This window comes from Chelonia mydas, chromosome 2, assembly GCF_015237465.2.
Source record: "Chelonia mydas isolate rCheMyd1 chromosome 2, rCheMyd1.pri.v2, whole genome shotgun sequence".
NCBI classification, from domain to species: Eukaryota; Metazoa; Chordata; order Testudines; family Cheloniidae; genus Chelonia; species Chelonia mydas.
In genome coordinates this window covers 43158082-43230170 of record NC_057850.1, presented here as the reverse complement: position 1 = coordinate 43230170, position 72089 = coordinate 43158082, and the positions used below count along the sequence as shown (strand labels likewise).

The window sequence follows — 72089 nt, the reverse complement described above, 5'->3', positions numbered from 1 at the left end:
GTCAGAGTGCAGGAAAGCACAAAATGACCGGGAGGAGAGGTGGTGGGCTGAAGAGAGTAAGTGGCGGGCTGAAGACAGGGCTGAAGCTCAAATGTGGCGGCAGCGTGATGAAAGGAGGCAGGATTCAATGCTGAGGCTGCTGGAGGATCAAACCAGTATGCTCCAGTGTACGGTTGAGCTGCAGCAACGGCAGCTGGAGTACAGACTGCCACTACAGCCCCTGTGTAACCAACCGCCCTCCTCCCCAAGTTCCATAGCTTCCACACCCAGATGCCCAAGAACGCGGTGGGGGGGCCTCCGGCCAACCAGCCACTCCACCACAGAGGATTGCCCAAAAAACAGAAGGCTGACATTCAATAAATTTTAAAGTTGTAAACTTTTAAAGTGCTGTGTGGCATTTTCCTTCCCTCCTCCACCACCCCTCCTGGGCTACCTTGGTAGTCATCCCCCTATTTGTGTGATGAATGAATAAAGAATGCATGAATGTGAAGCAACAATGACTTTATTGCCTCTGCAAGCGGTGATCGAAGGGAGGAGGAGAGGGTGGTTAGCTTACAGGGAAGTAGAATGAACCAAGGGGCGGGGGGTTTCATCAAGGAGAAACAAACAGAACTTTCATACCGTAGCCTGGCCAGTCATGAAACTGGTTTTCAAAGCTTCTCTGATGCGTACCGCGCCCTCCTGTGCTCTTCTAACCGCCCTGGTGTCTGGCTGCGTGTAACCAGCAGCCAGGCGATTTGCCTCAACCTCCCACCCTGCTATAAACGTCTCCCCCTTACTCTCACAGATATTGTGGAGCGCACAGCAAGCAATAATAACAGTGGGAATATTAGTTTCGCTGAGGTCTAAGCGAGTCAGTAAACTGCGCCAGCGCGCCTTTAAACGTCCAAATGCACATTCTACCACCATTCTGCATTTGCTCAGCCTGTAGTTGAACAGCTCCTGACTACTGTCCAGGCTGCCTGTGTACGGCTTCATGAGCCATGGCATTAAGGGGTAGGCTGGGTCCCCAAGGATAACTATAGGCATTTCAACATCCCCAACAGTTATTTTCTGGTCTGGGAATAAAGTCCCTTCCTGCAGCTTTTGAAACAGACCAGAGTTCCTGAAGATGCAAGTGTCATGTACCTATCCCGGCCATCCCACGTTGATGTTGGTGAAACGTCCCTTGTGATCCACCAGAGCTTGCAGCACTATTGAAAAGTACCCCTTGCGGTTTATGTACTCGCCGGCTTGGTGCTCCGGTGCCAAGATAGGGATATGGGTTCCGTCTATGGCCCCACCACAGTTAGGGAATCCCACTGCAGCAAAGCCATCCACTATGACCTGCACATTTCCCAGGGTCACTACCCTTGATATCAGCAGATCTTTGATTGCGTGGGCTACTTGCATCACAGCAGCCCCCACAGTAGATTTGCCCACTCCAAATTGATTCCCAACTGACCAGTAGCTGTCTGGCGTTGCAAGCTTCCACAGGGCTATCGCCACTCGCTTCTCAACTGTGAGGGCTGCTCTCATCTTGGTATTCATGCGCTTCAGGGCAGGGGAAAGCAAGTCACAAAGTTCCATGAAAGTGCCCTTACGCATGCGAAAGTTTCGCAGCCACTGGAAATCGTCCCAGACCTGCAACACTATGCGGTCCCGCCAGTCTGTGCTTGTTTCCCGAGCCCAGAATCGGCGTTCCACAGCATGAACCTGCCCCACTAACACCATGATGCATGCATTGGCAGGGCCCATGCTTTCAGAGAAATCTGTGTCCATGTCCTGATCACTCACGTGACCGTGCTGACGTCGCCTCCTCGCCCGGTATCGCTCTGCCAGGTTCTGGTGCTGCATATACTGCTAGATAATGCATGTGGTGTTTAATGTGCTCCTAATTGCCAAAGTGAGCTGAGCGGCCTCCATGCTTGCCTTGGTATGGCGTCCACACAGAAAAAAGGCGCGGAACGATTGTCTGCCGTTGCTCTGACGGAGGGAGGGGCAACTGACGACATGGCTTACAGGGAATTAAAATCAACAAAGGGGGTGGCTTTACATCAAGGAGTATTTCAGGCAGGACTTCACAGAGGGTTCCAATAAGAAATGGTGCACCTAAGTAATTGTTCTTATTGGAACAAGCAGGTTGGTCTGGCCTCTGATTGATACATGACTAGATTTACCTCGCTGCACCTTCTCTGTGAGTGACTGCAGTGTGACCTACAGGAATGAGTCCCCTAGACGGGGGAGGAGGGGAAGGAAATGAGTACAAAACAAATCTGGTCTATTTCTTGTTTTGATCCACTCCATCTATCTTTTACATCTTTGGCTGGCAGCAGATGGTGCAGAAGGACTGCAAGCCATCCACATCTCATGGCTGCTCAGCAGAAGATGGTACAGTAGGACTGCTAGCAATCTGTATCGCCTGCCTGCTCACCATAAGATGGTTCAATAGGACTGACTGCAGGACTAAAGAGAATGACCTGGTCAAGTCACTCCAAATTTAGTCACTGCGCCCATGTCTGCCCAAGCGCTCCTGATCGACCTCACAGAGGCGACCAGGAGCACCTCGGACATGACGATGATGGCTACCAGTCCTACTGTACCGTCTGGTGCCACAGAGCAATGGGTTGATGCTGCTGTGTAGCAATGCAGGTCTGCCAGCACCCAGGAGACATACGGTGACGGTTACCTGAGCGGGCTCCATGCTTGCCATGGTATGGCGTCTGCACAGGTAACTCAAGAAAGAAGGCGCGAAACGATTGTCTGCTGCTGCTTTCACAGAGGGAGGGAGGGAACGGGGGGCCTGACGATATGTGCCCAGAACCACCCGCGACAATGTTTTAGCCCCATCAGGCATTGGGATCTCCACCCAGAATTCCAATGGGCAGTGGAGACTGCGGGAACTGTGGGATAGCTACCCACAGTGCAACACTCCGGAAGTCGACTCTAGCCTTGGTACTGTGGAAGCACTCCACCGAGTTAATGCACTTAATGCACTTAGAGCATTTTCTGTGGGGACACACACACTCGAATATATAAAAACGATTTCTAAAAAACCAACTTCTATAAATTCGACCTAATTTCATAGTGTAGACATACCCAAATTCTCACTTCACTGCCAATCAGAAATTACAAACACAAAGGTCCAATTCTCAGGTAAAATATATTGGGTATGTAGGATGTAAAATGTTCATTTGTTTAAGAGAGCTTTGGGGATATTTGAAGATCAAGCTTAAGTTCCCTGGCTGAAAATTTAAACATTTGAATTAAAATGTAACACTATAAATAGCAATCATTCCTGAAAGCACTCTGTTAGATTAAAAATGTATATCTATGCTCTTATATCATGCTCACCATGATATCTGAGTGCTTTTATATATATGCTAAGTCAGTAGTATTTAAACCCATTTTGCAGGTGCGAGGCCGTGGAGAACTGGACCTGCAAACAAAATTTTGGGGTGCAGGGTTTAAGTTAATAGAATTTTTTTCAAACCTTCAGAAAGATTATTTTTCAAGTTGCCTCCAATTTTATCCTCAACTGGTTTATCCATTTTGTGTACAGCATCTAATATGCCTCCAGCAATAGTTCACACATAGATCTGGGCAACAGAACCTAGCTTTGATTATATAAGGATAGTTTTTAAATCTAAAATCATAAATGTAGGGTTGGATGGAACCTCGAGAGGTCATCTAGTCCAGCTCCCTGTGCTAATGCAGGTCCAAGTATACCTAGATCATCCCTGATGGGTGTTTGTCAAACCTGTTCTTAACCTCCAATAATGAGGATTCCACAACCTTTCTTAGAAGCCTATTCCAGTGCTTAACTACCCTTATAGTTAGAAAGGTTTTCCTAATATCTAACCTAACTCTCCCTTGCTGCAGATTAAGCCCAATACTTCTTGTCATAACTTCAGAGCACACAGAGAACAATTGATCACCATCCTCTTTATAATAGCCCTTAACAGATTTGAAGACTTATCAGGTTCCCGCCTCAGTCTTCTTTTCTCAAGACTATGTATGCCCATTTTTTTAAACCTGTCCTCACAGGTCAGATTATCTAAACTTTTTATCATTTTTGCTGCTCTCCTCTGGACACCCTCCAATTTGTCCACATCTTTTCTAACGTGTGGCACCCAGAACTGGATGCAGTACTCCAATGGGATACAATGCCGAATAGAGTGGGACAATTATCTCCTGTGTTTTGTATACAACACTCCTGTTAATATACTCCAGAATATGTGCCTTTTTTGCAACTGCATCACACTGTTGACTCATATTCCATTTGTGATCCACTATAACCCCCAGATCCTTTACAGTTGTACTACTGCCTAGCCAGTTATTCCCCATTTTGTAGTTGCACATTTTATTTTTCCTTCCTAAGTGTAGTATTTTGGATTTTCATAGATTCATAGATATTAAGGTCAGAAGGGACCATTATGATCATCTAGTCTGATCTCCTGCACAATGCAGGCCACAGAATCTCACCCACCGACTCCTGCAATAAACCTCTCACCTATGTCTGAGCTATTGAAGTCCTCAAATCATGGTTTAAAGACTTCAAGGTGCAGAGAATCCTCCAGCAAGTGACCCATGCCCCATGCTACAGAGGAAGACGAAAAACCCCCAGGCCTCTTCCAATCTGCCCTGGAGGAAAATTCCTTCCCGACCCCAAATATGGCGATCAGCTGAACCCTGAGCATGTGGGCAAGATTCATCAGCCAGATACCCAGCAAAGAATTCTCTGTAGTAACTCAGATCCCACCCCATCTAACGTCCCATCACAGACCATTGGGCCTATTTACCATGAATAGTTAAAGATCAATTAACTGCCAAAATCATGTTATCCCATCATACCATCTCCTCCATAAATTTATCGAGTTTAATCTTGAAGCCATATAGGTCTTTTGCCCTCATTGCTTCCCTTGGAAGGCTGTTCCAGAACTTCACTCCTATGATGGTTAGAAACCTTCACCTAATTTCAAGTCTAACCTTCCCAATGGCCAGTTTATATCCATTTGTTCTTGTGTCCACATTGGTACTGAGCTTAAATAATTCCTCTCCCTCCCTGGTATTTATCCCTCTGACATATTTATAGAGAGCAATCATATCTCCCCTCAGTCTTCTTTTGGTTAGGCTAAACAAGCCAAGCTCCTTGAGTCTCCTTTCATAAGACAGGTTTTCCATTCCTCGGATCATCCTAGTAGCCCTTCTCTGAACCTGTTCCAGTTTGAATTCATCCTTCTTAAACTTGGGAGACCAGAACTGCACACAGTATTCCAGGTGAGGTCTCACCAGGACCTTGTATAACGGTACTAACACCTCCTTATCGCTACTGGAAATACCTCGCCTGATGTATCCCAAGACCACATTAGCTTTTTTCATGGCCACATCACATTGGTGGCTCATAGTCATCCTGTGGTCAACCAATACTCCAAGGTCCTTCTCCTCCTCTATTACTTCTAATTGATGCGTCCCCAGCTTATAACTAAAATTCTTGTTATTACTCCCTAAATGCATGACCTTACACTTCTCACTATTAAATTTCATCCTATTACAATTACTCCAGTTTACAAGGTCATCCAGATCCTCCTGTATGATATCCCGGTCCTTCTCTAAATTGGCAATACCTCCCAGCTTTGTATCATCTGCAAACTTTATTAGCACACTCCCACTTTTTGTGCTGAGGTCAGTACTAAAAAGATTAAATACTATTGGTCCCAAAACCGATCCCTGAGGAACTCCACTGGTAACCTCCAGCCTGACAGTTCACCTTTCAGTATGACCCGCTGTAGTCTCCCCTTTAACCAATTCCTTATCCACCTTTCAATTTTCATATTGATCCCCATCTTTTCCAATTTAACTAATAATTCCCCATGTGGCACCGTATCAAATGCCTTACTGAAATCTAGGTAAATTAGATCCACAGTGTTTCCTTTGTCTAAAAAATCTGTTACTTTCTCAAAGAAGGAGATCAGGTTGGTTTGGCACAATCTACCTTTTGTAAAACCATGTTGTATTTTGTCCCATTTACCATTGACCTCAATGTCCTTAACTACTTTCTCCTTCAAAATTTTTTCCAAGACCTTGCATACTACAGATGTTAAACTAACAGGCCCGTAGTTACCCGGATCACTTTTTTTTCCTTTCTTAAAAATAGGAACTATGTTAGCAATTCTCCAGTCATATGGTACAACCCCTGAGTTTACAGATTCATTAAAAATTCTTGCTAATGGGCTTGCAATTTCATGTGCCAATTCCTTTAATATTCTTGGATGAAGATTATCTAGGTCCCCCGATTTAGTCCCATTAAGCTGTTCGAGTGCTTCTCTGTCTTTGTCTTTACCTTTACTGAATTTCATCTGGTTAATTTCAGACAAATTCTCCCATTTGTCAAGGTCATTTTGAATTCTAATCTTGTCCACCAAAGTGCTAGCAATTCCTCCCATCTTGGTGTCATCTGTAAATTTTATAAGCATAATCTCCACTCCATTTTCCAAGTCATGAATGAAAATATTGAATAGTACTGGAACAGAACTGAACCGTAGAGGACCCCATTTAGATAATGTCCTTCCATTTTGACAGTGAATCATTGATAACTACTCTTTAAGTACGGTCTTTCAACCAGTTTTTCACCCATCTTATAGTAATTTTCCTAGTTTGCTGATGAGAACGTGGGATTGTGTAAAATGCCTTTCTAAAATCAAGATATAGCACATCTGCAAATTCTCACCTATGCATTAGTCCAGTCACCCTGTCAAAGAAAGAAATTAGGTCGGTTTGGCACAGTTTGTTCTTGACAAATCCATTTTGGTAATTACTTATCACCCTATTATTTTCTCGGGCTTACAAATTGATTGTTTAATCCTTTGTTTTAGTATCTTTCCAGGTATTGAAGTTATACTAACTGGTTTATAATTCTATGGGTCCTCTTAGTACCTATCTTTAAAAAGGGTAACAATGTTTGCCCTTCTCCAGTCCTCTGAGCCATCCACTTCCTCCATGACTTCTCAGAGATAATTGCTAATGATTCCAAGGTTGCTTCAGCTAGTTCCTTAAGTACTTTGGTGTGAACTTCATCAGGCCTTCCTGACTTGAATATATCTAACTTATCTAGATATTCTTTAACCATTTCTTTCCTGACTTTAGCTTGCGTTCATTGCCCCTTGTTGTTAATATTAATTGTGTTAGTTATCTGGTCACAATTTACCTTTTTTAGTGAAGACTGAAGCAAAATAGGCTTTAAACACCTCAGCCTTCTTGATGTCATTCATTATTAGGTCTTTTTCCACACTAAGTAGAGGAGCAACACTTTCCTTCTTTCTCTTGCTCCTAATGTATTTATAGAACCTCTTCTTATTACCTTTTATGTCCCTTGCTAGGTGTAACTCATTTTGTACCTTAGCCTTTCTAATTTTGTCCCTACATGCTTGCACTATTCTTTGGTACTCATCTTTAGCAATTTGTCCATGTTTCTACTTTCCATGAAAGATACCAGTTTGAAACAGTTCTAGCCAGAGAAGAGGTACAGCATGAGGCAGTAGTAGTGCAAGCTTCCTCAGTTCCCTTTTGGACGGTCCATCTCTAATGATGAGAGGGGAATTCAGATTCCATGTCCATAAGAGTTCACAGTTGTGGTGGTTTAGTGATGTAAATAGCTACCCACCAGTAGAAGGACAGAGGCCCACAAGCCATAAAACAGCCAACAGATGTCAAATAGAATCTATTTTAATCGGAGATGGATGAGTTCAGGGCTAGAATTCAGACTTGGATGCAACATTGCTACAGTCTTGCAGTCTGTTCTGGTGAAATTTCTGACGTCATAAATTAGGGCAATCCCGCGAAAGCAACTTCTCCTTAGAGATTTCCGTCTTAAACCAAAATCCACTTAAAATAACCACTCTCATAAGATTTCAGAAATGTGAACCAAACATAAAAAAAAAAATCTTATGCGTTTGGATGCCACTGGTAACCAGAACTGTATACATGGATTTGGATCCAGTGATTCAGATCTGAGCCTTCCACCACACCAAATACAGAATCGGTCAGATTTGAGGGTTACTGGCTCCCCTCCAATTTTAGTAAGAAAGATCTCCAAGTATTTCAGGGGTTTATGGGCTGTCTCCAGTGGAGTTGCACAGGAACCTGGTCCTGTATATGAAAGGAACCTGGTCCTGTATATGTCTGTCTTCTTCAGTCCGTCACTGCCGTTTTGCTCTCTTTCAGTTACATAAACAGTTATGCTCATTAGGTTGCAGGACTGAATATTGAAATTCTTGTGTTTGTTGGTGAACAAGTCAAGTACATTATGCCAACCTCCATGTGAGCATTCCTATATTAGCCTGCCTCTCTCCCTAATGTATATGGTTTCTGCAGCAAGAACCAAAACGTGATTTACAATTTCAGCCATAGTGGTGACTTATTCCAGGATTTCTCTAGCACTGGAGGTTACTTATAAGCAGCTATCTACTCTGGTTATGTGATGTGAACTACTATGGACCAAGGATTAAGATAATAAAACTATCCCTCCTGTTGCACAACTGTCATCCTTGCAGCTCTGGCTACACAACTCTCCCCAGCTCACCGCGCTTTTCAAATGCTTTGTTGGAGTTTACATTAAATCCTGGGGCCACCTCATGGGTCAGCTCCACAAAATTGGCTAGTCTGGCTCTCTAAACTTCCAGGGAGCAGAAGCTGGTAAGTGAGGACCTCTGACCCGGAGGAACCAAGTTAAAGGGACTCTTTAGAGCACATGCTCAGATATCAGGTTACATCCCTGAGCTTCGTAATGATCAATATGTCCTAAATGGAATTTTCAGTTCTGTGTCCCCTCCAAAAAGCACAGCTTATGTCACCTGATTTTAACCACATTTTCATTCCTTTACTTTTCTCCTCCTTTTCCCTTTAGGGGTCAATATAATTGAAAATGCCAAAAGGTGTCTCACCGAGGATTAACCTAATAAGTGTAAATTCCAAACCACAATCCTATAAGCAAGAGACTGTTTTTTCATTAAACATTCTAATGTCAAACGTCTTGAAATAGCATACATATAAAGTACAAAATTACACACTTTGGACCATGATGCTATGCTAATTAAATATCAACTTATTCTTTAGGATTCCATTACCTTGATCTGATCCTACTTCTGTAGCTGTCATCTTCATCCCCCACTCTGGGTTTATTGTCCCTCAGTGGATAAAAATTATATTGTAATATTGTAGGGTCAAGGACCTGTTACTCTATTTGACTTTAAAGCACCATGCAAAACTATTGTGCAATAGAAATAATAAATAATAAGGATGAAAAACCATTTTGTGTGGACAGAATGTAGTGTGACAAAGCTCTGTCCTTGCCTCTGTGGGTCCTGCGTTTCCTGGTGGATTTCGCTAGCCTCAGAGGCTCACTGTGACCCTGCACGTAACCCTTCTCTCTATAGAGACAAGGGTCACAGTCTACTGAACCATTTTCATCATAAGCCAGCAAGGGAGGTGAGGAGAAGTTATCCTTCCTTGCATAGTATCTGTTGTCTCCCAGTCTCAGTGATTCATCAGGGGGCAAAGGCTGGGTGGGGGGGGAGCCCGGGCCCACCCTCTACTCCGGGCTCCAGCCCAGGGACCCTAATAGTATCAGCTATGGTAGCTGATCTTTTAGAAACATGACATGTACAATTCCCTGGGCTACTTCCCCCACAGCAGCCCTCACTTCCTCAAGCTCCACTTCACCCTTACCTCAGGGCCTCCTTCCTTGTGCCTGATATGGTGTGTTCTAATCAGCCTCTCCAATAGCGCAACTTCCTCCCACAACTCCTGACATGCACACCCACCTGACTAACTGGGAGGCTTTTAACTAGTTTCAGGCAGCCCCTGATTGGCTTCAGGTGTCCCAATCAACCTAGCCTTCTCCCTGCCTTCTGGAAAGTTCTTAATTGGCCCCAGGTGTCTTAATTGACCTGGAGCAGCTGCCATTTCACTTATCCTGGTACCAGGGATTTGTTTAGCCTGGAGCTAATATATCTATCTCCCACTATTTTTCCATAGCCATCTGGCCTTGCCCTGTCACATATCCCCCACCGCCCCGCTCAACACCATAGAGTTGGGCAACTTGGGACACCAGGCAGTATGCTCGTGCCAGACCATCAGCGTTGCCATGGTGGCATCCAGCCTTGTGCCATATGCGGAACTGGAATGATTGGAGGGATAAGAACCACCTGGTGACCCTTGCATTCTTTTCCTTATTCCGCTGCATCCACTGGAGGGGTGCATGGTCTGTCACAAGAGTAAATCGTCAGCCTAAGAGGTAGTAATGCAGTGTCTCCATAGCCCATTTGACAGCAAGGCATTCTCTCTTGACTACTGTGTATTTCTGTTCACTTGGGAGAAGCTTTCTACTTAGATAGAGGATCGGGTGTTCCTCTTCTCCCACCATTTGCGACAGAACTGCCCCCAACCCCACCTCGGAAGCGTCTGTTTGTAAAATAAATTCCCTGTTAAAGTCAGGGGCTATCAGTACGGGGTCATTACAGAGGGCCGTCCGAAGGTCTGTAAATGCCCTCTCTGCTGTGTCGGTCCACTTTACCATGTCTGGACCTCGGGCCTTCACCAGGTCCGTTAGGGGATTTGCCCTAGTGGCGAAGTGGGGAATAGAACGTCAGTAGTAGCCTACCATGCCTAGGAACGCATGGACTATAGCTTACCCGATATGAGGGTGATAGCACTCCCAGAGTCCACAAGCGCTGTAGTCTCTGCTCTATTTATCCTCATTGGCCTGGTGTAATTATGCGGGGCTAATGCAACCCCCGCGAGGTGGATAAGGGAGCATGGGACCTCCCAATCCCCCAAGTTACATTGCATAGGCTCTTTGGTGCTGGGACACTGTGCTGCTATGTGTCCCCACTCCCCACATGCATAACATCTATAATTGCTTTTAATCACTCCCCTATCCCGGAGGTTAGGGGGTTTAGTCCCAGGGCTCCCCCCACTCAGGCCAATCCCTTCCTTCTGGGGTCCCCGCTGGTTTTTGCCCCCCCCCCCTTCTTCCACCTAGGACTACCCGGGGGTTTGGCTGCCCAACCTTCTAGGGTTGGGGTTGGGTGCTTGCTTCAAAAGGGGCCTTCCTTGGGTAGTCGGGTCAGTTCCCTGGCTGTCATTCGTCTTTCTACCAGTGTGATCATCTTGTCGTACATGGATGGATCGTTCTGGCCTACACATTTGTGGAGATCTGGCGGCAGTCCCCGCATGTAATGGTCTATGACCAGGGTCTCCAAAATCTCCTCCGGCCTGCACACCTCGGGCTGTAACCACTTCTGCGCGAGGTGCATGAGGTCAAATAGTTGAGACCTCGGGGGTTTGTTCTCCTGGTATTTCCACTCATGGAACCTCTGGGCCCTTACTGCTGCTGTTACCCCTGATCGTGCTAGGATCTCTGCCTTCAGACGGGTATAGTCAGTGGCATCCATGGCAGGCAAGTCAAAGTAGGCCTTCTGGGCCTCTCCACACAAAAAAGGGGCGAGAATGCTGACCCACTGCTCCTGGGGCCACGCCTCACGCTGAGCAGTCCTTTCAAATGAGAGGAGATATGTCTCTACATCATCTCCTGACGTCATCTTTGGCAGACAACCAGTGGCCCTCAGGGTTCGCATCCCATCGGACCCCCGGGGCCTGGGTGGTGAGGATCTTCAGCTGGTCCACCACCTCTCTCAAGAGGGCACGACCTTGGGTCGCCTGGCTCATCAATAATTGATTGGTTTCCTGCTGTAGCCGCAGCATAGACTCCTGTTGTGCCATTGCCTGAACCCGGGTCACCTCCTGCTGGGCTGCTGTGGCTTGTAACAGAGCTCTTACCACCTCCTCCATTGTGGTACAAAGCAAACAAACAAACCAAACACATAAAAAATCCAAAACCCCAGTGCACTTTTTTTTAAACCTCTTTCTTCCGCCACGCTGTGAACAAAATCGCACTGCTGACACCAGTTGTGACAAAACTCTGTCCTTGCCTCCGTGGGTCCCGCGTTTCCTGGTGGATTTCGCTAGCCTCAGAGGCTCACTGTGACCCTGCACGTAACCCTTCTCTCTATAGAGACAAGGGTCACAGTCTACTGAGCCATTTTCATCATAAGCCAGCGAGGGAGGTGAGGAGAAGTTATCCTTCCTTGCATAGTCTCTGTTGTCTCCCAGTCTCAGTGATTCATCAGGGGGCAAAGGCTGGGGGCGGAGGGAGCCCGAGCCCACCCTCTACTCCGGGCTCCAGCCCAGGGACCCTAATAGTATCAGCTATGGTAGCTGACCTTTTAGAAACATGACATGTACAATTCCCTGGGCTACTTCCCCCACAGCAGCCCTCACTTCCTCAAGCTCCACTTCACCCTTACCTCAGGGCCTCCTTCCTTGTGCCTGATATGGTGTGTACTACTCAGCCTCTCCAACAGCGCAACTTCCTCCCACAACTCCTGATATGCACACCCGACTAACTGGGAGGCTTTTAACTAGTTTCAGGCAGCCTCTGATTGGCTTCAGGTGTCCCAATCAACCTAGCCTTCTCCCTGCCTTCTGGAAAGTTCTTAATTGGCCCCAGGTATCTTAATTGACCTGGAGCAGCTGCCATTTCACTTATCCTGGTACCAGGGATTTGTTTATCCTGGAGCTAATATATCTATCTCCCACTACTTTTCCATAGCCATCTGGCCTTGCCCCGTCACAGTAGTCAATAAGAAACTTTGCAGTATTTCTTACAGTACACATGAACTAACTTAAAATATGATGTAAGTTACTACGATATTTAGAACAGCAACGTGTCTATCTTCATTAGGGATGTCACACAGGTTTTATAAAATCACATTATAAAATGTGGGTCAGTAACCACTGAGTCATGTAATTTATCAAGACAATAGCCAGATGTAGTGCTTGACATAAGTTGTTCTTTGATGCAATCTGCTGGTAACAATGCAATTCCCTCCATTACTGAGACACAAAGCATGTTTTTCACAAATAACTACAATGTCAAGCCAAACCCCTCAGACTACCTTTTCAATCCTGAAGATATTATATGGGAAGAGGAGACAGAACAGTCACAATGTTTACAAGATCCCATTAACTCTGGGAAAAGGCAATGGTTTCAGAATGGTTTATTTATTTCTTTTTCATTTATGTTTTAATTACTTTCCCCCCACCCTTCTCTCCATTGTTTAAAACACCTTCTTACAATAGCTGGAAAACACACTTTTCTCTTCTTACCCATTGTGTCCTTTTCCATCTAGCAAACACTGATGTTTTTTCTTGTGTTTTCTGTGGAGGTGAAATTAACATGGTTGCTTTCACTTAAATGCTTCCATTTATATGGCACCTTGTCAGGGAAAATAATTTTGTTTGTTCAGCAGTGTGCAACGATGGGGCTGCAGTAACTTAGTGGGGCAGGTCCTTTGTATGTACATGACAACATATTGCAAGAGAGTTTCTCAGCTGACGTCCAATTCATTTACAAAATTAAGCGCTGATCCCACGAAATGCTGAGTGCCCAGAACTCCCACTGACATCAATGGGAATAGAGGCCTTTCAGTACCTTGCAGGATTAAGCCCTTAGTGGTCAACAGTATGAGAGTGGGCCACCTTTCAGATAAAATCTCATTACTAGGGTCTCTTTTGTAAATTGTAAATAAAATACAGTGTAGCTCACCACACAGGTGTCAAAACGTGAAATCTCCCTGGAAGTAATCACAGGCACTAAGTTCATCCAACACTTTGCTGAATCTCTCACTCATCCATTTATAAATCATCCATAATCCTCTGTTTTAAAGAAAAACTTCAATTCTTTTGTGCAACCCAGCAACTCTGAAAGTTTGTAAGGTAAGAAGCTCTTCTCACCATGAATTAAAAAATTATTAAAGCTTATGTTAAAATTATATAATACACAGGTTAAGGAAACAGTGTCTGTACATCTGGGTGTACTGCTTAGATTATCCAAAAGTACAAAATCTGGTTTAAATGTCATAAAATAGATATAGTACACAATCTGCAATAACCCAAATTTAGGTGAATAAATTTAACTATACGGGTTAGATATTAGAATCTGAATACTTGGGTACATCACTCAAGAAAGGTTACATGGAGAGTTGGTTGTAGAAATTAAAAATAGGAACGAATGTAGATTGTCCCTCAGTAATTGAGCATTTAGCATAGCTTGTCCCTTAGCAGATATAATCCATCAGAGAAGTATTTCAGTTACTTTCCAATTTCAATTTTCATCAGCACTCCACCTCTCCTGGTATTGTCAAAGTCCAGTGATGTATTCCAGGTAGATGTCCTTCAACCACCTGATGGCATCCAACACCATGAGTTGTCGCATCAGCCAAGTGTAGCGCTGACCGATTCTGCACTCTGTCAGCACTCACTCATTACTGGGGTCTCATGCACCCAGGGCTCCGATGATCAGTGCATGAGTTTGAACCTAGTAACCCCTAGCTCTCAAGGTATCGGCCAGAGAGGCATATTTCCCCAGCTTTCAAGATCAGGTGTTGCGGAAGGCCAGGGTCCTGTTTTCAAAGGAAACTGTGACGTCCACCATGATGATCTTCTTCTGGTTCTCATTGGTGATGACAATGTCGGGTCACAGTTGACTAGGTTCCAGGGATGGCAGAGTTCATGGCCACCTTCCCTATGGGTGGTGGGATGGCTAGGCTACATTGGATGGTGTTGTGGCGCAGCTGGCAGGCTCTGGAATGGGGCTTGCAGCTACACAGGACGTGGGGCAGTGTCTTGTTGGCATAGCCGCACTTCCTGTATCGCTTGTCCTGATTCCTGTAGCGGACGGCTCCATTCAGCGGGACGCAGTTGAGCTGGGCCCTGTGGATGAACTGGTGAAGCTGCCCCCAGGGAGGAAGTCGTTGCTGGCCTCCCTCTTGCACTTCACCCCAAAGGTCTGGCTTCTGTTTCAGGTTTTCTACATACTGCCAGTGAATGGCATCCTTCATGGTCCTCTCCAGCACGGTTCTAGCTTTGGGAGTTATGATTGTGTGCTCAGATTTAAAAATTTTATTAAAGCTAATGTTAAAATTATATAATACACATGTTAAGGAAAGAGTGTCTGTACATTTGGGTGTAGTGCTTAGAGTATCCACAAATACAAACTTTGGTTTAAAAGTAATAAAATACATATAGTACAGAATCTGCAATAACCCAAATTTAGATGAATAAATTTAACGGTACAGTTTAGATATTAGAATCCAACTACTCGGATACATCACTCATGAAAAATTATACAGAGAGTTGGTTGTAGAAAGCAAATATAGGAATGAATGTAGATTGTCCATCAGTGATTGAGAATTTAGGATAGAAAATACAATCCATCAGGGAAGTATGTCCATTACTTTCCCAACTTTGCTTCTCATTGGCGCTCTAGCTCATCTCTCCTGGTATTGCCGATACTACACCACTTAGGGAGTATATTCACCGCAACAGTTAGCTCAAGGTACTGCACTCAAGCTAGTCTAGCTCGAGTAAGAGCGAACACACCGCAAAACACCACAGGAGTTACACAGAGTGATTCGATTTACAGCACCAAGTGACTGGATTAGCAGAGTGATTGAATTAGCTGATGATGAGTTGTAACTCAGGTTATTGCATCCCCACAGCACTACTAGCACAAACATCAGCATCACTCAAGCTTCAACCCATCCCCATCAACAGGCTAACTAGCTCCAGCTTAAAGCACCATTTAACTTGAGATAGACATTTTTGTGCATGGACAGGGGAAGAACATAAAAATGGTGACAATGGGCCACTAGTCCATCTAGCCCAGTATTCTGTCTTCCAATAGTGACTGGTGTATATACTTCAGAGAAAGTGAACAAAACAGGGCAATTTATTGAGAGATCCATCCCCTGTTTTCTAGTCCCACCCTCTAGCACTCAAAGGTTTAGGGACACCTAGGTCAAGTTAGGGGTAACACTCAAATAACTACAGCTAACTGTGCTGTGAAGACACTCTCTAGAGAACAGGTTCTCCCTGGGAGAGATTTTTTTTTTGTTACATGTTTGTACAGTGCGTCGCACAGTGGGGCTGGGGGCCACTAGGAGCTACCGAGATGATAATAAATAATCTGTTCAAGTTTTGAATTACAATTGGCATTTCAGTGCCCAGTGCTGGAGCCAGCCATCTAGCTGGCAAAAAACAAACAAACAAAGAATACCACTGCAACAATGGTAATGAGAAAGCCCAGTGCTGAGATTATAAACCAGTTTCCAAATCACTTTACTATTAACTTCAATATGTTTTTATAAAACTATACAGTTTAATCCAGAGCTGGGCCCAAACTAAAACCTCAGGTCTGAACTCTCCCAAACTTTGTGGGGGCGAGTGTCAAAATCAGAATCTCATCAGCCTTGGAGGGCACAATGTATGCTGCACCCTCCTAAAGTGTGGTGCAATAGGCATACACCCTATGCTCTGAAGAGCTCTGGAAGGCAAGTGGACTCTCTGAAGTACAGTGCTTCCCAAAGGTCCCCAGGGGGCAGCCTCACTCCACAGCATTCCTGAGGTAGGCTTGGGCCTTAAAGTCACAATATGTTTCTTACTTCACTTAAACAATGATTGCAGAGGCAACTGCAGAAGAAATTAAATCAAATTATATAAATTGAATATTAAATTATATTATGCTGGAATGATGAGAGGACCTTGAGACCTGCCATAATGCCGCACAGCAAGAGGGTTTTATTTCTCTGAGGCACAAGCCCATGAGACCTACAAGATTAACAGGCCCAGGCCTCAGAGTTTTCTGCTAAAACAGCAGAGCCATACTATTATTTTCTGTTCTGTATAGGTTCTTTTATTGCACTTATGTAACCCACACGCCTCCTGGGTGAGGTGCTCTGTCCCATGTGATGGCACTGAGACCACTTAGAGATCAATGAATCTGCTACAGCCTTAGCTAACGGCCTCGTGGCTTATAGCTCATGCAGTAGCGGCTCATACACTAAGCTCCCAAGGTCCCAGGTTCGATCCCCCCGTTGACAACCGGGATCAGTCTGTGTTAAAAGTGGGGGTTTGTCCAGGATATCAACTGGGAAGTCTCTGAATCTTGGGTCACACTTCCTCAGCTAGGGGAAGTATGTACCCCACACACCTCCTGGGTGTGGTCACCAACTGTTAGATCGAGATCGACTGGCCGATCATGGAGCCTCTGAGAGTCAATCTCAGTCTCAGTCTTGGGTTGCCAACCATCCTGCAGCCAAACCAGGAGATTGGCCCTTAACAGTCCAGTGGCTCAGCAGGGCTAAGGCAGGCTCCCTGCCTGCCCTGGCCCTGCACTGCTCCTGGAAAGCGGCTGGCATGTCCAGCAGCAGCTTCTGGCGGGGGAATAGGGGGGATAGGGGATCTCCGTGTGCTGCCATCGCCTGCAGGCGCCACCTCTGCAGCTCCCATTGGCTGGGAATGGGGAACCGTGGCCAATGGGAGCTGTGGGGACAGTCCCTGCAGACGGGGGCATCACGCAGAGCCACCTGCCCCTCCCCCCAGGAACCGCTGTCGGACATGCCTGCCGCTTCCAGGAGTGGCACAGGGCCAGGGCAGGCAGGGAGCCTGCCTTAGCCCTGCTACACTGCCACCCAGGAGCCGCCCGAGGTAAGCGGCCCCTGGCTGGAGCCCTCACCCCAATCCGCTCCCACACCCCAACCCCTGCCCCAGCCCTAAACCCCCTGCACCCAAACTCCCTCCCAGAGCCTGCACCCCACACCCCCTTCTGCACCCCAACCCCTAACCCCCTCCCACACCTGTACTCCAACCTCCTCCCACAGCACCCTAACCTCCTGCCCCAGCACTGAGCCCCCTCCTGCACCCAAACTCCCTCCCAGAGCCTGCACCCTGAATGCCCTCCTGCACCCCAACCTCCTGCCGCAGGCTCAGCCCAGAGCGCCTCCCACACTCCAAACCCTTTGATCCCACCCCAGAGCCAGCACGCAACCCCCTGTCCCAGCCCGGTGAAAGTGAGTGAGGGTGGGTGAGAGTGAGCGATGGAGGGAGGGGGGATGGAGTGAGTGGGGCGTGACCTCAGAGAAGCAGGGGGGCAGAGGAAGGGCCTTGGGGAAGGGGTGGGGCTGTGGGCAGGGCAAGAACTTGCCTCTTAGAGTCACATAGAACTTTGAAGAATATATTTAGGTTGCCTGTTGCAGCTGAGTTTAGAAACCAAAGAATGAAGTTAAGCTAGTTTCAGACACTGATGATGATGCAAGGCCAACAAGCACTTGATCAATGTGCCACATCTTTATTAATCCCTGAAAGCTGCCACAATGCCACACAGACCCTAACCCATCTTTATTATAAAGCCTCAAGGGTCTGGTACTTTACACTAGGGCAGAAGAACTCATCCATAATTATAACATTATGGGTGCATATTTTTCTTTATCCTGTTCTTTAACAACACGCTTGACATAACTCTTCTTGAAAATCATGGATTTTTTTTTCATTACAGTGAGCTGTATGTCATAAAAATGAAGTTTCACAATGAATTTCAATGCATCTGGGAACTGGCATTCAATAGCCTCATGTCAGGAAAAGCCTTATAAAAGAGTGTCATTTAGCAAGAAAGCAATAAGTTTTCCATTTCACTCCAGTCTTTACAATACGGGATAGGGAAACAAACAGGGTAAACCTAACAGGAACCCTGGATTCCGAGAATTCTTCATAGCCCTCTGTGCAACTACAATCTTCTCACTGAAGTGAACTGGAGCTGCTATATCCAGAGTCTATGATTACTGCTCCTAAGAAGGGCAGAAGGAGAGCCAAAAGCAATGGGAGCCGCACCTTTCTGCTAGGAGAAAGGGACTAAGGATGTGTTCCAAACTGAGTTCCCTTTTATGGTGGCATCTTTCAACATCAGCCAGCTCGGCCAGTCTATAGCAAAGTCTTATAATAAGTAAGGCTGCAATTTTCTCATGGATATTTTTAGTAAAAGTCAGGGACAGGTCACGGGCAATAAACAAAAATTCAGGGAAGCCATGACCTGTCCCTGACTTTTACTAAAACATCCCTGACAAAATGGGGAAGGAGAGGGTCCAGGAGCTGCAGCCCGCCACCCCTTCCCAGTTTTGACCACAGGGCTAGGAGCTGGGGGGGGGGGTCCCCCACCACCTGCAGTGACTGGGAACTGCAGGGTCCCCCACTGGCAGCTGCGGCTGGGGAGCTCTGGGGGATCCCCCTGCCCTGGTGGGCTGGGAGCTGGGGTGGGGTGCAATGCCGCCCTGCAGGGCTGGGGAGCCAGGTTGGCTGGGAGCTGTGGGGGGGTCCCCCACTGCTGCAGTGACTGGGCTGCTGCAGGGCCCCAATGTCATGGAGGTCTCAGAAAGTATGGAATCCGTTACTTCTGTGACCTCCGTGACATACTCATAGCCTTAATTAATTATATGTTCTGATGGATAGATTGAGTAGCCTGAAGGACCTGTTGGACTTCCATATACAACTCCAGGTCTGAAGGACTTCAGTCTGATAACAGAGAAGAAATACACTGTACTACCTTCAAAGACAGCTTGATTTTGTTCTCATTAAGGTGTTTTTGGTCTGAATGACTTGTTTTAGATTAGGAAAAGCACATTGTTACTAACCTTTGTGCATGAAAAAAAAATACTTCCAGCTGCTGAACACACAAAATGAATCCACTGATTACATGAGCAATAACAGTTTCTGGTGCCTTCACTTTAAATATAATTTTGTCAGTAGAGATGACTAAAACATGCTCATTTTAAGTGATCACCACTATTTTCATACTATGGGCCCGGTCATTAGGTATGCTGAGCAGTGCTCAGTGCATCTGAAGAGGAATGAAGGGCACACTTAGTTTTTTCCTACCTTTCTATCCCGCATATGCTGGGCATAGCCTGGGGCTGGTTCAGTTTTAGTGGCCCCACAGCTTCTCTTATTTGAGCTGGCAGTAACTGGCCACCTGGAGCTGTTCTTCTGGTTCAGAATTTCTAGAGGACAACATGCCTTAGCCACGCTACCTCCTCTGCCCCACAATACTCCAGGGAGAATAGGAACAGGTGGCACCACGTCAATGATCGCAGCTTTTCATCACCCAGATATTCTCCTGCGCAAAGAGAACCCCAAGCTGCTGTTTAATATTAGCTTCCCATCTCCTTGGCCCACAGAGCAGGCTGAAAGAACAGATTGAGGCCAAGGATCAAGTCTGTCTCTCTAGCTTTGGATGATGTAAAATTCACCATGTTCCTATTGTATGAATCCTTCCAAAATATAGATACACAAACACAGTGAGTTTCTAAGGATATTGTTCTATGAATTCCCTTTTGTGTTACCATTTTATCAAAGAAGTCCAGATGATGCGTCTATTTTTTCCCCAAAAGCTAGTCATCTAGTTTATCCCACTGCATTAAAAAAAAAGAAAAAAAAAAGTGCTCTTATTCTCCCTCACCTCCCATGCCTGGTGGCTTGATCTTCCTTTATTTTTTTAAACCTAGTCCTACGTAAAGACTGTGCATTCTTTCTTTCTCACTCCCTCTTCTCACAGTCAGGCCCAGCTCATATCTGTGCTCTCCCGCTCCACTGAACCCTCTGGAGGTGGCCAACATTGTAAATGAAACTATTTACTTTCAAACTTCTTTTTTTCTGTCAATTCTCTAAAGTTTCTCCTGGCTTTTTATGACCAACTCTTGATAGCCATGTTACACCTCGAGCCAGACACCATCCTGTATTAAATAAATCATACACGGGATTTAGAAGACATTATTCCGCACACTATCAGTTCCCCTAGAGCAATTTCACTGCAGGGCTGTATAAACAATAGTTGCATACTGAAGTGAAGAGAGAGAACACTCCGTGCAGATAATACTGCAGAATGCAAGGTAAGCAAAGACAAAGACAGTGGCCAGAACTAGCAAAACAGAAGGTAGGTAGACAAGCTCATTTCTGTGTCTTTACACCAGGGATTGGCAACCTTTGGCACGCAGCCCATCAGGGAAATCCGCTGACAGGCTGGAACAGTTTGTTTACCTGCAGCGTCAGCAAGTTCGGCCAATCACAGCTCCCACTGGCCGTGGTTCACTGTTCCAGGCCAATGGGGGCTGCAGGAAGCGGCGGCCAGCACATCCTTCGGCCTGCACCCGGGGCCGGCCCACCAGCAGATTTCCCTGATGGGCCAGGTGCCAAAGGTTGCCAATCCCTGCTTTACACCATTAGCCTCTCCAGCGACTAACAAAAGACAGCTTTCATGCTAAAATGTAAGCACACAGAACGCAGGCATATTCCCTGACAGGCAGGATATTCAAAGACACCTGTCAGAATCAGAGAAGTACAACAGGACAATCTATTCACAGTGAAAAACTTCAGACTGGGAATACAATCAAAGGAAACATTGCCATATTTCATCCCAAAGGCAGCTTCAGTCCAGTACCAGGTGAAATGGATTCCTAGATACTATGAAGTTTATAAAGCATTTTCAGAACTTTCTGGATAAAAATCTCTCCAGAAATCTGAGCTCATTATTATTAAATGGGCTATGACCTAGCTCTCTCAGAAACCACCTTTTCTGTACCTGTGTATATCGTATCTATCTATCTTAGATATTTCTAGGCCACCCATCACCGTAGTATCCAGGTGTGTCTTGGTCATGATTTTAGAGAGACAAAGATAAATTGATATTTTCATCCTCTGAAAGATGACCTAAACTCCTTCAAGAATTTCCACCACAACCTCTGCAACCACCATTCATCCACCAAACTCTCTCCCCCTGTCATGGGATTCACTCACCGTTGGAATGCCTTCTCCTGGCTGTTCTGGGGATTAGCTCCTTCCAGGTGTGATGCCCCCTTCTGTCGCTTGTTCAAACACCTTGCTGTCTGTCTCTCTCTCTGACTCAGGGTGCTCTATCTTCATGACTTGGCTGCTCCATCTTCGTGGCATGGCCCTCCAGCCAGGTCATATGCGTTTTCTCCCTTCCAGGGTATCAATGTCTCTCTATACAAACTCAGTCATCCCATTCACTGTCCAGACTGTGCCACTTACCCAGTGGCTGGTAAGGGAACCCAGGCCTGCCCACTACTCTGGTTCCAGCCCAGGGACCCTCTTATCAGCAGCCAATGTCTGCAATGTCCCACCTTGCTGGCGTTGCCCTGAGCCTTTTCCCACTCCACCACCCTTCTGGATAAACTCTTCCTTCAGGACCTGGATCCCCTGGTGTTGCTACTCTCCCCCTGCATTTCCTTCCTTTCCACTCTAACATCCAGAGAGTAGCTGCAGGCTCCCTCACTGCAGCCTTTTTCTGCTGCCAACTTCCTGGCTTTATACTAGCCCTACTTGTTCCTTCTCCACTGGGCTCCATCATCAGTCTGGGGTTACTTAGGCCACCTAATTCCCCTCAGGTGTGGCCAATCTGATTAATTGGCCCCTTCTCAGCCTTATTAACTGGGTTACTTTCTAGGCTAATGTTTAGTAAACACCCCAGCACACCCCCACCCCAGCATCAACTTCCTAGACACCACGATCAGCTTCAGCAGCTGAACCCTACAGACAACTACATACAAGATACTCACAGATCCCCACATTTACCTTCACAGATCCAGTAACCACCCCAAACACACCAAGAAACCTGTTATCTACAGCCAGGCACTCACATACCACAGAAGATGCTCGGAGAAGAAAGTCCAGAGGACACAGCTTACCATACTTAAAACTGCTTTCACCAACCAAGGAAACTCAAGCAGAGAAGTAGATTGCATCATGGAGCATGCCACCTAAATACCCTGAGAGAAGCTATGTCAGGAAGAAAATAAAACCAACCTCCATTCACATACCCCTAGTTGTCACCTACCAAGCCACATTGGGACCCATATGGGGTATCATTAAACAATTACAGGCCATACAAAATGCAAACCATATTCTGAAAGAAGTCTTTCCCACACCCCCTCTTCTAGCCTTCAAAATCACCCCCAACCTTACCAAGCTCATAATCAGAAGCAAGCTCCCCACAAAACAGGACCCCTCAACTGAAAGCAGCACCAGACCCTGCCATAACAACAGATGCAAAACCTGCAGGCATAGTTCCACTACTATGAGTATCAATATGACCACCACCCCCCGCAACATATTTTTCAAGATCCATGGATCCTATACATGCTCATCACAAGATGCCATGTACTTCATCCACTGCCCCAATAGCAACTATTCGGGTGAAAAGAGACAATCACTACACTCTTGAATGAACTCACACAGAAAAATTATACCAGACAAAAACAACGTATCACTCACGAGCAAACACTTTTCACAAAATGGTCATGCCATATCTGGCCTCTGAGTCCTCAAAGGAAACCTGCACACCACCTTCAAAAGATGCACCTGGGAGCTTGAATTCATAATTTAGACACTAAAACTCATGGACTCAGTAAAAACACTGGATTTATGACTCATTACAACAATCTATAACCCACTAACCCTCCTTTATCCTATGACTGCAGAGGTGTTAATTGCCCACTTCACCTTGGATGGTCTCTTACATGTTAAATCCTTATGCAAAACAATCTGCTCCACCACTATTTACCTGTGACACTAAGTACCTTTCCCAGACCTGAAGAAGAGCTCTGTGTAGCTTGAAAGCTTGTCTCCCTCACCAACAGAAATTGGTCCAATAAAAAATATTACCTCACCCACCTTGTCTCTAATATTCTGGGATCAACACAGAGCAAACATCTCTTGCCTATGTCCTTTCCCTGATGGTGCATTTTTGTTGGCTGGGCTCTGTCTGCAGGTTGAGAGGATTAGGAGCAATGTCGCTTGTTAGATTTGGATGTGTAATAAATATGTGATATTATTTATGTAAATAGTCCCCAGATACCATAGTGAACAGTGCTCAGCAATTTTCTATAGTAATCAGTTAAAAGTAAAGTCACATTCCATACTCTATGCATTGTACCCATCACCACAGTAACGGTATCTAAGTATCAGTCTTATCAGAGAGAGAGAGAGGGAGAGAGAGATTTTCAGAAATGTTGCACAATTGTAATTTTAAATACTTAGAAAAAAAATAAATGGCTCTCTGAATAAAGATCAAGTTGTGACAGATGCCTGATGTAATCAAGTAGTAAGGTTATTAAAAGCAATATATAAAAAGAGTAATATTTTATTTAAAGTAAAAGGCCACCATTTTAAACAGGCTGACTATTTCGCAAAATTCTAGTTAATTTAAGACTTCAATGAATGTATATAGCTCTCATATTTCACTATTGTACTACAGTACAGCTTTATTTAAGACTGTAATGATTCTGTTTAGAATTCATCCAATACTGATTCCAAGAAGTACTGTCTGTTTTTAATCAAATAAATACACTGGTGCATTATTGTTATTATTATAGTAAATAATTTCATGCCCATCATGTAAATACTTCAGTGCCTTAAACAAAAATTAAAACACTACAAATAGTGTCGTTCCCCCCCCCATCTTATTGTTTTAATAGCTTCAACTATACCGAGCTGAAATATCACAACATTTTTAAGGTGGATCTTTTAAATACTTTTAATGTTTTAAGGCTTGATTTTCAGAAAAGAAATACATCTAACTCAGGCACTGGAAACCTGCACAAAACTGTGGGGAATCTCAGGAGAATGAAGCTCTGGGTTGGGTAATGCGTGTGGGCTTCCAGAGCTCATAAACCAGCCATCATTTTTATATTGAATCGTACCCTTGTGGATTGCGGGATGCTATAGTAAAAATTATTGCATAAAGTCTATTTTTGAGTAATGTATGTCTGTGTCTAATAAACATCTCTTCTAGATAAATGTAGCTGGGATACTAATAAAAGCAGCACTATGAAGAACAGAGAAACAATGTATCCAAATCCATTAAAGACATTCAAAAGACAGAAAGCTTTTTGAAGGAAGAGTTAGCTGCTCTTTTCTTTTTTTTTTTTTCTTCTTTTTTTAAAAGAAGCCCTTCTCTGAGTTGAAGAGGACAAGTGACTATAAAAATGTAAGCAGTCAACCCCCGATGAGAAATAAAAATAGAAAAAGGACCATTAGGCCCAGAGATGTCATCTGTGTCCCTCTTCTATATGTCTGTGCAGGGGATGTGAGGCAAGGAAAAAAAGCAGCGAACTGGCTCACCTCCCTGCACAAAAGTATATTATGTTATCATACCATCTGTTTTTCAGTCAATAATATGGTTTCTAACCCCTCAGTGCCTAGACATTGTCTTTGCAAAGTTATAACATGGGCGTTGAGTCAGTATTTTGTTTTAATGTTCATGGCTAAAAGAGCAGAAAAGAATAGTGCTAAATTAACTGAAATTGTAACAAAATAATAGTAAAGAATCATCAGTATCTTTGATATGTGTCTGAGTTTTTGCGATAGCCCCATCACTGTAGCATCGGAGTGCTGTTCACGCTTTGATGCTGCAAGTGGACCCCTTTGAGGTCGGTCCCTGTGTATCTGATTGTAGGATGGGGCCACAGACACATTTATATATATTAATGGTTCTCAGCCTCTTCTGTTCTGAAACCCCTTTTTCCCTGCCACAATACCACTCTCATCCAGATTCGACCTTCACTCGTTGAGCATTATGGGAAGGGCAGGGTAGTCACAACCTCCTGAGACCTGTTTGTAACCCCAGGTTCAGAACCCCCTGTCATACAGACATTCTTCTGGTGTGTTCCCTCACTAGGCACATCAGTTTATTTTTGTCTACAAAGTCTGGACACAATCCCAGCACCATTTGTAATGGTTTTGTTCCCCTTGTAACCTTTTCAGGATGTGTAAGTGTAATATTTAATATTATGCCTTGAAAAAAAACTGTATTCTGAAAATGGACAAAGGTTTTCTGAGTGGAAATCGAGTAATATCTTTCTCCAATTTTCCCAGCAGACCTGACTGAAAACAAACACATATACGTACACTCATCTCAAAGAAATAATATTTCTGGGAAATGCTGAACGTGGTCAGAGAAAATGATTTTCTCACAACTGCCAACATACAAGTTCCTCGTCTAATTGGCTGAAAGACTACAATGCACCTGAAAAAACATCACAAGCCACTGCCACTTTTATCCAATGGCAGTTTCAGTTTGAGAAAGGGAAAATAACAGATTTTATACTAATAGGTTGTAATACCAATTAAGTTGCTCATAAAAAAAAAAACAAAATTATAGTCATAAGAATGAACAAATGAGCAACCATAAATAAAAAGGAAGGAAATCTGAAGTATTACAGGGTTCTAAATGTCAGGAAATTTTCACATAAAAAGAAATTATTTTATTTAAAATATTTATTTATAAAGGGGGTTACGTACAAAATAAAAAAACTTTGATCAAATAAAAATGTATCTTACACAAAAATATAATGGAAAATAGAAGAGTATATAAAGGACGTTTGTACACTAAGTTCTCATGTCAAATAGCATGGAAATATTGGGGGAAACAATAGTTAAAGAACCTATAAAAATGTGTCTAACTTCAGCCATTTTCCTGTTTACATTTCATCTTGTCTATGATCAAATGCAAAAAAAAAAAAATTTAAAAAAAAATTCCATTTAACTTAGGTTTACAAATTACTTTGAGACAGGTTGGCAACAATGGAAATAGGAACAGTTATAGAAGTAACTGAAACAGATTAAGCCCCTTATCTTCCTCCAATGACCTCAATCTAGACCATGTAAACTAGCTTCCTAACTTGGGCAGTGGCCTGTACGCTGTGAAATAACCCGAGAGAGAACCAGCTTGCAATGTTATATCAAATTTTATTGGATGGAATTTAGTTGTCTCTAGTTTAGCCTTTTGGTTTTGATCTTAAGAGTCACAAGGGAAAGGATTCTCTATCCCAACAATGGTTCGTCAAACCTTTCCACTGGTCCAGCATAGGTCTTGAACTCAGAAAGCAAACTTGATTCCCAGCAGTTATCTGGGTCTCATATGATTGCTGTAGCTTGCAAAGCTTTGTCACAAAAACAATTATTGACTGTCCCTTACTTTTTTCTCATTTTTAAACTGACTTCCTTCATCTCCCTCAGGTCAGTGTCCTCAGACCCAAAAAGAGCTCTTTTGATAATTGGCACTGTACAGTGAAAATCCTATTAAATATAGACTTTTCCTTAAATTCCTGGCTCCCATGTCATATAAGAAAGTGGAAGTGGGCAGAAATAGTGATTTTGCATTGTGCTTTATCTGTAACTCTTGAGCTCATGATGGTGCCTCAGCATGAAGACAAACCACTGGGGTCCCCATAGATATGGGGATGCATGGCTGGTTAGAGGAGCAAGCATTATATGAAGCATGCTCCCATGGAAAGAGGGCTGAAAAACTGCCCTAATAGTAAATTCTGGATAGACCGTTTTACCCCCAGCGGTAGAGGTAGATCTGCGTAGTCCCAGTGGGAGAGCCAATGGCTGCAAATTTTAAAAAAAAAAAAAAGTGTTGCCAGGGCAGTTGGAACTGGGAGGGCAAACCAAGGACAAAAGCTCTTTGGGCCTGGTTGAGGATTTGTAAAGTTTGCGCCTGTGTCCACTTCTGTGAAGCTGCCATTCCTGCCTACCCAACAAGATAAATTGGTAGAATAAAAGTGTATTGCCTTAGATTAAGTAATATCACTCTGCAGCTTCTGTGCAGAAAATTGACATAAGGCCTCTGAAATATTAAGGCCAAAATTTTCCAAAGTTATGAGTGATTTTGGATGCCAAACTTGAGACAACTTAAAGTGGTCTAGTTTTTAAGAGCGGGGGAATAATCACTTTCTTAAAATCAGGCTCCTTTAAGATGTCTAAAGTTGGGCACCCAAAAACTGAGGTAGCCAAAATCACTAAAAAAATTATGGCCTAAATATTCAGGGCCATGTGTTGCCCCAAATGTGCATGTATCCAGGGGTGAAAGTAACTTAAGGGACTTATCAATATGCAGGGTGGTTGGGGACCTTAGCAAGGTGGGCAGGGCGGGGCGGCTCAACCGGAAGGGACAGGGCCTCAGGAGTGTTTTAAAGGGCCCGGGGCTCCCGGCCACAGCCACCGCTACCCCAGTGCTCCAGCAGCAATTTGAAGGGCCCAGGGCTCCAGCTGCTGGCACAGTAGTGGTGGCCGGGAGCCCCGGGGCTCCGGCAGCAATTTAAAGAGCCCGGGGCTCCCAGCCACTGCTACTGTGGCAGCGACCGGAGCCCAGGTCCCTTTAAATTGCTGCTGGAACCCCATTGTAGTGGAGGCCAGAAGCTCTGGGGTTCTGGCGGTGATTTAAAGGTGATTTAAAGCCGCTGCCAGGAGCCCCGGGCCCTTTTAAAATTGCTGGGCCCTGGGAAGCTGCTCCTTTTGGCCCCCCTCATCAGCGGCCCTGCACCAACCAGCTCTTACAGGTACACCGTATCGTACCAGCTTACTTTCACTTCTACATGTATCCCTTCCGGCGACATCCACTGGAGTTAAAGCTTCATGTGTGAGCCAAGGGCACTATGAGGTACTTGCTGACCAAAATCCCTCTAGCTACCAATGATTTGTTCTGCTCACAATATGTTAATGAGCAATTTCTCTTAGTTTTCGCAGACATACTGGAAATATCCATATTGTACAATTCATTTTGTGGCCTCCCTTGATAGAAAAATTCAAACACTATTGCTGGACAAACTATTCATTCCAAGTAGTTTATTCACTACATTTTTTTCTATTCATGAAGCTTCCTTGAATAGATTTTGAAATTACAGATTTGTTATTCAGAATTGTTCAATGAATTTATGAACACTTTACACAAACATTTCAGCCTATGGGTTGGTGTCAAGGTTCCTTCCCCACTCTCAACTCTAGGGTACAGATGTGGGGACCTGCATGAAAGACCCCCTAAGCTTATTCTTACCAACTTAGGTTAAAAACTTCCCCAAACTTTGCCTTGTCCTTGAAGGTACAAACTTTGCCTTGTCCTTGAACCCTATGCTGCCACAACCAAGCGTGTTAAACAAAGGACAGGGAAAGAGCCCCTTGGAGAGGTCTTCCCCAAAAATATCATCCCAAGCCCAACACCCCTTTCCTGGGGAAGGCTTGATAAAAGTCCTCACCAATTTGCACAGGTGAACACAGACCCAAACCCTTGGATCTTAAGAACAGTGAAAAAACAATCAGGTTCTTAAAAGAAGAATTTTAATTAAAGAAAAGGTAAGAGAATCACCTCTGTAAAATCAGGGTGGTAAATACCTTACAGGGTAATCAGATTCAAAACAGAGAATCCCTCTAGGCAAAAGGGATTGCCTCAGTTACAAAAAGACACAAAAACAGGAATATACATTCCATTCAGCACAGCTATTTTACCAGCCATTTAAACAAAATGAAATCTAATGCATATCCACCTAGATTACTTACTAACTTTTTACAGGAGTTCTGAACAGCATTCCTGATCTGTTCCCAGAAAGAGCATCACACAGACAGACAGACCCTTTGTTCCCTGCCCTCCAGCTTTGAAAGTATCTTGTCTCCTCATTGGTCATTTTGGTCAGGTGCCAGTGAGGTTATCTTAGCTTCTTAACCCTTTACAGGTGAAAGAGTTTTGCCTCTGGCCAGGAGGGATTTTATAGCACTGTGGACAGAAAGGTGGTTACCCTTCCCTTTATATTTATGACAGTTGGGTTGTGCATGAAATATTCACTTTGGCTATTTGACCATTCTTTGCTATAGTTGGTGTGTGATTGGTCAGCTAGGTCACAAGGATTTTGTTTCGAGGTAGATGACAAACTTTTACAAACAAAAATCAAAGTGATGTCAAGTTAGCCATGAAGACATTTCCAACATAAGCCTTCTCACAAACAAATATCCAGATCAGTATGCCTGGATCTCAGAGACTGAACATTTAAAAAAAAAAGTCACTTGTCTGAATGTACATGGAAAACCATCAACGCAAGTTTTCAGGTTTTTAGGAAAACAAATGTTTGCTTTTTTTTTTTTTTTTAAAAAAGAATTCACCCAGATCAGCATGTGAATATGTGGCATTATTGCCTTTATGGAAAAATGCTACAGGATTTAATAGGGAATTCGATTATTTCTATAAATCTTTTGCAACATCCTACAGAATTTAACAGAAAATTATATCTTGCTATAGACTTCTGTTGGAAGGTTTTAAAAAAAGCTATATAAATAGGGTGACCAGATGTCCCAATTTTATAGGGACAGTCACAATATTTGGGGCTTTTTCTTATATAGGCTCCTATTAGCGCCCACTCTCTGTCCCGATTTTTCACACTTACTATCTGGTCAGCCTATATATAAATAATCTCATTCCCTATTACATTCTACAGGGTTTTAGACTAATTTCTATAGAACACTATCAGTTTCACCCCATCAGATCCTTAGGACATTTTCATAGAGGTCTTTCTCCACGTGAAATCCAAAGTCAAAGAGAGACACTCAAGCATTTGTTCACCATTTTTACCCTTCTCCTTTCACCCTACTGTAGTTATTAGTAGGAATTTGGTTTTAAGAATGCCATTAGAAATTATTTATTTCAAAAATGTTTTCCAAGGTAGGAAATAATTTCACACCCTTTTGAACTTGCAGGCAAACAAAAGTGTTACATCTTGGGGGATTGCCCATTAAAGTAACATGTAACCTTACTCATCTGCCATGCCACTAAAATGCCTGGCAGAATCCACATTGTTTTAGCAAGACAGAGATTGAGTATGTATCTAATTTAGGAGATTAACTACTTTATGGATCTGGATAAAGTGTTCATTTGAAATATTACAAATAATAAATAAATGTATTATTAATTATTATTATTATTATTAATTACAGCACCTAGGAGCTCTAGTCATGAACCAGGACCTGATTGTGCTAGGTGCTATAGAAATACAGACCAAAAAGACAATCCTGCCCCAAAACTTACAATGTAAATATATGATAAGAAACAAAGATGGAGTCAGACAGACCGATAGGGGACTACATGGAAACAATGAGACAATACTGTTCAAAATGATAGGCAGTGGTATCAGTGCAGCAGCTGCCTAATTGCGGTCAAGATTTTTGTAGGTACCATAAAAGTTTTACAGAGGGTTTTGAAAAAGGACATTAGTTTTGTGGATGTTGATGAGGAGCTCCTACCAAGTGTGAGGGGCAGCATGGGAGAAAGCACAAAGGTGCTTATTTGAAAATGGAATGAAGGATATGTTTGAAGACTACTTAAATCATATCAGGAACATTGTTTGGGCAAATACCTTAAGAAATAAGAACGTAGTAGTTAATAATCGACATACAAAACTCTCCATAATGTTTATTTAACTTTATATAGATAAAGTCATAGCTATAACATATGTGAAGCAATCACAGTTTTCAGCAATGGGCTGCTTGTTAGTTTGTGTTTTGTTTAGGTTGAATCTCTAAGAGAAACTAATGAGTTTCCAGAAGAGGTCTGAATGCTTTGGGGCTGACTGTGATTTAAAACTGGCAGTAAAAGAAAAGAAGACAGGGAAGGTAGTTGGTTAATTGACCTTTATTGTGCCTTCTGGTTCATTTAGAAATGGAAATTAAATTAACATGATAATTCAGTCCTACTGTGTTAAGACTGCTATAAACCCATTAAATTTTATGGCCATTGATTTAGCATTTTTTTCTATTAACTGGGTTTAATTTTCAATATTGTCATGCAGGTTCTGAAAAGTGGTTCATTCACTCTGGTTCTTTTAAGTTACCAATCTGTAGCTGTTTTATGATAGTAGCTTAATTATTGAAGAGCACAGGCCTTAACCATCAAAATACATGTAGTAATTTTGAAACTGACGCTATACAAAGTACATGGGAAACTAGGAAAACCCAGAAATAGATAGGCTCAGTTAAATTCCTTAGTAAAACTCATCTTGACCTTACACCCATCACCCACAAATATAGGACACTGAAATTTAGCATCAAAGGAACAAAGGAAGAAAAAAGATCTCCATTGCAATGTTCTCTGTGTCCGGCTAATAGACACCTTAAAAAATTTTTTTTTAGTTTCCTATGATATTAATGATAGTGTGGATTGTTTAAATATCCTAAAGTGCAGAGTCTCATCCCATTTCTTGTTTCCAAACACATCATCATTTTAGCTAAACAGGATGATTTTTTCCCCCCTAATTCTTATTTCTTTCTTTGCCCTTCTGAAAGAAAGATGCAAATACACCACATACTTGTACAACAGAGGAACTTTATTAGACCCATATGTTTGCTGTTGGGCCAGGCTGAGCCCCATAAACGCATGCTTGCACTCATGTTCAGTCCCTAGACCCACAGAGGACCCTCCATGCATCCAGGGGTCATGCATGGAGGGAGGAATAGATGTCAATGCATCATCCCTCTAAGAAATCTTCTATGAGAAAGTGAATTCAGCATAAAGCTGTATTTTGATTTTTTTATGGAGCACCCTCTATGCTTGGAAGGGATTGGGTTAGTGGCTGCAGAAGGTGGGAGAAACAGTCATGCAGGGACCAACTGCATTAATGCCTCTGTCTCCAGCAGAGCCAACAGAGTCCAAGGCAATTGCAGTGTTTAAGAGCTGTTTCTTCTGTGGTAGGAAAGGATGATCTGGTGCTTAGAGCACAAATCAGGAGCCCTGGATTCAATTTCCTGCTCTACCCCAGGCTTCATGTGTGACCTTGGGCAAGGCACTTACTCTCTCTATGGTTCAATTGCCCACCTGTAAAGTGGAGAGAATAGTACTCACTTACTTCACAGGGGTTTTGTGAGGGAAAATACATTAAAGATTGTGAGGCGTCTTACCTTGTGGTAATGCGGGCCATATAAGTGCCATAGATAGATCCCCTTCAACAGGAGAATTTAAAATAAACCTTGTGGAGTTTTCCCTCACACCTTGTTGCCACTCCCATGCGTTTTACAGTGGAAAAGAACAAGCTGTCCCACTGCACTTTTATCTTGAAAAGCAGGAGTTAATTTCAAAGGGCCTGATCCTGCAATTGGCTCTGTAGGCATATCCCTGGCACCCACATGCAATCAATTGCAGGACCAAGGCCTAAGGTGTTTTATCCTTTTCATTTGGTGGACAGATTGTATTTAAATCATGAATGCTTTACCAATATTCAATATCGTCAAAGTCTATATTTATTCTTGCACAATACCATACTTTTGTAGAACAACTACGATCACAATGAAATCACTGCATCTAAAGGAAAACATATTGCAGAAAACAAATTCTTACCCATGTTTTAGGTAACAAAGAAAATGCAAGTTTATAATACAAAGGTAGATTTTAACCATGCAATATCTATAGCCAAGATCTTCTTTTAGGAACACTTAGCATTTATCCAGTGCTTTTTAATCTATGACCTTAAAATCCTTTATAAAAGCAGCAACATTGTCCTCATCTTACTGCAAAGATCAAAGCGAATTGCCTAGTACACACTGAAAGTCAGGAGCAGAGCAGTGAATAGAATCCAAATAAGATGGTTACCTACCTTTCATAATTGTTGTTCTTCGAGATGCGTTGCTCATGTCTATTCCAATAGGTGTGTGAGCTTCCAATAGGTGTGCTTCAGGTACAAGAGGTAGTCTAGCACAAGGGGAATAGAGGCTTGCTGCGGGGAGATCCCTTTCTGTAGGGACCAAATGAAGAAATGCTTCCACTTCGCCAGGTATGTTGTGTGAATGGAGGGCTTCTTGCTCCACAACAGAACTTCCCTAATAGAGTCTGAGCACTACAGTTCAAGCTGGTTCAGCCATGGAGTTTCCATGCCATGAGGTGGAGGGACTCCAGGATGGGGTGTTGTAGTTGGCCATGATTCTATGTGATGAGGAGCATAGGAAGGGCCACTGGCCTGTCCAATGATAGGTTCAGCAGTGTGGTGAACCAGTGCTGTCGGGGCCATGCTGGTGCTATGAGGATCGTTGAAGCCTGTCCTGACGGATCTTGAGGAGGACCTTAGGGATGTATGAGGGGGAACGGCGGGAACGCATACAGCAGGTGACTTGTCCACAGTAGGTGAAAGGCGTCCAATATGGAGCTATGGCTGTGATTCTGAAAGGAGCAGAACAGCTGACACTTTCTGTTGCTGAATCGCAAACAGGTCTACATGGGGATAGCACCACCTCTGGGAAGATCGAAAGGGCAATGTCCACTCTGAGTGTCCACTCATGAGTGTTGAACGAGCAGCTGAGGTGGTCCGCTAGTTCGTTCTGTGCTCCCAGCAGATATGAGGCCTGTAGCTGGATGCAGTGTGCGACGCAGAAGTCCCACAGTCGGAAAGCTTCCAGGCACAGGGGAGTGGAGCAAGCACCACCTTGTTTGTTTATATAGTACATCGCTGTGGTGTTGTCTGTCAGTACTGAGGCACAATTTCCCTGAAGATGGGCCTGGAACATCTGGCAAGCCAGGCGAACCACTCTCAGCTCCCTGACGTTGACATGCAGCCATAGTTCTGGTTGTGACCACACGCCTTGAGTTCTGATACTGCTCAGGTGCGCTCCCCAGTCCATCTGCAATGGATCCGTGACCAGCAACAGTGAGGGCTGAAGTTTGGCAAAGGGTACTCCCGCGCAGACCACCTGATGTTGAAGCCACCAGCCAAGGGACTTGAGAATCTTAGGTGGAAGGGTAACTAGTCTGTCCAGAGAGTCCTGGCTGGGTCTGTATACCCTCACCAACCAAGCCTGGAGGGGTCAAAGACGCAACCTAGCGCGCTGCACTACATACGTGCAGGCTGCCATATGCCCCAGAAGCTTCATGTATTTTCTGGCCGTGGTAGTTGGGAACTGTGGAGGCTGTCAATGATGCCCTTGATGCTTTGTAATCGGCACTCCGGGAGGGAGTCTCCAGCCTGAGTGCAGTCCAGGAGAGCCCCGATTAATTCTATTTTCTGGGTTGGCACCAGTGTAGACTTGGCACATTCAGAATGAGCCCAGCCTGGGCCACATGCTTCAGCACTTGCACTCGGGAATTGCCCTTGATGAGCCAATCATCCAGGTACGGGAAAGACCTACACCCAGCATTTGCGCAGGAAGGCTGCCTCGACTGCCATGCACTTTGTGAACACGCACGGGGCCGCTGAAAGTCTGAATGGTAGTACGGTGAATTGATAGTGCAGGCCGCTGACTACGAATCTCAGGAATCTCCTGTGTGCTGGAATAATCGATATATGAAAGTACATGTTCTTCAAGTTGAGGGCAGTGTACCAGTCTCCCAGATCCAGGGAAAGAATGATGGTGGCCAGAGAGACCATATGAAACTTCAGCTTTCTTACGAACGTGTTGAGGTTTTGCAGATCCAGGATAGGCCTGATCCCTTACTTGGCCTTGGGGATGAGGAAATATTGGGAGTAGAACCCTGAGGAACCTCCTCTATTGCCCCCAGTGCAAGGAGAGATTGCACCTCTTGTAGCAGGAGTTGCTCATGAGAGGGGTCCCTGAAGAGGGACAGGGAAGGCGAGTGGGAAGGCATAGAATTGAATAGAATATCACCCCTACCACGTTCAGGACCCAGTAATCTGGGCCCAGGCACAGCAGAAGTGGGACAGAGGATTCACAAAGGGAGTGCAAGGATCCGGGATTTGGCCTGGTGCTCCATCCCAGGGCACACCTTCAAAGGTTCAGCTTAGAGCTGGGGGGATCCTTGGAGGAGCCCTGACTCTGGCCGGAGGACTGTGGGGGACACCTCCTGTTGTTTCTGCCCCTCCTTCGATTAGAGTCCTGCCTGGGGGACCTGGATAGAATCATGAGAGGGGCTGCGGCTTGAAGGATTTTCTCTGGGGTGCCGGTGTGTGAATTCCCAGGGACTTGAGGGTTGCTCGTGAGTCATTGAGACTGTGCAGTCTCGACTCCATCTTGTCAGTGAACAGCCCCTCACAGTCAAATGGGAGATCTTGTATGGTATTCTTGACCTCTGCCGGGAGTCCCAAGACCTGTAGCAATGAGCTATGCCTCATTGTGATGCCCGTAACCATGGTTTGCACTGCTGAGTCAGCGGAGTCTAGAGCAGCCTGGAGGGAGGTTCTAACCCCCACCCTGCCCTCTTCCAGGACTGCAGCGAATTCCTGTCAGGATTCTGACTGAAGCAGTTCCTGAAATTTAGAGAAGTCTTTCCACAAGTTGTACGCATAGCAGCTAAGTACTGCCTGCTGGTTGGCAATTCGAAGCTGGAGCCCCCCTGGTTGAGTACACCTTTTGACCAAAGAGGTCCAGCTTCTTAGTGTCTTTATTCTTAGGGGTGGTCCCCAGCTGCCCCTGCCACTCTTTGTGGTTTGCTGCATCCACTACCAAGGTCCTGGGTGGGGGGTGGATGAAGAGGTGCCCATACCCCTTCTGAGGGACAAAGCAACACCTCTCTACTTCCCTAGCAATTGGTGATACAGAGGCTGGGGTTTGACAGAGCACCTCTGTGGTGTTCTGAATGTTTTTTATAAGTAGAAGTGCCACCTTGGAGGGACCTTCCAGGGCAAGTATGTCCACCATGGGGTCCAAGGCTTCCACCACCTCCTCCATCGTCATGTTGAGGTTCTGGGACACCCTCCTAAGGAGGTCCTGGTGGGCTTTCATGTCCATCGCCGAAGGGACGTGGTAGTGCCTGCCACTGCCTCATCCGCCAAGGAAGACGACGAGGCTCGAGGTGGGATGGGGTCTTCTTGCCCCTCCACTTTCCTCGTGATTTGCTCAGGGACATCCATCATCACTGCTACTGGTGGTATGGGAGCCGCCATCACTGGCATCTCTGACCTTGCGCTCGATACGGGAGGCCCAGGGTGGGTCCTTGGGAGCCCTGGACTGATCAGGGGCAATGGATGTCACAGAAGGAGGGGTACGGTCAACAGAGACCACCGATGCTGCCCAGGTACCATGCCCTTGGCCCTAGTGGTAGGCCCAAGGTGTCCAAAAGGACCATTGTATTGGTCCCTGCCACTAGGGAGGCCAGGACACCATCGGTACCGAGTGATCCTCCATCTTACTGTGCCGAGACCAGTGCTGGAATTTCGACCGGTACCGCCTGCATCGGGACACGTACAACTCCGCCTCTGACTCCAATGAATAGTCTGAGCCCGATCAGGGAGGGACGGATCCCGACAGTGCCGGGGAGCGGTACTGCGGCGATAGGGAATGGTGCCGCATCATGGTCAGCTTGCCCTCGTGCTTGATAGGAGGTGCTTCCATCAGTGCCACAGATGGTGCCGGAAGTGGTGAGGCAGCCAGTTCTTGCGCCGCCTGCATCGAAGCCGATGCATGGGAATAGGAGACCAGGGACTGTGCCTTCGTGGCAATTAAGTTCCGCACAGCCTCAAAAGTGTCTGGTGTTGAAGGGAGGTCCAGGTCCTCCTGCAATTCTTCCCAGACCAGAGAGTCCACCAACACCGGACTCGACGGACCACCCTTCAAGGCAGGAGTTGACAGTGCCAGGACCAATGGATCAGCCTTCTGGTGTCCCAATGTGGGACGCACCACGCTGGAGTCCTGTCCGCTCTTCTTGGCAGTGGAGTGGCCCCGTTCTACCTTCTTCTTCTTATGCGGCACCGGGGATTGTGATCAGTGCTGCACCGATGAGCCGGCCTTCCGCGCAGGGGAACGGTGCCAATACCCCATGTAGAGCTCGTCCCTCTCCGGGGTGCCAGGGAACCACACCACCTTGTTACGTCCATCTGGTTCTGTCGGGGAACTGGTCTGGCCACGGGGTCTCGCGCCGAGGCAGCACTAGAGGCAAAACAAGGGCTACGCACACTCGGTTGGCAGGCAGTAGCGAGCCCCACACTCCGGTCCTTGGACAGGGATGGAGCAAACCATTAAGCAATAAGCCGAGGCCCTGGGTTAGGGCAGGCGGCAAAGAGTCTGTGGCTCAGGCCCTCAGGCACGGGCCGAGTAAACAAGTAATTTCAAAAGGCCCAGGCCCTGGGTCAGGGCGGGGCTGTGCAGAGGCAATGGCTCAGGCCCTCAGGCAGGGGCTGAAGAAACAGTTAAGTTCAACAAGCCCAGGCCCTAGCTCCCGTTGAGTGGAAGGGGAGAAGCAGGCCCACCCACTCCACTGCACCCCAGCCTGGGACCCTAGCAGCAGCAGAAGGCCTGCTGCTTTGCCAGTGGGGATCCTGGCTGCAGCACACTGACATAAGCTCTGGGTGTGCTGCAGCCAGACTACGATCGGCTGCCCCCGGGCTACTTTCCTACCTCCCCGTCCAGAGGTACCTGCATCGGGACAATGTCCTCCAAGGAATCAAGCACGATGGGCTCCTCAGGGTACCCGGTGAGACGTAGGCTGGGCAGCTCCTCTGGGTAACTTGCCACGGACAGGCTTAACCACTTCTCCAGGTTCTGGTCGGCATCAGGCCTCGGCTGGTCTGGCCAGTTCTCGGGTCAGTTGCTAGTTCCAGGAGTCTCCCAACCGGGAGCTAGGCCACAGGCGTCTGGCTTCTCCGGTAGCTGGGGCTCTAGTGAGCTCTGGGGGGCAAGCGCACTTGTACTTCCTGTCCTGCACCTTGACCTCTGGGGGGGCGAGCGCAGGCTCCACTGGCTCTGCCCACTTTGGCGTCTGGAGGGGCTCGTCCCTCTCTGGGGCAGCGGGGAACCACACCACCTCATTACACTCCTTATGTGCGTCCTTCCTCGGTGTCGAGATGTCCCACACCAAGGCCAGTGCACCGGTTGGGGCCAGACAGCAGACTATCAAGAGGAGCTTGAGGCAATAGTCTCTCTCCCTCTTAGTGGCTGGGCTTGAAGCCTCTGCAGATGGTGCACTTGTCTTGCAAATGACCCTCTCCCAGGCACTTCAGACAAATGGTGTGCGGATCCCCTCTGGTCACATGGCTTGAATTCCTGGGGCAGCGGCATGCCCCAGCAATAGGGAAAAATATCGGGGGGGGGAGGAACCATGCAACATAAATATACTAACGAACTAACTGACTTACTAAGATGAAGGATAGCAACTATATACAGGGGAAACCACTAGGAAGCACTTGCTAAAGCAAGAGACCAGTTGCTCCAAGGACCATCACTGGCAGTTAGAAGGAACTGAATAGACAGCGAGTCGGCAGGGAGCTATATACACCACCACAAAGGCTCCGCTCCATGGTCTTCACAGCCGACCCACCGGGTACTGCTAGGGTACGAACTTCCAAAAATCGTGCACAAGGCACATGCACACACCTATTGGAATGGACATGAGCAATCACTCGAAGAAGAACTAGTGGCTCCCAGCCCTGTGACTTAGGGTATGTTTACAGTTTGAGCTGAAGGTGGAAATTCCAGCTTGAGGAGACATAGCTGCACTAGCTCTGATCAAACTAATGAGCTAAAAGTAGAGTGTAGTTGCGGCAATACATGCAGGACTCACCGCGCCAAGTACGTACCCATCCTAGGTGCTAGGCATGTACCAAGGAGAATAAGTCTTTCCTGCTGCTTGCACTGCTGCAGCTACATTCTATTTTTAGTGCATTATCTCAACCAAAGCTAGTGCAGGTATGTCTCCTCAAGCTGGAATTTACTCTTCCAGCTAAAAGCATAGGCATACCCTAAGTCACAGGGCTAGGAGTCACTAGATTCGGGTTCTATTCCCAGCTCTGCTACTGTACCCTGTCTCTCTTTAAATGAACAGTAGTGAAAGCTTCAGTGAATCCTATTCCACACAAATATGTAAAACTCTTCCATTTCCAAAAGGTAGTGTACATTATTAAAGTATTGCTGCATCAAAATCCATTTGCTGAGGGATGACAATTCTAAAATCATCATTTGCCCCTCAGAAATTGAAGAAACAATTCAATGGAAGAATGATTTTATGACTACAGAGTCCACACACTCATGTTTAATTTGAACACTTTATGTTACTTTTACTTCTGACCTATCCTTCATTGTTTTAAGAGGTAAATTTTTCCTTACATGTGTAAGCAGGGTCTGAATGAGCTCTCCCCTGACATCTAGTGATAAGCGGGGGAGTGGGGAGGGTAAGCACTTAGAGGAGAGGAAAGTGATCGAGAACAGTCAGAATGGATTCACTAAGGGCAAGTCATGCCTGACTAATCTAATTGCCTTCTATGATGAGATAACTGGCTCTGTGGATGAGGGGTAAGCAGTGGACATGTTATTCCTTGACTTTAGCAAAGCTTTTGATACGATCTCCCACAGTATTCTTGCCAGCAAGTTAAAGCAGTATGGGCTGGATGGACTATAAAGTGGATAGAAAGCTGACTAGAACATCTGGCTTAACTGGTAGTGATCAATGGCTTCATGTCTAGTTGGCAGCCAGTATCAAACGGAGCGCCCCAATGGCTGGTTTTGTTCAATATCTTCATTAATGATCTGGAGGATGGTGTGGATTGCACCCTCAGCAAGTTTGCAGGTGACACTAAACTGGGAGGAGTGGTAGATACACTGGAGGGTAGGGATAGGATACAGAGGGACCTAGACAAATTAGAGGATTGGGCCAAAAGAAATCTGATGAGGTTCAACAAGGACAAGTGCAGAGTCCTGCACTTAGGATGGAAGAATCCCATGCACTGCTACAGACTAGGGACCGAGTGGCTAGGCAGCAGTTCTGCAGAAAAGGACCTAGGGGTTACAGTGGACGAGAAGCTAGATATGAACCAACAGTGTGCCCTTGTTGCCAAGAAGGCTAACGGCACTTTGGGCTGTATAAGTAGGAGCATTGCCAGCAGATCGAGGGACATGATCATTCCCCTCTATTCGACATTGGTGAGGCCTCATCTGGAGTACTGTGACCAGTTTGGGGCCCCACACTACAAGAAGGATGTGGAAAAATTGGAAAGCATCCAGCGGAGGTCAACAAAAATGATTAGGGGGCTGGAGCACATGACTTATGAGGAGAGGCTGAGGAAATTGGGATTTATTTAGTCTGCAGAGGAGAAGAATGAGGGGGGATTTGATAGCTGCTTTCAACTACCTGAAAGGGGGTTCCAAAGAGGATGGCTCTAGACTGTTCTCAGTGGTACCAGATGACAGAACAAGGAGTAATGGTCTCAAGTTGCAATGGGGGAGGTCTAGGCTTGATATTAGGAAAAAATATTTCCATGGAGGGTGGTGAAGCACTGGAATGGGTTACCTAGGGAGATGGTGGAATCTCCATCCTTAGAGGTTTTTAAGGTCAGGCTTGACAAAGCCCTGGCTGCGATGATTTAGTTGGGGATTTGTCCTGCTTTGAGCAGGGGGTTGGACTAGATGACCTCCTGAGGTCCCTTCCCACCCTGATATTCTAGGATTCTAAGACTTCAGGAACGGACTGTGTTTGCACAGACACACTTCCTCTGCTTAGATGCACAGCATGATGGAGCTGCTTTGCCAAAAAGATCACTTCTGGCTGGTGTTGGACTACAAATCATTGGCAATACCAGGAAAGATAAGGTGGAGTGCCATTGAGAAGCAAAGTCAGGAAAAATACTTCTCTGGTGGATTGTATTTACTGAGGGACTACAGATCCTAAATTCTCAGTTACTGAAGGGCAATCTACACTCATTGTTTTATTTGCTTTCCACAAGCTACTCTTAAAATAGCCTTTTATGAGTGATATACTCAAATATTTAGATGCTAATATCTAAAATGTATCCTTAAATTTAATTAACCTTAATTTGGGATATTTCAGATTATGTTCTATATGTATTTTATGACTTTTAAACCAAACTTTGTACTTTTAAGCATTATAACCAGATGTATAGAAACTCGTTCCTTAACCTGGTTTCAGAGTAACAGCCGTGTTAGTCTGTATTCGCAAAAAGAAAAGGAGTACTTGTGGCACCTTAGAGACTAACCAATTTATTTGAGCATAAGTTTCGTGAGCTACAGCTCACTTCATCGGATGCATCCGATGAAGTGAGCTGTAGCTCACGAAAGCTTATGCTCTAATAAATTGGTTAGTCTCTAAAGTGCCACAAGTACTCCTTTTCTTTTTGTTCCTTAACCTGTGTATTAGATAATTTTAGCATCAGCTTTAATAAAAATGTTGAGTGCAGGGATAATGAAATTTTGTTAACCTTCTTGTATGAGTAAAGGGCAGCAAAACTGTACTTAGCTTGCCCCAATTGAGGAGTCACTCTAAACTGAACCTCACTCGCTAAGCAGGTGATAAGGATGCCAAATCCCAATGGAGGAGAGAAGGGGTGAGGATAGGTGTTCCTACCTGGCAGTAGGACTTCTTCCCAAAGAGTCCTAGACACCATTTGACCTTCCCCTCTCCAGTGTTTAAAGACAGAGCCAATTAGACTCAATTAAGAGTCATTGTTTCTGTTCAGTGATTACCAAAATTGAATCACAAGCAAGCAGGTTTAGGGGCTACACCTTAGACCTGATGTAGGGACAGTGGTGAAGTGAAAGACAATGCAGAGGCTGTACAGGCAGCGAGGTTCCTTGCTACCCAGTGAAATCACTAACAGCTGAAATCACTAACGACCTGGGTTGAGTGATGGAACCTCAGAACATGGCATTACAGAAGTGGCATTTAGTGTCCAACAGTGGTAGCCCAGGACCCATGGCATCAAGCAACCAGCCGCAGCAGAGAGAGGCAGCAGCAAACAGCCAATTACAGAGGGACACAGCAACCACAGAAACATTGCTCGATGCCCCCCCTTTCTGGAGTGGGAGGGGGACCCCTGTGAACACATGTCTGAACTTGGCATCTTCGCTAACCAAGAACAGACAACCATGAGTGGGGTGCAATGGAGGGAGAGGGGAATGATGTGTCAGAGACCTACATTTGTTAAACTTTCAAACCTCAGGGTAGGAAACTGAGGCAAAGGACACTGCTTAACATACTGTGGGGTCAGGTTTTGCTTATGGTTGCATGCTTTTGAATGTGGTTGTGGGTGTTTTCCCAAACTAATGCTTGGTTCTCTTTCCCTTTTAATAACACTTCTCTTGTTATTCACAGACTCAGCTCTTGCAGTTGGGAAGTATTGCCTCTTAGAAGTACCCCAGGGTGATGTTAAGTTTTCCCAGATTACTGGGTGGGGGCTCAAGGCAGTTCTGTTATGTATTGTTAAGAGGAACCCCAGACACTGAACCCAGCGCATGTTGCTGCCAACTTCACTGCCAGAAGGGTTGCGAACACATCAATGCAAAATTCATATTATGAGTATCCTGTTTGGTATAACTTTTCCAGTGATAACATAAAATGGTTGTTCACCACTAGTTTCCCATAATAAAATGCTCCCCTGCACACTAAAGTAACTTGAGCAATATCTAAGTGTATGCACAATAGATTACTTCAATCACAAAAGAATTAAGGGGAATATGATACTGACAAATTCCAATGCCTGCCAGCCAGTAAAAATACAACTGGTCTAAATTGTTTTCAAAGCCTAGAGGCACATGCTGAACTCCCCATGCACCAACAATGTTCTAATATGATATGACGCTCCTTAATATATCAGAGTTAGCAGCAAAGAGAGGAATAAAATTGTTTCATGCCACTGTTGGCAATAAACACCCGTCTGTGTTAATTACACTTTATGTTTGATAGTCATCATTCAGTCAACATTTACTGCACTGTAGTCTCTTCACAAATTAAGCAATACAAATAGCCTACATACAAATAATAAACCTGGGAATAGCAGGAAGTTCCAAATAGTGGCTGCCAGAAAAACGTTATATCATATAGTCACAAAAGGCCATGTTGACCCCTGCTGTAACTCCAGTAACCTCACAGAGTTTACACTAAGCTAGAATTTGGCCCAGTGTGTTGTATTGGGATGCATTTGTTGTCTGTTTGTTGTTGTGTGTTTGCTTGCTTGCTTGCTGTGTGCCTGCTTGATTGAAGTTTATAGCGTGGGCTGTTTCGTGACTGTGCGCTGAGCCTAGCGGCATGCTAGTCAAGGCTGAGAGCTTCCTAATGAGATTCTATAACAGAGGTGGGCAAACTTTTTGGCCCAAGGGCCACATTGGGGTTCCGAAACTCTATGAGGACTGGGTAGAGAAGGCTGTGCCTCCCCAAACAGCCTGGCCCCCGCAACCTATCCGCCCCCTCCCACTTCCCGAGCCCTGACTGCCCCCTCAGAACTTCCCTCTGAACTGGAAAAGCTAAGGAGGACAGAGAGGTTCATAGACAAAATTTTCTGGGACCCAATAGAATGGTCCCACTTCCTGTATGACAGCCTCTGGACTGTTGAGGAGGATGAAAGTCTCAGAGAAGGAGAACATCAAGGTGGAGTGAAGGGAAACAATTCCATAGTTGGGACCCTCCTTCCAGATGATGTCATGGTATCCTCTCACACTGAGGATCCCCCTCCAGATGAAGGGACCCCTGTTATTATTAAGAGACAGGTAATAGTAATATAGGAGAATCAATTATTAGAATTAAAGATAGTTGGGTTTGTGATGACCAAGAGAACAGCATGATGAATAACCTGACAGATGCAAAGGTTGCAGACCTCTTGAGACATCTAGACAGGCTTATGTACAGTGCTGGGGAGAAGCTGGTGGTCATTGTACATGTAGGTACCAGTGTTATAGGGAAAGGTAGAAGAGAGGTCCTGGAGGCCAAATTAAGGCTGCTAGGTAAGAGATTAAAGTCCAGCACCTCCATGGTAGCATTCTCTGAAATGCTTCCAGTTCCACTTGCAGAACTGCAGGGTCTCAATGTGTGGATGAAGTGATGGTGTTTGGAGGAGGGGCTTAGGCTTATTGATAAGCAGACTGAAAGAGGTGGTTAGAGGGGAAAAAAAGGCATCCTTTAGAAATTGGAAGTTAAATCTTCATGAGGAAAATAGAAAGGAGCATAAACTTTGGCAAGGCAAATGTAAAATTATAATTAGGCAGGCCAAGAAAGAATCTGAAGAGCAACCAACTAAAGGCACAAAAACTAACTGCACATTTTTTTAAGCACATCAGAAGTAGGAAGCCAGCCAAATAGTCAGAGAGGCCACTGCATGACCAACACGCTGAAGCAGCATTTAAGAAAGACAAGGCTGTTGTGGAGAAGCGAAATGAATATTTTCCATCAGACCTCACTGTAGAGGATAAGAGAGAGATTCCCACACAAGTCATTCTTTTTAGGTAAAAAATCTGAGGAACAGATAGAGATGTCAGCAGAGGAATTTTAAGAACAAATTTGTAAATTAAACAGTAATAAGTCACCAGGACTAGATGGTATTCACCCAAGAGTTCTGAAAGAACTTAAATATGAAATTGCAAAAAACTGCTAATTGTGACATGTAACCTATTGCTTAAGTCAGCCTCTGTACCGGTTGACTGGAGGATAGGTAATGTGATGCCAATTTTTAAAAAGGCTCCAGAGGTGATCCTGGCAATTACAGTCTGGTAAGCCTAACTTCAGTACCAGGCAAATTAGTTGAAAATATAGTAAAGAACAGAATTATCAGATACATTGTTGAATATGATAAGTTGGGGAAGAATCAACACGGCTTTTGTAAGGGAAAATCATGCCTCATCAATCTATTAGAATTCTTTGAGGTGGTCAAGAAACATGTGGACAAGGGTGGATATAATGTACTTGGACTTTCAGAAAGCCTTTGACAAGTCCCTCACCAAAGGTTCGTAAACAAAGTAGGCTGTCATGGAAGAGAGAAGGTCCTCTTATGGATCAGTAACTGGTTGAAAGATAAGAAATAAAGAAATATAAATTGGAGAGAAGTAAATAGTGGGCTCCCTAAAGGATCTGTACTGGGACCTGTGCTGCTCAACATATTCATAAATGATCTAAAAAAGGGGGTAAACACAGAGGTGGCAAAGTTTTCAGACAATACAAAATTACTCAAGATAGTTAAGTCCAAGGCTGACTGAGAAGAGCTACAAAGGGATTTCATAAAACTGGGTGATGGGGCAAGAAAGTGGCAAACGAAATTGAATGTTGATAAATGCAAAGTAATGCACATTGGAAAACATAATCCCAATTATACATACAAAATGACGGGGTCTAAATTAGTTACCACCACTGAAGAAAGAGATCTTTGAGTCATTGTGGATCATTCTCTGAAACATCTGCGCAATGTGCAGTAGCAGTGAAAAAAAGCTAACAGAACATTAGAAACTATTAGGAAAGGGATAGATAAGACAGAAAATACCATAGTGTCACTACAGAAATCCATGGTATTCCCACACCTTGAATATTGTGTGCAGTTCTGGTCACCCCATCGCAACAAAGATCTATTAGAATTGGAAAAAAATACAGAGAAGGGCAACAAAAATGATTAAAGGTATGGAACAACTTCTTCCATATGAAGAGAGATTAAAAAGACTGGGACTGTTCAACCTAGAAAAGAGATGGTGGGGGAGGGACACAACAAAAGGTCTATAAAATCATGACTGGTGTGAGGAAAGTGAATAGGGAAGTCTTATTTACCCCTTCACATAACACAAGAACCAGGGGTCACCCAATTAAATTAATCGGCAGCCGGTTTAAAACAAACCTAAGAAAGTACTTCTTCATACAACACATAGTCAATCTGTGGAACTCCTTGCCCAGGGATGTTGTGAAGGCCAAAAAGCTTTTTTTAACTGGGTTCAAAAAGAATTAAATAAGTTTTTAGAGGACAGGTCCATCAACAGCTATTAGCCAAGATAGTCAGGGATGCAACTCCATGCCAGGGGTGTCCCTAAACCAGGGATACTGGGATAGGATGACACGGGATGGATCACTCGATAAATTGCTCTGTTCTGTTCATTCCCTCTGCAGCATCTGGCACAGGCCACTGTCTGAAGTGGGCTAGATGGACCATTGTTCTGATCCAGTATAGCCACACTTATGTTCATTTAATGTTACCATAGTATATTTTATTTTGTATAATGTTTCTCATACATACTCTTTCCCAAAACATGTCACTGACCTGCTGTAAACAACACAACTGCAGAGTTAAATGACAAATAATAGCATAGCAAGGGAGAAATTAATGAGCATAGGCCTTGGAGAAAAGGGGTTTTGCTAGCTGAGGCTGCTGAAGAAATTAACTGACTCAAGGCATCCTTTTACCAGTGTTGATCATTCTCCTTTGTTGGCCAGCTTCACTCACTTTTCAGTCCTCAAAGGCCCTCTATCAGTCTCCCCAATGAATGGGAAGGTTATGGCCACTTTCTTCCATCACAATGTCCCTGGATGAACTTTTGACCCTGGGGGCTTTGGAACTGGGTTTCTGCTGGCAAAAGCCAATGTGAACCTGAGCTAGACCTGGTCTTTTGAGTAGAGCTATAGAAATAAAGCTGTTAGAAATAGGGGATCAGCTTCAGCTGTCTCTTTACTGAATGCACAATAAGAATAGCTCCTTATCAGAGTTCACAAACACTGCTCTCAGCATATTATACCATTCACTACTGTGGAAGAAGAGGAAGTATACAACAGAACTCAATGAGAAAAAAAGGACCAAATTCAGTTCTGGTATAAGCAATCGGATTCCTTCATCCCACACATACTTCCAAACAGGCCTCACCAAACAAAGGGCAAATCCTCTCCTCTCTTTTGTTTGAAAAAGTCTAAAACCACCAGAACCCACTGCATAGAGCTGTTCAAAAATGTTCCTTCAAACTGTTGTTTTCATTTTGGGGGCTGAGGGTGACTACTGAAAAACTGAAAACCCAAAACCTGAAAACCCCAAATTTTTGATGAAAATGTTGAACAAAAAGTATTTTTTTTAATTTTGTTGACATTTTCATGGTAACAAAAATCATTTTCCGACTAGCTGTACCACTGTGGCTCCATACCTGGTGAGTTGACTACAGAAAGGCCACGTAGAGTGATTGTAAACCCTAGGAATACTGCAGAGTACTCTCCAGGGGAACTCGCTTGAAGGAAGCACAGTAGATGTGGGATGAGGAATGGCTAGTGAGCAGTCCCGGATTAACCCATAGGCTAATAAGACTATAGCATTAGGCTCTCCTATATTTAGGCCATACTTTAGGCCCTAATTTTTTAGGCGCTTCTATTTTTAGGCTCTCCATTCTATATTGAAGTAACAGCTAAGTGACAATAGCGGGGCCATCGTTAGATATTGCTTTGTTTGTACAAATTAATCCATCAAGACTGTGAATTCAATTTATGGTGGTTGTGATTTTGTCTTCGTGGGCTAAGTTTGTGGGCCCAAACAATATTGAACTTTGTGCACAGCAGGCCTACACTGGACAGTAGAAACCATGTCGAAGAAAGGAGGATGGCAAAAATTGAAGGAGGCCAAAGAAAGACAGCAAAGACAAGATGTAGTGCTGAAAGGTGTTCCTTCTCTCCTAATGTTTTTTGCTCCTATTAAGTCTGGTAGCGAAGTAGTCCAGGCAAATACCAGCCCAAGTGAACCTACTGTGCCTGCACCTGATGAAAAGGAGCAGCCTCCTGTGACTTCTCTAGCTGGAGTTTCACCCCACTCCTCTGAAGATTTTCCCAGTGATAGTAATATAAAAATATCCTCCTCCAATGATCCAGGTGAGTGAGACATGACTTCTCAAGACCTCACTCCATATTGGACTCAGAAGGGCCCACAGAAATGCCAGAATCTTTTCATTGACAAAGTGAGAGTACACCAATCAGAATCCTTACCTGACCAAATCAGTGTTTGAATATATGAAGCCTAACAAAACAGATTGGCAAACAAGAATGGCTCATCTATTCGCCTTCTGCGAAGAAAGTGTACTGTTTTTATTGCCACCTATTTTCTGATACCAACAAGTGGGGAATGATCTGCAAAGGCTTCAGTGACTGGAAGAATACTGCATACGTTACCAATCATGAAATGAGTGAGCAGCATACATGGTCAGTTAGCAGCTACCATGCCCGAAAGAAAGTTAGTGGCAGAATTGATACCCAAACGGAAAACCAGTTTTTGGAAGCTCATGCTTATTGGAAGAATGTTCTCAGACGCATAGCTGAAACCATAGTTTTTCTTGCTGAGCATGGTCTGCCATTCTGTGGCTCAGATGAGACTGTTGGATCAAAACACAATGGCAATTACCTTGGATTCTAGAGCTAATCGCCAAGTTCAACCCTTTCTTAGCACAGCACATCAATGAACACAAAAATCATGGAAAAGGCCATACATCTTATCTATCAAAGACTATTTGCCAGCAGTGCAATGAATTCATCACAAAGACAATGCTATCAGCCATTGTAGATGAGATCAAAGATGTGGGATAGTTTTCAGTGTCCATTGACTCAAGACAGGATGTGTCACTTGTAGATTGGCTGACTGTCATCTTGTGTTATGTGCTACCCAGCGGACCAGTTGAGCATTTCATGACCCTCATAAACATCACCAGCCACACAGGGGAGAAATTGCCTTGTACCTACTCGATTTCCTCACTGAAAATGGGATTGACATTAGCCTTTGTCATGGCCAAAGCTATGTCAATGCAAGCAATATGAGTGGCAAAGGCAAATATCCAGGGATGCAGGCAAAGATAAAAGAGCGCAATGCTTTGGTTGATTACATTTCATGTGCTGCACACTCACTCAACCTTGTTGGCCAGTCTGCTGTGGATTGTTGTGTTGAATCAGTTTCCTTTTTTGGATTTTTCCAAGAGTAGTACAATTTTTTCTGTAAAAGATGCAAAGATCCTGAGTGATACAATGCACACTTTAGAAACTGGTATTTTGTGTGAGGTATGGAATGATATACTTCAGCTATTCAGCAGGTGCAGTCTAAGCTTGCAAAGTGCTCCAGTTGACCTTTCCACTGCTGTAAACCTAATGAGGAGCCTTGGAACTGTTCTTTAACAAATGCGGGATAGTTTTGAGGAGTATGAAATTCAGGGGACTTCAAGAACTGCTAACCATAAGTATAAGTCAGCCAAACGCCACAAAAGACAGACGACATGCAATGATGCAACTGCCCACTCATTCAGTGACAAAGAGGCCTTCAGAGTTAATACCTTCATCACAATCATTGACAAACTGAAGAGTTCATTAGAACATTGGATCAAGGCTTACGAAAATATTGACAAAACCTTTAGTGTACTGACAAATTTTTTGCTTAACATTGCAAGTTCCGAAGTCAGTGAAGGTATCAAACATCTGTATCAGAAGTTCCCAGATGATCTCTCAGTCAATTTTACTAAAGAATTTCTTTAATTTGTTGAATTCACATCACTCTCAGATATAGAGAGAAAAGATGATGAAAGCAAATCTATCTGGCTGTACTAAGCTATCACTGAATCCAATGTGACAGAACGTTTCCCAAATTTTGAAAGTGCCTTACGGCTGTATTTGACACTAACGATACTAACTGTAGTGGAGAACATTCCTTCTCTCTTCTAACAAGGGTCAAAAATGTCCTCTGATCTTCCATGACTCAAGAGCATCTCAATGCTTTGTCCCCCTTGAGAACTGAGAATGAAATCGTCAGGTCTTTGAATTACGATGACATCATTCTTGACTTTGCCACAGCTAAAACTTGGGGGGAGGATTGTTTGTTTAAAGAACTGAGTGTAGTAAGAGTAGAATAAATTTGTTAATTTTACATAAATAAATATGTATGTAGATAAATGTTTGATTACTTCATTATTATTTTTTTTGCAATATGTAATTCATACTTAAGCCCTTCCCTCCCATTAGCCTTAGGCCCCTCATAACCTTAATCCAGCTCTGCTAGCAAGTCCACAATCCACAGATTCACTAACCATCAACACAGCAGGCTACTGTTGCTACCACATCCCGGAGGCTGCAGTACTGGGTGCAGTTATTTTGTGCTATGGCTACAGGAAGGAAGATTCTATCCCATAAATTCCTGTACAAAGTCAGCGTTTATGGGGGACAAGACTTTAGCCCCAAACTTGTATGTTTTTATCAACTCTGCACCACTTTACTATTCTTACATTGTCTTTGAGTTTCCTTATTTTTGTGGGTTCAAACCAGGCAATTAATAATGTGGTTTCTATTTTGTGGTTTAATTCTAACATCTATTGCAAAACATTATACCGGCACAGCATTTGGATGTCCCAATGACTGTCGCAGATAGGCTTTGGAACACAATCCACTTATAATACCCTGTCTAAAACCAAAGACCAAAAAACATGGTCTGAAGTGTCTAAGCAAAAGAAAGAATCTAAAGGGAGTGAGAGAAACCACTGAGAGAGATTTCTTTTTAAATTCAATCCAGATTGATGCTGCCCAAAAGCAGTTACTAGCAGCTTATAGCTGTTCTGTAGCCTTTGTGAAAACAGTTGGTGGCCTCAATGATGTTTCTAGCGTGCAGTCTTCCACATCACATTTGGCATCCTTGTTGGTGATAATTCTTGACCTTTCTGCTGATGACTAGGCATGGAGGGCGAACTGACCTATATCCCAAGGGGTGAAGCCACCCCCAGTACGTCAGTGTCGAGGCACATCGAGAACTTTACATTGCCACTGCCCACATGGTACGCTGTGAGGCAGATTTTTCAAAGTAAAGCACACACAGGTGCATACCTTCCTAATACGTACAGAAGCTCGAAAGCTTGTCTCTCTCTCCAACAGAAACTGGTCCAATAAAAGGCATTAACTCACCCACCTTGTTTCTCAAATCAAATGACACACAGCCTGGTAGGCACGTATCTGGCCAAGTGTGCATGCACAAATATCTGATTTGCACATGTATATTGTGTGTTTGCTCAGAAAAATTAGGCATGCACACGTCCCTAACTGATAATTTGACTTTATGAGTCCAGTTGTACGATTAGTTTATATTCATCTACTCTACCTTCACTGAGTTTTTGGAAACTGTTTACAACAATATGTACTTTCAGCCTGTGTCTAGGATTACCTTATTTCATGGGCTTAGGATGGTCACATGAAGGCATGCAACAAAATGAATGGTTCTGGAAAGTGAATTAATGTTAAAATAGTATCAAGCAACTATTTTTAATTAATTTTTTTAGTAACTGAATGTTCAGCATAAGCCTACACAATCTGAAACAAAATTACTTTAATAAAAAACACAGCTGCCTTATTCTGTAAGCCAAGTGTACAGCAACCTATGACAGTATATTTTTTATCTCAAACATTGCAGATCAATACAAATCTTATTACATACTAAAAATGATTAATATCAGTCACACCATAACTGTAAAATGGACATTGTAAAATTAATCCTTCTTTGCAACAAAGAGCCCATACATTGAGAGGAAACACACATTGGTTCACCACCTGCAACCAAAAACCTCAGTGAGATGAAAACAGTTTAGCTTGGATTCTCAACTGAATCTAAAACCAAATATAATAAGATCAGTAGAAAACATTTGCTTTGCCTGATCTTAGTGGCTGTGGGGACTCTTCTGTGATTGAAGACTGATTTCTGCATTACACAGTAAAAGTTTCTTCTGAAGCACCCCGTTTTCACGCTGTTATGGCCCTGTTTGCTTGTAGTGTTAGAAAAGTCTCTATTAAAAAGAGGAAAGATGTATAATTTAAATTCTAGCAATCAGGTGTTTGATATGTGTCCAGTATGTTTCTTTACATTAATGTCAATTAATATTAAAGGCAAAGAAACCGCTATAGACGAGACCTAAAAAAAATGAGCTTCTACAAGAGTTTCTTCCAGTACACACTTCGACTGTGATACTTTTTGTTTCAGGATATTTATGTCAAGCTTTACAATATAAGTGCAATGACCCAAATTATGTTTCTTAATAAAAAATCCTGATACATTAATCAAATCTGTTGCTTTAAAAATACCCTCCCATTTCACTCCTCAAATGAAAAAAAGGTGAACGGAATATATCAGGCCTGCACAAGTGCTATTAAGTTGTTTGTTAATCTCTCACCCTAGCTATTTTGAAAAGAACAGATATGCTTTTGTACTCTGACTGAACATTGGCATATGGACAGTATGTGGCTGACAGTTATGTTGTGTCCTGTTGCAGCCAGGGGTTGCTACAGGCAACTGTATTAGATACTTATGGGGTGGGAGGGAGTATGAGGGAAAACGCCGGTTAGAAACTAAAAGATTGAAGCTTTGAGCCCCCACAGTCTGGAACCTAGATCCTATGCCCAGAAAACATAGAGGTCATGAGAAGAACCAGACCACAGCTTTCAGGGATGACACAGTCCGGCATTAGGAATAAGTTGTCCATTCCACTCTCAAAAAAGCAGCTCTGCCAACAAGTTTGAGCTTAAGTCATTAAGCCTCCTTTAGATCAACAAGACTGAAATATGAACACACTGAGTTTAGGAAAAAAATATGCTTATTCCTATAGGTACCACCAGAATCATTCTTCGTGCTGCATTCTGGGCCAAAGGCACCTCTGCACTAAATGTTGGCAAAGCTGCAAACACACAATTGCAGCAATCCAAAGTAAGTACAACAAAAGCAGGTAAAACTTTCTCCAAAATCACAGAAGTCAGGCAGGATTTCATTCCCACTATATTTTTCAGATAATAAAAAGTTCTTTTAAACAATATTTTTAATATATTTATCAAAGGAAATCTGCAAATTCAACATTAACCTCCCAAATTCCTCACAGATAGAGAAATGGGAATCAGAGAATTCTGCACAGAAATCTGTTGAAGTTTTTGGATAGACAGTAACTCCTGCTGAGAATCAAAAACTGTCTTCTCCAGTTTTAACTTGGATTGAGCTATAGACCACTGGAAATCATTCATCTTGGAAAAATCCAACCCACGCAGAAAGCAATCCTAGGTGGATGTCATCTTCATAAAAGGGAAAGGCAAAGCTGTACTTCTCAATAAATGCTCCTAAGGATAGCATACCTATAGGAAACAATCAAGTTGCACACAGAACAGGTGTTTCATAATATGAACTGAATTTAACACAATAAAATTAATCATTCAGATGAGATATTGCAACAAAGCTAACACTGCCTAGAAGACAGGTGAGCAATAGCTTTCAAGGTGACACTGCAACCTCATTCAATGCAGCCAAAAAACTTGCAGACCACAAGTAGGATTACATTAGTGTCACTGCCCTGATGATAAGCAGATGCAACTTCATACAGCATAAGTGAAGGAAACAATTAATTGCAGAGTTAGGTCCTGACTTTCTTTTCTACTCTAAAGAATCAGTAGGTTACTGAGAAATGGCCAACAATTATTTATACCGCCCACTGAGAAGATCTTTAGCACAAACCACGTGGGAAACAGAGAAGTGTGTTCTGTAAGGACCAAGCCCTCTCCTCTCAACTGTGGCTGCAGAAATAGTGCTGTTCCACTGCTCAGTGAGCAGGCAGGATTTGGAGAGCCCATGCAAAGAGACTCTCCCATGGCTCCATAGGAAGGCAGAGACAGATGAAGAATCTGCTGCTATGCTAAGAAAAGTGGATTCATGGAAGCTACCCCTTCCCCTACTTCCCCCTTCAGTGTCCAGCACGACTACTGAACTAGGAATCAATGAGAGGATTGTGGGCATTTGCAACACCAGAAACAACAGGACACACACCTTTGCACCCTGAATCCAAATCACAAGTGGTCAGCGTCTTTTACAGCAATCTAATCAACCACTTTTTTGAGACTGGCCAATTAATTCTCCTCAAAAACACGCTCTGGAGCAGAGCTGGGCAAACTGTAGGTAGTGAGCTACTTGCTTGATTAATTTAATTCATTTGTCTGGTTGCAATTCTCCAGAGGTAAACTCTGATCCTTCCAGCTGTATGAGTTATTTGTAAATGGCTCACTAACACTTTGTCTCTATGCAAAATATATCCCAGCCTATGGGATGTTCTCAAACGGTTCACTAGTCACATGATCATCACATATCATGCTGTTCTGAATTGTCTCATTATATTGCCTACCACAATATAACAGCCATTCTTTTTAGCGTGTCTATTTGTTATTCTTCGTGGGGGACTGGTCACCTAAACTACAGGGAATATGCTTCAGCTTCCAAACTGAAACTTTACAAATGGAGAATCCTCATATTCACACATATATGTTCGTGGTTAGATGTGAATACAGGTATTTCACCAGAATAGCCATTTCCCGGTTTGCTGCAATGTTTGTGAAAACAGTAAGAAGGGCTATAAACATGCTTACATTGAAAAGTAACTCAGAATTCACAAGACTGTGTCTGAACTACTTTCCTGCACATTTCACTCAGCTCGAGTCAGGAGTGTCATTCTGTAGGCAACATCTTGTGCTGTATAGATGCGAGTGCAGCAGTGGGTCTGGAATTTTGCAAGGGAGGGATGTGCAGTAGATAAAATAAATATATAATTGTCATGCAAAATATTATACATGATAGTTGTGTCTTTAGGAAAGAGACCTATTGCTTCACACAAATAGTAACCAGTAATTCCATGCTGTCTAACTATAAAGTTCTTCTTGCTTTTAAAAAAAAAAAAAAAACTAACCTAGTTTGAACCAATTATTTTTCTCAGTTTTCTATTGAAAATCCATGTTTATGGGAAATCATTCCATTTTTTAAATGATAAAATATTCTGCCAAGATACATTTTCCTTTTTAAAAATGAAAGCAAACAAGCACCAAACAAGTTTTCAATTTATACTTGAAAAAATAGGCTAGTTATAAATACTTCCTTTTTTAATAGCACAAACAAAATTACAACTAAAACACAAACGAACCAGAAAGGTAGCAGCTAGGGAGTCAGTGTGGCCTAGAGAATAGTGCACTGGACTGGGTTTCAGGAGACCTGATTCTAATCCTGACTCTACTACTGCCTTCTGGACAAGTCACTTCACCTCCCTGTACCTCAGTTTCCCCATCTGTAAAATGGGGATGATGATACTGACCTTCTTCATAAAGTGCTTTGAGGTGTACTGATGAAAAGTACTGTATAAAAGGCAGATATTTATTAATTATTATTATTATTATTATTAAATTTTCAAATGAAAAAAACATGCTGGCCACAAACAAAATGCCCCTTTTACTAATAAAGGGGTGATTGGCAAACTACAACTTTTCCCTTCTTAAAAATGATCAAATGTGCTGGGGAGTCACTCAGGCCCCAATCCTGCAAACACTTACACAAGTGCTTAACTTTAAGCACAACAAGTTAAATTAACTTCAGTGGGGCTACTCATGTCAGTAAATTTAAGCATGAGTGAATGTTTGCAGGATTTGCCCCTCATTTCTGTCCACATTCTGCTGGCTTTTAGGTTATTTTCCATTTAGATGCTGGAAAGGGCAAGAAGAGGAGGAGAGAGAAATCACACAGTCACCAGAGTAAACATGAAGCCCTTCAGCAGCCCCCAGACATCTGGTTTATTTGAAGAGTTGTCCCTCAAAAGCATTTTTCTCCTGTTCCCTCACAGCTCGCTCATAACTCCTAGTTCCCCTCAAACACCTCTCCACGTTCCTCCTCCTATAGTGCCCCATCTAGTCCCACTTTCGATTTCCTCTAAAGGACTGACCTCTGCTTTCAGTCTCCATGGAAGCTTCTTGTTGAGCCCGGTAGAGAGGTGGATGCTGGAGACGGAGCCAGCTGCCTGAAGCTAAGAAAGAAAGCTGACAAGGACAAGGGGAGTGGGCTGAAGAACAGCTTGGCTGCCTGTCCGTCCCAGGGACTTGACTAGTGCAGCAGTTATATGATCTGTTTTTTTCAAAAACGGACATGGTCAGAACCAAAACAGGGCTGTTGGCAGCTCTGCTGGGGAGAATTGCTTTAAGTTCTCAGATCTCTTGTCCTCTAGTCATTCAAGTCACAAAGAGAATGAATGCATCAGACTTGCTAGCAAGGAAAAAGAGAATTCAGTAAGCAGCAACCAGGTACAAAATGGCCACTTCCAGGCCACAGCTGCTTCTCTCTGCCAGATTTAAAGGGTTAGAACCTGAGATGCATGCTGGGAAAGAATGTTTCTGTAAGAAGGCAACCTTGCACTAGGGAGAGTTAGTGAGGGTAGTTACCACTGAAGGGGTCTCTGTATGCTGCCACTATAACACACTATGTTTTCACTGAGTGGTATCTACACAGGTTGCCTGGGTCTCTGTAAAGCCCAACACTGACTTCCTGTTCTTGGGCCTGCACCTTTGGCAGAGTTAACAAATGAATCACCTCTGATGTGTTTATTAATAAATACTTCACACTCCTGTAGGGCTTTTCAAATTAGCTCAAAGTGTTGTACAAAGATACATTTCAGGGGTTTGTGCAGCTTACTCTGAGAATCCTGTTCTCCTCACCTCTGCCCCTCACCCCATCAGAGGAAGGGAGGGGTCTGTCGATGTCATTAGTCTCCGGGCCAGGGCGAGAGAGTGGGAATGATTCTGCCATCCAGTGGTTAGGGCACCTACCTGGGAGCTGGGAAATCCCAGTTCCAGTCTCCCTGCCGCAATTGCTCTTTCATTATTTATTCAAAGTGGAACAACTTCAACAGGAGAGACTGACGTCACTCCCACATCAGACTATCCCATAGCTTCATGGTTCACGCGCTCTCTGGAGTGGTGAGAGACCCTCTGTTCAAATCCTTTCTCCCCTTCTGGCAGAGAGGAGGAAATTGAATCTGGGTCTCCCACAACCCAGGTGAGTGTTCTAATCACTGGGCTAAAAGACATAAGGTGGCTGCCACCACCATCCCTGTTTTGTGTGGAGTGAGGCAAGAGCCTAATTCATTCCCTCAAGAACTGTCTAAGCCTTCTGACTCCAGGTGACGTGGTCCCATTCGTGGATTGTTAGCAGAGCTAGGCATCTCCCTGCAGCCCAGACTGCAGCCCAGCTTTCAGAGATAGGAGCCTATCTCTGAGAGCTTAGCATACACCCCTTTCCTTGGTATCTCCTACTGGCTAGTTTAGGCAGCTCCGCACGTAGCCTGCTGGCTTTTGTTGATCCTATTCTAGGGCATCTATCTCTCCATAAAGAAAAGGAGTACTTGTGGCACCTTAGAGACTAACCAATTTATTTGAGCATAAGCTTTCTTGAGCTACAGCTCACTTCATCGGATGCATACTGTGGAAAGTACAGAAGACGTCTTCTGTACTTTCCACAATATACATCCAATGAAGTGAGTTGTAGCTCACGAAAGCTTACGCTCAAATAAATTGGTTAGTCTCTAAGGTGCCACAAGTACTCCTTTTCTTTTTGCAAATACAGACTAACACGGCTGTTACTCTGAAACCTATCTCTCCATATTCATTAGCCTACACACCTAACTCAGCTTTGTGGATTGCAGTGTTGTTCCTCCAATTTTCTAGGGCCTGTGACATTCAGCGCTGCAACGCCTACGTCCTTTTGTGGATCCCACCCCCTACATTCATGCTTTTTGCTATGGCAATAGGCTCCATACACATATTAATTGTATGTTGCAAGGATTCTTAACACTGTTGAAATATTTGTGTAACTCTACTGTGTGGGGACTCAAACCATCTTACAGCTGTGTTTGACTGTAACCGTGTTTGAAAACTCTTTCAGTCACAGTTCCGAGTTCTAATGTGCACAAGTCCCCTGCGAAACTATGGCAAATTCCCAACCTGCTTGCTGATCACTCTGCTCCATGACTTCATACATCCAACCATCCTCTTGGCCTTCTCAACCATGGTGACAAGTTCACTGTCCAACCCCTGACCTTCCTATCCCATTTGGGAGCCTCCCTGATTCTCAGCTGCATGCATCTCATCATTCTCATAGTGACCTCATTGGCTACAGACCCATGTTAATTTTTTCCACACTCATCAGCCATGTTTGCACCCTACATACCTGACGCCATGAATGACCCTGGTAGCGGAGTTTGAAGCTGCCAAGTGGTCAGACAGACCCATGGCTGCAGGTACCTCTCTCATCTCTTTCATATTCCTTGTCTGTGAATGAGTTTACTGGTAGGAATGTTCACAGAAGAAGCAGTTTTAAAGCAAATATTAGAGATATTAGAAAATATTGCAGAATCTTCATAGAAAATGAATTTTGAACTCTCACTATTGTTCACAACAGAAACCTGATTGTATGAGTTATAGTCATCCAATCAGAAACAGAAACAATAACATGTCCGATCAAAGTTAACCAGAACAGCTTGAATCTTGATTTTCCAATACTTGTGACAACTTGCTGATAAACAGTCTACAGACCAAGCATTATTTATAGAAATTATCCAGTGAATAACTCTGAATCATGAATAAATTCAAGTTGTAGGAAGTTCATCCATAATCAGCAAAGAAAGAGAGTCTAAATTCATAATATACATTATTTTCTACAAATTATTCCCTCAACTCTAGGTTTCTAATGAAAGAAGTCAGTAGTGGTCAAGGTGGAGCAAGATCAAGAAGATTTATGGTATGTTCCAGCAGATAACACAATCTTAGCAGTAGAATATGTGCAAGTTAAAACTACTTCCCAAATAGGTGCTTTTTATATCTTGGTGAAGAGATTATTTTGATTGTAAGCTCTTTGGGGCAGGCACTGTATTGGTTTGTGATTTGTACAGCGCCAAGCACATTGTCTTGTTTCACAATTAATAGGTAATAAGATAGTATGTAGAGTAAAATTGGGCACAGTAAGCAAATATTGATTAGGAGCCATGTGATGGAAAAATACACCAAACAGTGAACATACCGGTGCATCTTTACATACCAGCACATACGTTAAATGGACACCAGGACTTCAGAAATCAACACATCTGATATTTGTTTAGGAAAACCAGCTTTGTTTTTTGTTAACCCTATAAGAATTAACTTGAAGAAAATTTAAGTTTACAACAAGAATAAACCCAGTATTGTATGAGATTAGTAAAGACTACTCCACTTACAGTTGCGGCACCAAAGGAATGGGGTAAGTAGTGATGTAAGTTACACTTTGGTTGGTCAACATAAGTAAGTGAACGTGAGCTGGTGTAATTTACAATCTGAAGGAGCCAAAAGACAGGGTTGTAGAGAGAAAAGCAAGTAGCTGGAGTAAGAAGGTGTTAAATCAACTGACATACACTAGGCCAGAACCAATGGAGCTGATGCAGGAAGTTGTAAATTACACCTACATGGGCTAGCATGGCCTCCTGTACCCCAGGGGGAATATAACACAATGGAAGACAGTGAGCAGTGTTACTGCTACCCTCTCTCTGGGTTTGCACCAGTAAAGAACAGCATTAGTGTTTAGCCAGAGACTCCTCTCAGCAGAGTTTGCGGACAGAATGGTACCGTTCATTGGGTCTCCCACATATTCTGACCATGCACATTTCCCATAGTGCACTGCTCACTTTTGGGCTGAGCAAAAATCAGAATTTCTGTCACATGGTAAATTCCAATATTTCAACATTTGTTTTAATCTCAAATCAGGACAAAAAATTTAAATATCAAAAATTTTCACAGAATGAAAAATTCCAATTTGGAAATGGCTAAATGTTCAGAGGAAAGACTAGATTACATCATGAGAGCTGTTGTCTAGCCTGGAAGCCTGGACCATAGGAGAGAATCAGGCATGGGGCACTCAAACTAATTCCCATGAGGCAATGCAGCATCCTAGAGAGATGCAATTTAATGTTGAACTGACTCAAAACAAAATGTTTCAGGTCCAGTTGAACAAAATAAAATATTTCATTTTGGTTTTCAAAAAAATCATTTTGATGGAAAATTATCAACCATCTCTAGGTTGTACTCTAGGTTCTCTGTGAATTTGTGTTGAAGTGCATGGGGAAGGGAAGAATCCACACTGAATCTTGGGCCTGTAGTGGAGAGTCACAGGTACGTGTAGCCATATGCTGCAGTGAAAAGCCTGCTGCACTCACACTGCAGTGTATAGATACACACGTCAATGAAAGTGGGGAGACAGCAGGGAAAAGTTTCAGCAGATCCCCCTTACCAGAGCCTTTAACTGCAGCAAGGAATTCCCAGCTGCCTCCCCACCTGCCAGAGCCTGTCCCCATGGAGGAGAAAGGCTTTAGCTGTGGGGAGCTGGCAGAGCCCTTCCTCACTGCCCCCTGCTGTTGGAGCCTTTGCCTTCAGTGAAGAAAAGCTCCAGCAGCCAGGAGCTAGCAGAGCCTTTCCCCGCTCCCTCCTCCTCGGAGTCTTTCCCTGAGGCAGAGGAAGGCTCCAGCAGTGGAGAGGTGGTGGAGTCTATCCCTGCTGCTGGAGGTCAAGAGAAAGGCTCTGGCAGGGAGGAGACAGTGGGAAAAAGCTTCAGCAACTCCCACGCTGCCAGCACCTTCCTCTGCTTTAGGGAAAGGTGATGGCACAGGGAAGGCAGTGGGAAAAGGCTGAGCCTTTCCTAGCTACCTCCCTCCTGCCAGAAAGGATCCAGGAGCAGGGATTTGGTGAAGCCATTCCCCCTGGTGGAGTCTTTCCCTGCAGAGGGAAGAGCTCCAGCAGCGGAGAGGAAGCAGGACACTACATAGCTAAAATAGCAGTGTAGATGGGGAGGCATGGCTGGGCAAGTAGAGAGCTGTGTAGGGCTTACACCGTTTAGGTGTGTCTTTACTCACCTAAGCTGTGCCTCCTGGTCTACATTGCTATTTATACCCATGCTAGGGAGCCTATGTGGGTATGTACACTACACGCTGCTGAAAGAAACATGCAGTGGAAATGTAACCACAATGGAAAGGATTCACGGGGGTGGGGGGGCAGATTTGCTTAAAGCATTGCTAGTCAGTCACTGGTTTGACAGATTAATCAGACCACAGTTTATTGAATTAGTAAGATTCATGACTGGAAATTTGAGGAAGTTACCTGTGATACACATTATGTTAGGAGACTGAAATCACTTATGCCCTGCTGACAATTGTATAATGAGCTGAGTATTTGGTCCCCACTGCATTACTTTTCTTCCATTGTTTCATGTTTCTTGACAGCTGAGTTAGAGTTGGTGAATATTAGGACACAGAGAGAATGAGGGTGGCATGCTCTCAAGAGTTAGAGAACAGTTTTCTGCTTGAAACTTTGAGAAAGTTAGAAGGTAGTAAAAGAAAAATGTAAAAATGAGAAGCAAATGTAAAATCTCCCCACCCCACCACCCCCCACCACCACTACACACAGACTTTTCAACCATCTGGGAGGAGGTTAGAGAAAAGACCACAGGCTCCATGTTTATTCAGAGACCCCAGGATCCTATGCAAGAAATGCAGAAGGGCTGTGGCCATAGCTGCTATGGGACATTATTATTTATTGAAAATATATTTGGGGGGTATTTTAGAGGTTCCTAAAATATATGGGACCAGATCTTAGAACCCACTCTCGTCTCATAAAGGGACTGGAAAGCTAGTTTAAATAGGCAGCTGAAGATTCTTCCAGTGTAGGGGGAACCCTGGAGTGATGTACGGCCAGCAGTGCATTGAGTGTGACAAAGCCAGAACAGACTGGCCCATAACTGTGATAGGAAGTGTCTGGAGTGCCCTGTGCTCTGGTCATTCTTTGGCATTATAATGGACCCTAATGGGTTGTTACAAGTTGGCACTGAGGGGGACATTGGTCATAGGATAGAAGGGACAAAAATATGGTGAAAGCCACCTTAGTCCGACCCCTAGTGCTGCCCTGCACACCTGAGTATAAAGCCCATTATTTACAACTGACTCACAGATGAAAGGGTATGAAAAACATAAAGAATGCCAACAACATTTCTAAAAACATTAATAAAACATGTGACATATACAAAAGATACAGTAGTGCAATGTGGTAAAAAGAGTTCATTGGCACAAATTTGGAATGACCTGCATAAATCATTTTGGCTTTGCCATTTGTAACCCTATCCCAAGCCCATTCCAATACAACATTTACAACTCACCAATATTACATATATAGTGTGTGTGAGAGAGAGAGAGAATCATACAGTAGATGAAATAATAATACTTGATATTCACAGATCACAGTCCTGGGCCACCTTCTGACAGCTTTGGACAGGTGCACCAGCACAAAGCAGATCTAAACCTGACTGATGCACCCAGCATTAGCCCTAGTCTACGCTAGGACTTTAGGTCGAATTTAGCAGCATTAAATCGATGTAAACCTGCACCCATCCACACAATGAAGCCCTTTTTTTCGACTTGAAGGGCTCTTAAAATCAATTTCCTTACTCCACCCCTGACAAGTGGATTAGCACTTAAATTGGCCTTCCTGGGTCGAATTTGGGATACTGTAGACACAATTCGACGGTATTGGCCTCTGGGAGCTATCCCAGAGTGCTCCATTGTGACCGCTCTGGACAGCACTCTCAACTCAGATGCACTGGCCAGGTAGACAAGAAAAGAACCACGAACTTTTGAATCTCATTTCCTGTTTGGCCAGCGTGGCAAGCTGCAGGTAACCATGCAGAGCTCATCAGCAGAGGTGACCATGCAGAGCTCATCAGCAGAGGTGACCATGATGGAGTCCCAGAATCGCAAAAGAGCTCCAGCATGGACTGAACGGGAGGTACGGGATCTGATCGCTGTATGGGGAGAGGAATCCGTGCTATCAGAAATCCGTTCCAGTTTTCGAAATGCCAAAACCTCTGTCAAAATCTCCCAGGGCATGAAGGACAGAGGCCATAACAGGGACCTGAAGCAGTGCCGCGTGAAACTTAAGGAGCTGAGGCAAGCCTACCAGAAAACCAGAGAGGCGAACGGCTGCTCCGGGTCAGAGCCCCAAACATTCCGCTTCTATGATGAGCTGCATGCCATTTTAGGGGGTTCAGCCACCACTACCCCAGCCGTGTTGTTTGACTCCTTCAATGGAGATGGAGGCAACACAGAAGCAGGTTCTGGGGACGAAGAATATGATGATGAGGAGGAGGTTGTAGATAGCTAGCTCACAGCAAGCAAGCGGAGAAACCGGTTTTCCCGAAAGCCAGGAACTGTTTCTCACCCTGGACCTGGAGCCAGTACTCCCCGAACCCACCAAGGCTGCCTCCTGGACCAGCAGGCAGAGAAGGGACCTCCGGTGAGTGTACCTTTTAAAATACTATACATGGTTTAAAAGCAAGCATGTGAAAGGATTAATTTGCCCTGGCATTCGCGGCTCTCCTGGATGTACTCCCAAAGCCTTTGCAAAAGGTTTCTGGGGAGGGCAGCCTTATTGCGTCCTCCATGGTAGGACACTTTACCACTCCAGGCCAGTAGCACGTACTCAGGAATCATTGTACAACAAAGCATTGCAGTGTATGTTTGCTGGTGTTCAAACAACATCCATTCTTTATCTCTCTGTGTTATCCTCAGGAGAGTGAGATATCATTCATGGTCACCTGGTTGAAATAGGGTGCTTTTCTTCGGGGGACACTCAGAGGTGCCCGTTCCTGCTGGGCTGTTTGCCTGTGGCTGAACAGAAATGTTCCCCGCTGTTAGCCACGGGGAGGGGAGAGGGTTGAGGGGGTAGCCACGCGGTGGGGGGAGGCAAAATGCGACCTTGTAACGAAAGCACATGTGCTATGTATGTAATGTTAACAGCAAGGTTTACCCTGAAAGAGTGTAGCCATTGTTTTATAAAATGTGTCTTTTTAAATACCGCTGTCCCCTTTTTTTTCTCCACCAGCTGCATGTGTTTCAATGATCACAGGATCTTCTCCTTCCCAGAGGCTAGTGAAGATTAGAAAGAAAAAAAAACGCACTCATGATGAAATGTTCTCTGAGCTCATGCTGTCCTCCCACACTGACAGAGCACAGACGAATGCATGGAGGCAAATAATGTCAGAGTGCAGGAAAGCACAAAATGACTGGGAGGAGAAGTGGCATGCTGAAGAGAGTAAGAGGAGGGCTGAAGACAGGGCTGAAGCTCAAATGTGGAGGCAGCGTGATGAGAGGAGGCAGGATTCAATGCTGAGGCTGCTGGAGGATCAAACCAATATGCTCCAGTGTATGGCTGAGCTGCAGCAAAGGCAGCTGGAGCATAGACTGCCGCTACAGCCCCTGTGTAACCAACCACCCTCCTCCCCAAGTTCCGTAGCCTCCTCACCCAGATGCCCAAGAACGCGGTAGGGGGGCCTCCGGCCAACCAGCCACTCCACCACAGAGGATTGCCCAAAAAACAGAAGGCTGGCATTCAATAAATTTTAAAGTTGTAAACTTTTGAAGTGCTGTGTGGCATTTTCCTTCCCTCCTCCACCACCCCTCCTGGGCTACCTTGGTAGTCATCCCCCTATTTTTGTGATGAATGAATAAAGAATGCATGAATGTGAAGCAACAATGACTTTATTGCCAATGCAAGCGGTGATTGAAGGGAGGAGGGGAGGGTGGTTAGCTTGTAGAAGTAGAGTGAACCAAGGGGCAGGGGGTTTCATCAAGGAGAAACAAACAGAACTTTCACACCGTAGCCTGTCCAGTCATGAAACTGGTTTTCAAAGCTTCTCTGATGCGTACTGCGCCCTCCTGTGCTCTTCTAACCGCCCTGGTGTCTGGCTGCGTGTAACCAGCAGCCAGGCGATTTGCCTCAACCTCCCACCCCGCCATAAACGTCTCCTCCTTACTCTCACAGATATTGTGGAGCGCACAGCAAGCAGTAATAACAGTGGGAATATTGGTTTCGCTGAGGTCTAAGCGAGTCAGTAAACTGCGCCAGCGCGCCTTTAAACGTCCAAATGCACATTCTACCACCATTCTGCACTTGCTCAGCCTGTAGTTGAACAGCTCCTGACTACTGTCCAGGCTGCCTGTGTACGGCTTCATGAGCCATGGCATTAAGGGGTAGGCTGGGTCCCCAAGGATACATATAGGCATTTCAACATCCCCAACAGTTATTTTCTGGTCTGGGAATAAAGTCCCTTCCTGCAGGTTTTGAAACAGACCAGAGTTCCTGAAGATGCGAGCGTCATGTACCTTTCCCGGCCATCCCACGTTGATGTTGGTGAAACGTCCCTTGTGATCCACCAGAGCTTGCAGCACTATTGAAAAGTACCCCTTGCGGTTTATGTACTCGCCGGCTTGGTGCTCTGGTGCCAAGATAGGGATATGGGTTCCGTCTATGGCCCTACCACAGTTAGGGAATCCCATTGCAGCAAAGCCATCCACTATGACCTGCACATTTCCCAGGGTCACTACCCTTGATATCAGCAGATCTTTGATTGCGTGGGCTACTTGCATCACAGCAGCCCCCACAGTAGATTTGCCCACTCCAAATTGATTCCCAACTGACCGGTAGCTGTCTGGCGTTGCAAGCTTCCACAGGGCTATCGCCACTCGCTTCTCAACTGTGAGGGCTGCTCTCATCTTGGTATTCATGCGCTTCAGGGCAGGGGAAAGCAAGTCACAAAGTTCCATGAAAGTGCACTTATGCATGCGAAAGTTTCGCAGCCACTGGGAATCGTCCCAGACCTGCAACACTATGCGGTCCCACCAGTCTGTGCTTGTTTCCCGAGCCCAGAATCGGCGTTTCACCGCATGAACCTGCACCATTAGCACCATGATGCATGCATGGGCAGGGCCCATGCTTTCAGAGAAATCTGTGTCCATGTCCTGATCATTCACGTGACCGCGCTGACGTCGCCTCCTCTCCCGGTATCGCTCTGCCAGGTCTGGTGCTGCATATACTGCTGGATAATGCATGTGGTGTTTAATGTGCTCCTAATTGCCAAAGTGAGCTGAGCGGCCTCCATGCTTGCCTTGGTATGGCATCTGCACAGAAAAAAGGTGCAGAACGATTGTCTGCTGTTGCTCTGACGGAGGGAGGGGCGACTGACGAGATGGCTTACAGGGTTGGCTTACAGGGAATTAAAATCAACAAAGGGGGTGGCTTTACATCAAGGAGTATTTCAGGCAGGACTTCACGGAGGGTTCCAATAAGAAATGGTGCACCTAAGTAATTGTTCTTATTGGAACAAGCAGGTTGGTCTGGCCTCTGATTGATACATGGCTAGATTTACGTCGCTGCACCTTCTCTGTGAGTGACTGCAGTGTGACCTAGAGGAATGAGTTCCCTAGACGGGGGCTGGGGGGAGAGGCAAATGAGTACAAAACAAATCTGGTCTATTTCTTGTTTTGATCCACTCCATCTATCTTTTACATCTTTGGCTGGCAGCAGATGGTGCGGAAGGACTGCAAGCCATCCACATATCATGGCTGCTCGCAGAAGATGGCACAATAGGACTGCTAGCCATCCTCATCTCTTGCCTGCCCGGCAGAAGATGGTACAATAGGACTGCTAGCAATCTGTATCGCCTGCCTGCTCACCATAAGATGGTTCAATAGGACTGACTGCAGGACTAAAGAGAATGACCTGGTCAAGTCACTTCTAATGTAGTCCCTGCACCCATGCCTGCCCAGGCACTCCTGGCCGACGCGGCTAGGAGCACCTCGCACATGACGATGACAGCTACAGTCCTATTGTACCGTCTGCTGCCACAAGGCAAGGGGTTGCTGCTGCTGTGTAGCAATGCAGTACCACGTCTGCCAGCACCCAGGAGAATATGGTGATGGTTACCTGAGTGGGCTCCATGCTTGCCGTGGTATGGCGTCTGCACAGGTAACTCAAGAAATAAGGCGCGAAACGATTGTCTGCTGCTGCTTTCACGGAGGGAGGGAGGGAACGGGGGCCTGACGATATGTACCCAGAACCACCCGCGACAATGTTTTAGCCCCATCAGGCATTGGGATCTGTTGCGGTTCAAATACAAGACAGAACAAGGCTCTAAGCAAGCAAGCAGGCTGGTCTGCCCACGGGCTGGTCTGCCTGTCAGCTTTCCACCCTCTCTTTTATTTCTCTCTCTCCTCCTGCACATTACATACTCCAACAGATAAAAGGAATACACTGGCTTTGTTTAATATTCTTATTTACCAATTTCTATCTACCGCATTCCTTGCTCTTGGGCCTTGAGCCCAGTCCTGGGAGGCTTCCCACGGTTCATGTCATCTGGGCAAGATTCCAAGGTTCATGCCCTTGAGAGGAGCCGTGTGTGCACTGCTCCTACACAACACTCCGGGTGTGCCCTGAATGTTGCCAAGTGCATGAACCCCGTATGAATCCTACAGGGATCTCTACCCAGAATTCCAATGGGCAGCGGAGACTGCGGGAACTGTGGGATAGCTACCCACAGTGCAACACTCCGGAAGTCGATGCTTGCCTTGGTACTGTGGAAGCACTCCGCCGAGTTAATGCACTTAATGCACTTGGAGCATTTTCTGTGGGGACACACACACTCGAATATATAAAAACGATTTCTAAAAAAACGACTTCTATAAATTCGACCTAATTTCATAGTGTAGACATACCCTTAGGGTATCCTCAGGAAGCACAGAATTAACATAGCAGTCAGTGCATGGGGTAGTGGCTTGGGAAAAGGCTGTTTGGTCAGAATGTCCTTTCACCTATTGTCCTTGTAGAACCTTAGAGACTAACAAATTTAGTCTCTAAGGTGCCACAAGGACTCCTCATTGTTTTGCTGATACAGACTAACAGCTACCACTCTGAAACCTTTCACCTACTGATTCACCTGGCTTCTGTAATGGCACCTTGGCTCCTCTGGCAACTGGTGCCAATTAGAGCCACCTGGAAGTAGTGGCAGATGAGCCCAGTGCAGAACAGCCCCAAGATCAGGGGAATGTAAAAGGTTTCCTTTGTGTCCACGTCTCCTCAGCTGTTCCAAGCTCTCCCCATTCTCAGCTATGGATCTGGCCCACAATATATAGTGGTTTTCATCTGAGCTTTCCAATGGTTGGCATATACATCATTATTTCCATTTTCCATTTAAATCCATTTAAATCCATTTCCACATAGGATTTATCTCTAGCCAATGGAGCTATATAAATGACATTAGAACTTTTGCCATCTTCATTTTACAGAGTCACAGAACAATTAACTAGATTACTGAATCCATCCCCTGCAAGTGCAGAGTACAGGAGGATACATGGGTTTTGCTATTGACTTCACTGTTAACAGAATCCAGCCCACAGTCCTTCAGCAGATCTGTCTATGAACATATTTTCAATCCATCTCTCCCCCCATGATCTCTAGACAACAAAAATGCATGAGATTAGATAACATCAGATAATCTGATACTACCATTAAACCTAGCTTCAGTGTACTGGCAATTCAGATTATCATTATAAACCTATATATTCAGATACTCTGATCTAACTGGCTACTGATTGGAACACATGTGTGTTTTTATTCACAAATAAAATTGCTCAATTTTCCCCATTAAACAATATTTCTTTTACAAAATTTTTGCAAATGTGCTAGCAAATATCCGAATAGAATTTTAGAACATCACACACTTGGGAGAACTTATGATGTTACCATAAACAGATACTAACTCTATACAGATACCAACACCGATGTGAGCATAAACATTGTCCCACACAGAAAACATTCTAAGTACTATACCTTCATAAATCTTACGGTTTTTATGCATTACTGCCATTGGAAAAATAGCAACACACTGGAAGATGTGCTTTGAGGTAGAATTAGTTTACTTAACCTAGCTAATTTAGTTTAAATTTGCTTTATGCTTATGTATAATTCTACATATATCACCTGAACACTGCTGTATTCATTACAGATAAAATAACAGCATGTGCACCAGAAAGAAAAAGGAAGAAAATGTGACTTAACAGCAAAGCAAAATAAGCAGATCTTTCTATTCATCAATTATTGTTGCATCCACAATATTCTGCTAAAAATTTGTCAGTTACTGTTCCTTTCATTTTATTTATTTATTTATTTATTTATTTTTGTTACTGATGTTGTTTCAGGAAATGATAAATATGTTGTATCATACTATTTTATGTTTTTTAAAAGGTGACCTATACTTTCCATTTCAAACACGGATTCTTTAATGAAAATATTGTAATGTCAGTCCATGCAAAGCAAATGCATATTAATATGCGTTTACATCTGTCTCATATTAATATTCATGCCTGAATCCACATCCCTACACAAAGCCAATTTTCTGACCATCTGTGTGATGGCTGGTGGATGCAATGAATAAATTTTATTTGTGAGGGGAGCGATAAATCATGTATCTTCAGTTTTTCACCAGCAATCTTTCCTCTTAGGTGCTAAAATGTTTTTATTGCAGTTTAGAATTTTTAAGTAAATCAAACTGATTAACCCCTGAGCAGTTCATGCAGAGTCATCGGCCTTGTGAAAGGCAACAGGAAACGTAACGAGAAGTACAACTTGTGACAGAGCAAGAGGTACTGCAATTTTAGCAGCTTTATTTCATTGCCTTTTCTTCTTGCTTTATTCTTTTTTCAGAAATATATTCTATGTGATAGTTTAGAGCCAATGCCTGATACCCTTACTCATGTTGATGAGTACCTTACTCTGAAAATAGTCTTATTCATTTCAGTGGGACTGTCCATGGAGTTAGGAGCTACTCAGCACGAGCAACAGTATCAGAAGCTGGCATTTTTGAGAATTGAGTCTCATTATTTCATAACCTGACACAGCTGAGGCTAAGTGACTGACATGATAGCTAGTTTCTAAAGCAATCATTCTGCATCATGTAGTAACTTTCAGAGTGCACAATGACACTTTCTCCACAGAAATTAAGCTCTACTACTAAAGTCCCCAAGGACAGATTCTGCTCTCCGTTACACTGGTGTCAACGCAAAGTAACTTTGGTGTCAGCAGTGAAATTACTTTGAGAGCATGCATGCCAAAACAGGGTTAGAGGTGAGGATTAACAGGAGATTTCCAAGGTAGTCAATAATACAAATACAGCCACATCAGGGAATATGCTTACAGCACATCTTTACCCAAACCCAGGTAAAACAGGTTTCAATGTTAGTATAGACATTAACTGTAGCTTATAAGAAGGCTAAAGCCTTGTTAAAGACCATCTGGCCTTTTACATGGTTATGGAAGAAGGTTAAGATCCAGTCTGTGTCACAAAATGGAACCCTGTTGCAATGAGACTTGGAGGAAAACCAAGGTGAAACCAGATTAACTGACATGGCTGTATTTGTAGTGTAAACAGGGCCTCCGCTATTTTGCAGACTTTCCCAGCTTGCTTTGAGAATGAAGCAATTTACTGCTCTGCGAGACAAAAATCTCACTGTTGTTAAATTTCCATGCCAAGAAAACTACGTATTCTAAAAAGACCCTTTGATGATTGTGTTGTTGTTTTGTCACAGGATTAGAAAGAGGTGAGAGTGAAGCACAGAGGTCCTTTCAATATCCATTGGGAGTTTTTCCATTGACTTTAGTATGCTTTGGATCAGTCCTAAAGAGAGAGATGCAGGACCTCCCAAAGTCTGCTGGCTGTTGTACTAACAAAGAGGGAGGAGCAGGATGGGAGCATCGAAGCAAGGTTAACTATTATCACTTAGTAGTGGTGTTATATAGGTGAGCTCATGTCCCCTTCCTGCCAGGACACTGCTGCTTCCATCTTCCAGACATTCCCACTGCCTGCAGGGCTGTCTGCATCTTCTTGCCTTTATGACTGAGAGTTCAGATTAAAGGCACCTGTAACTAGGATCATATTAAAAAAGATGAAAACTTCCTCTATTCTCCCCTGTTTTTGTGGTGCTGTCCTTTTCCTCACTCCCTGGCCCACCAGAGTTCACATTTAACCCCATTGTATCCACTGTCAGTTTTCAGAATCCAAATAATCCTCCTTATCATTTGAATCAATAGATAAACAAATGCCTCTAAACCATCTGCCCCGCATGCCATCATTAACTGGCTGATGTTTTACACTTCCTGTAGCAGAGGTGGCTCTTGAGGAGAGATTTGAAGGAGGAAAAGGAGCCGTTGTTCAAGGAGCACATCCCATGCACAGAGAGCAATATAGAGGCTTGTGAGAGAAGCTGACAAATGGATGGACAAGGCTGGGCTCACTGGGGAGGAGCAAAGGAGATGGGGTGATGCCGGAACAGTCAAGAACAAACACAGGGAGAGAGGCAGCATTGCAAAAGCCCTGGAAGATGAGAGTAGAAGGTGTTGGTAATTGGTAAGAAGGAGATTGTCAGAAGAGGTGGAAAAAACTGAGGCCAACGTTTGAAAATCTGGCCCTTTGTGTTCTCACTGGGAATGCTGGTCTTAGCGTAAGACTCTGCTATGGAGAAGCAAGTCCAATGGGAAGAACACAGATGGTCTGGGTTAACTGGCTTCTTGGGAAGGAAGGAAGGAAAACATTTAAAACTTTTTAAATTAAAAACAAGAGCCTAATACTCTTTCTAGATATACTGGAACAAATTTTAATGTGGTGTAATTCCAATGAAGTCATTTCAAAATCACTTCCATAGAGTTATGCCAAAAGAGAATTTGACCCAATATACCCAGTTCCCTGTTTAAAAGTCGGTTGAGGTGGTCAATACATTTTTGTAAAAATAGATTAGGGAATCCATGAAGAGGGAGGAGAAAGTTCTCTCCTCCCTCTAATGTAAGTCAGAGTGTGCCAGCAGCATATAACCTACTTCTACCTTCAAGTCTACAGCTGTATGTTAGTTTTGCTATTATTTGTGCACTGAACTGAAATGAGAAAAGGAATTTTGCAGGAACTTCACACATCATCTGCATAATTAGCCAGAAGTTAGTTGTAACTCAGATAAATGCACACAATTGTAATAAAGGGTTCAAATAG

General features: G+C 44.2%; 1 long non-coding RNA gene across 1 annotated transcript; it reads right to left on the bottom strand.

Moving 5' to 3' along the window:
* Positions 1–52211: 52211 nt before the first annotated feature.
* Positions 52212–56481, bottom strand: LOC122464428. Its single transcript, XR_006288435.1, has 2 exons — positions 56104–56481; positions 52212–53488 (listed from the first exon to the last, which is right to left on the bottom strand). It is a non-coding gene; the product is annotated as an uncharacterized LOC122464428 (long non-coding RNA).
* Between the last annotated feature and the right edge of the window lie 15608 nt (positions 56482–72089).